Source organism: Anthonomus grandis, chromosome 20 (genome assembly GCF_022605725.1).
Source record: "Anthonomus grandis grandis chromosome 20, icAntGran1.3, whole genome shotgun sequence".
Classification (NCBI taxonomy): domain Eukaryota; kingdom Metazoa; phylum Arthropoda; class Insecta; order Coleoptera; family Curculionidae; genus Anthonomus; species Anthonomus grandis.
Window position 1 is genome coordinate 2,677,584 of NC_065565.1, and position 72,089 is coordinate 2,749,672.

Sequence of the window (72,089 nt, forward strand, 5' to 3'; positions counted from 1 at the left end):
CCAAAACCTTTCAGTATATTAAAGAAGGCAGTTAAGCAAAAATGTAAATAGCTGATAAATTAAACTCCGATATTCGAGGACAGATGCAAAACGACATTGACGACAAAGAATTAGAAGATAGAGTTAAAAGGTACCAAAAACAAACTGTTTTTACAGAATTACGACCGGATACGTTTTACTTCTGTATCGCATACCGTCTTGTCTTGTTGTTTTAGTTCGAAAACAGATCCAGTGTAGTGCAGTTGTAGTTTTAAATTATAGAAATAGAAGAGTGTATTGCGGTGTGGCATTTATTAAATAATAAGAAGAAGAAACTAAAAAGGAGGCGTATTTTGTGGGTCCATCCCATGTTGGGATTAAGAGAAAGCAATGGAATGTATAATTTATTATATCAAGATTTGTTGCAAGATCCATCGAAGTTTTTTAATTATTTTCGAATGACTATTCAGTCCTTTGAGGAACTTCATAATATTTTGAAAATCAGACTTGTTAAAAAGGACACAAATATGCGTAGAAGTATTGCGTCAAAAGAACGACTAGCCATGACATTAAGGTAAGGAAAATTACTTATAGTTTTTTTTCTAAACGAATTTTTATTTAAAGTTTTCCAAAAGAAATTTAATAATTATCTTATTACTTAGTCTACTTTATTACTTATTACTTAGTCTTTGTAGTTTACAAGGAGATCGATGAAGGATCCGTCTGTTGAGGTGGCAGTTGATTCAACGGAATGGGGTGAGAGGAGGGGAATTGTTTCTGGTCTTTGATTGGGTGAAGATTGTAACTCGATGAATGAAGTGTTGAAGGTTAAAGATTGGGACGCTAAATCGGAATGAGTGGAAGAAGGATGACCATAAACGTGCAGATGTGAAGATGATGACTTATGTTGTGTAAAGGGGGGATTAGGAGTGGAAGGATAAAACGGCAAATGTTGTACATGGTTGTAATTTAATGCATATTAAGGGGGTAATAAGGCAGATTTTATCGATTGTATCATTGCCAATTCCACATCCATCTTTTTGTCAATTGGCACTCTTTTAAAGTCAGGCAGTAGCGAAAGAAGGAAATGTCGATCTCCGTCATTATCTAGAATAATCTCATTTATTTGTCGCTGTTCAAGACTTGCCTTCAATAGTTTCACTATCTCGGTGTTATGGTCGGTTTCCGATGCCCCTTTATTTTTTTTCTGTACATGTGTAGGCCTTATAGGAATAATATGCTCGTTTTGTACATGATCCAAAGTTTCTCCGATATTCTCATTTTCCTCTATAAAATTTGAAGTGGTCCTAAAATAAATCTATTAATTTGGTAGTTCATAATTTGACAAATTAAATTTTTATACTCTCTATTTGAAGAGCATCGCATCAAAAATGATAGCTGTTCAAAAAATATATAGGTTTTCCAAGAAGCTCCGTCATCACTCTTTTTCTTTTTTCTTTTCGCCAACTCTCGAGCAAAAGAGTTTCTTAAATTCTTCCATTTTTTTTGAAGATCTTTCTCTGAAAAATTAAAAAAGTTTGTTTTTTATTATTTTCAGGTACCTGGTGACTGGTTGCTCACTTACTGAGCTACATTATAACTACAGAGTTGGAATTTCAACAGCGAGTGAAATAATTCAGCAAACATGCAAGCTAATTTGGATATTTATGAAAGAACAATGTACACCAATGCCCACACGAGAAAAATGGTTAGAAATCGCAGACGGTTTTTTGAAAAATGCAAATTATCCACACTGTTTGGGTGCCATAGACGGCAAACATATCCGGGTTATAAAACCACAACATAGTGGTTCACTTTATTTTAACTATAAACATTTTTTTTCAATTCAATTTCTGGCTATGTGTGACTCGAATTATTGCTTTACATTTGTAGATATTGGAGATTATGGCAAAAACAGTGATTCAAGCATTTTTAAGAATTCACATTTTTATAAGAACTTAACGTCAAAAAGGCTAGATTTTCCCAATCCAGATTTTTTGCCACAAAAGAAGGATTACAAAATCCCATATGTTATTGTTGGAGACGAAGCGTTTGGTTTATCCTTCAATGTTATGAGGCCATATGGTGGAAAAAATCTATCACGTTAAGAGAATACATAATTACCGATTGACTCGACCACGAAGATTTATTGAGTGTACTTTTGGAATACTTTCTAACAAGTGGAGAATATTTCACAGACCACTCAACGTGTCAATAGATTTTGCCGTTGACATAGTTAAAGCTTGTACTGTGCTCCATAATTTTGTTCGTGTACGAGATGGATATAAACATGAAGATACCTTATCCGTCCAAGGATTGTATGATGATGATTATGTTGCGGAAACAGGAGCAGGTTCTGCAAGATCAGCGACTATTATTCGTGACTATTTTGCTGACTATTTCATGAATACTGATATATTACCATGGTAGAATAGCTGCATTGCAGTGTGAACTAATGATGTTGAAATTTTGAAATTTATTTTTAATCCTAATATAATATTATCAATTGACCTTTTTGATTTATTAAATATTTTTTTATTTACTTTACGAATTTATTATAATAGAATTTATTATTATAAATAAAAATAGTATTACAATTTTTTTTTACTTTAACAGAAGTGTACTTTACGCTCCGAAAATTTGAACATATCGATACGAGACACCTTGTATAATAGTGAGTTAATCTTAAGATACTAAGTATTTTTGGGAAAATAAATTTCATTAAAAATAATCCCATATTATGTAAACTTATTAGCCTGCACTACTTACTTAAAATAATATAATATTTATTTGAAATAAAAATATGCTTAATGCTAAATAATACTTACCATATTCATTTTGTTGAGCTGCTGTCATCTCCTCAAAATTGTCGCACATTTGTTTCGCAATTTCCACCCAGCATTGCTGTTTTTTATTTCTATCGCAATAGTCTGCGATAGTGCGATGTATCCCATAAACAGGGATTTGGTTCCACCCAACTTATAAATTTTTCGTTCTCAAAGACTACACGTTCCATTTCATAATAATGTAATATGTCCACTAATTCTTTACTATTGCAAGACTGCAAGAAGAAAAAACGCAACGCCTATGCTCTACCCTATTCACTGAATAAAAAGTATGCGTGTCTGAACAGGTCCATATAACATAATAATAGTTCTGTATGCGGCATACGCATTCTGTCGCCGGCGGCCGAAAGATGAGCGATACCGAAATTTGCTTTCGGCATACGGAATGCGTCGCCAATGCTGTGTGAAAGGTTCGATTTGGGTGTATGAAATATTTGTATCTCGGATACGCGTATCTCGAATACGGTATCCTCGTCTGAAAGCGCTCTTAGATGCAAAGTATACAGACCTTTACAAAAAACGCTCGCGTCGCGGCACCGTCATTGGCGGACGGTACGAATTTTGACTACGATACAAATTCTTGCTGTTTTACCTGTAAATTACAATTTTCTGATCTAAAGGTATGGTCCATCTACTGCGGAGTGCGCAAGCGGAGTACGAAAAGTGGAATCCGCATGGATTGATTCGTATGTAAATAAATGACTGGCGTCTAGCCCTGGGTATGCAACTATTGATCCTGACGCTAATTTTATTGTTGACGGATGGTGCACTCAACAACAACCAGTGAAGACCGAAAAGCAAGAACGGCGGAGAAAAACGTCGACTCGCCCCCCATCGTCAGTCGGGGGCATAACCAACGCCAAAAAAAAGAGGAAAGAAAATCAATGGACATGTCTGATGGCTATTCTACGGACAGATCAACTAAAAGCGAAGACTACAAGAGGATGAAAAGCAAACATGAGAGAGAGAGGGGTAAGACTTCGGACGACTCCTCTTAGTTCCTAAAACCTCAATTCAAATCCCGTGATCCCAGACTATCCAAAACATCAAAAACCACACCAAACCCCGACCTGGGAGCTGGCAAGGCGCCACCCCAGAGTGCGGAGATTGGGAAAAGCGAGGAAGAGGTACGAAAACTCGAGAAGGCAGTTCGGGAACGAGATCTGCAAATTGAGAGGAGTAACAGTGAGTTGCACGAGATTAGGCTTAAAAACTCTCAGATTATCGAGAAAATGCAACTATTCGAACTGAAGATGAATAAGTTAATCTTAGAGAATCATTCTCTCAATGGGCAGCTCACGGACCTGAAACGCAAACTCGGGGAGGTGCTGAACCATAACGAAACCCTTACCACCCAAAATTCCACAATAAATGAGAAACTGACAGAAATGGGGGATCTGGTTAGAGATTAAAAATCAAAAGAAACAAATTAAAAATAAAAGAACCAGGGAAGAAGCGGGCCTGTCTCCGACTTCACAAGACGGAGACGAGCCGGCCTCGGAACCGGTTCTCCCTGTGATAACCACAAATCGGGGGGCCAGTCCCCTCAACACCAATCTCAGATCCCACCAAAACCGTAAATCCTACTCCTAAACTAACAAAAAACCCACTCTACATGCCCTTGAATAACCTCTCCTTAGCGGGGAAGGGGAGGAGCACTGATCCCGTCAAAAATATTTAAAAAATCCCAAAAGTGGTCTTAAGAGACACAAAGAACTGGGCCGCAAAATACAAATTATTCTGCGAAAAAAAAAACATAGTAAAAGTCCAAAAAGATAGACTGGGATTAGCGCTCTTCCCCAAAACCTCAAACGATCACCGTGCACTAACGGGACTACTCAAGGACGAGGGAATAGAATTCCATTCCTTCTTCCTTGAGGAGGACAGGAAGCTGAACGTAATACTGAGAGGACTTGACCAAAACTTCAAGTTAGAAGAGGTCGAGGAGGAGTTGAGGGCAATGGGATTCGACCCGGAGGAACTGGCTTGGTTTAAAACCGGCCAAGGCCGAAGGAGACCCATGGACCTCATCAGATTCCTCGTCCCGAAGGAACAGGAGAGTGTGTTTCAGATTGATAGCATTCTAAACATTAGGGTCCGCATCGAGCACTTAAGGACTCAGACAATAGAAAATAGGAAGCAAATTGGGCAGTGTCATCGCTGCCAGGAATATGGTCATGTCCAAAGCAATTGCAACACGAAGCCGCGTTGCCACAAATGTAAGGGAGAACACTTCTACTCAGAATGTGTTAAAAACAGAGCAACCCCGGCGGAGTGTTGCAATTGTGCCGGTGACCACCCGGCGAGCTATTGGCGCTGCCCAAAAAACCCAAACATTAAAAATGTAAACAACCAAAAAAAAAGCTTCGCTGAGACCTTGAGGAAGACCGACGCAGACTCTAAAAACAGGAGGGCGGAGCCAAAGGAGGGCAACTCTTCATCGCACATGAAATGTCCCGAGCTCTCGATCAAAAACACAAATCTCCTGAACCTTCTAAGTTTGCCAGACGGGAAGAAAATAGACAACCTAATGGCAAAACTAGAAAAATTAAACTCAAACCCGGCTATCAAGCTACTGCTGGGAGCCGAGGTCTAGTCTCTCGCGGTGTACGTTCGCTTCCTTCCCAACGTGCTCAAATCCTATTCCTATCCTTAGTAATCACTTAAAAACAAACCGCATATAAAACCCAATCCAACCGTCAAAATCCTAAAACCACACCAAAAAGTACCGTAAAGGACCGGTTACGTTCACACCTCCGTCCGACCTTCTCTCGTTAACCAAAGTTCCGCAATCTGAGGGGGCGTGGTCTGCTTCACAGGCTCGCATCCAATAATTAACGTCCAATAACATCACACCCAGACCTCATAAATACATGCGACCAAACCTATCCCGACCAGTCGGTTCCTATTCTCCGAGCAAGTCAAAAGTCCAAGCACCTAGATGCCAAAATGCCAAAGGCATTTTCTACAGTTCTTCTTGCCCTACATAACCTATAATTAAAGATACGTTTCTGATTATTATCAGAAACTTGATCTTTTGGATAAGGACGTAACAGGTGTTTTGAAAGCGGAAAAGCTTCATCTCCTATAATAACATGTGGCAAAACTGTATTAATATTTGGCAAGGATGCTTCCTCTGGAATGCAATAATCTTCACTTGACAAAAATTCATAAAGCTTTGACTTTCTATGTCATTCATATGACACGCATGTCATTCCTAAGAAAAGTGCCACATGAAAAGGCGTAAGGTTTTTAAAAAGGTGGCTTTTATAGAATGCTATTTTATATAATTTTTTTACATAGGTATTTTACTAATGTTTCCGGAACTGGATCTCCAACCTCTGATGGACTTTATGAAAATGACCAAGACAAAGAAAATGAAGAAACTGTTATAGATGAAACTGAACAAGAAGAGAAAGAAGACAATAACACTAAAAAAAGATGTTTTGAGGAGTCTGAAATACCCAAGAAAAGTGCAAACAAAAAGAAAAATACAGATTGCATTCTTGCAGAACAGAACAGAGGCATTCTTACAGAACTTTAGAGAACAGAGGCAAAGAGAAAAATGAATTAATTCGTGATTTATTGTCAGCTCCATCTGAACCCATCACTACACATGAAACAAATCCGATAATGACATTTTTTCAGAGTATGGCTCAAACTGTAATGACTTTTCCTCCCCACCTAGCAGTTGAGGCAAAAGCTAAAGTTTGCCAAATTGTTACCGACTTGGAATACCGTTCAATTTTTCATATTAAGCAGGCAAACCATTCCTGCGAGCCCTATTGCTATCAGCAAAATAGTATACCAAGAGACGATATTTCTGTGGCTCAGTCTAGCAGTTTAGATGCTTTTTTTGATGGGACAAGTTTTCTACTTAATCTTTAAGACCATATTTTTTTAAATAAATGCTATAATGACGCAAATTATTGTTTACTTACCTAAGAGTTAAAGCGAATTTTTCATATCCACTTATTGGATCTTGAACAAAGCTGTTAGGCTGCTTTTCCAATAAAGGCGATATCATGTTCAGAACTTCCTTAAATTGCAACTTACTTAATCTAAAATATTCCTTAAACTTTGGTTCGTTTTCTTCTATAACTTCTATAACAATGGGCAAAACTCATAAATTGACCCAAAACCGGGTGGCACTACCTGCAATCAACGAAAAGAAAGAATTTTACATTGAAACTAATACCCAACTAAGGTAGTGGCATAAAATATTGGTGGATCACCAGGTACCACTTTTGCATACCTAATGAGGTTTTATTGCTCTACACACTTCTGAAATAGAGTATAAATGGTTTTTAATTAGAACTTTAAAAGTTCCTTCAGTCCTTCTCCTTTTAAATAAGTTACTAACTCCACGCCTTATATCTAATATTTAAAACAGTACCAAATCATCATCCTCTTCCTCTTCTTCTAGCAGCAAAGATAATATTCTTTTTCTCTTGTCCATAGGACGTCTCGTAACAAAACTCCAAAAGAAACTAATAAATAAAAATGTAAACAAAATTTTATTGCATTGCGCAGTAAATAGACCACCATAATATGCGATAGACCATACTTTAAAAGCAATAATACAATGTACAAGTTGTAACCCATATTATCATGGAAAATGTGTAAATGTCGACCTAAGAGGTTTTTAAATGAAAAGATCAAATTGGAAGTGTGCATCGTGCTGAGAGTCAGTTTCGGAAGCTAGAAGCGAAATTGTAAACAAACCTGAGCACTTAAGAAAGAGAAGTAGAACTGAAGAATGTGTAATTAAACAAAATTATATTGATGTCATAAACAATACATTGGATCTACTAGTCAAAACAACATTGGAATTAAATCGATTATTTAATTCAGGAAAATTTAAATTTGAAACAAGAAGTGCAAAAACTTAAGAGTAGTGATAAGTTAATAGAAGTAAACGAAATACATTCAGGAGTATCGTATGCATCTGTTACTAAATTGTGCCAAGGTACTGATAAAATACTGGTAAAGCAAAAGGGAGCTCAAAAGGACACTAATGAAATTAAAAAGAACACTCCAAAATAAAATCAATCCAACTGAAATAGGAGCTGGAGTATCAATGGGGCGGTCTACGAAAAACGGTGGATTAATATTGGAGTATGGAGATGAAAAAGAAATTTGAAATATCCAGTTAGAAATACAGAACAAACTTGGTGAAGAATATAAAGTAGAAAGACCAAAATAAAAGTGGTGGGAGTTCATGAAAATGATTACAACACCGAAGACTATTAATGAAATTATTGAAAAAATAATTAAACAAAATGAGATAAAGCCATTATCTCATTTTGATAATTAAAGATTTTAAATTGAAAAAAACAATAAAACATAATCTTTGAAGTGAACTTACAAACATATAATACACTAATTCTAAATCAAAGAATAAATATAGATTGGAGCCGTTGCATGGTTTATACTGATTATGGAATAGTTAGGTGTTACAAGTGTGTGCAAATATGGGCATCATCAAAAAGAGTGTAAAGAAAAAAATGTTTGTGCTAAATGTGGTGGCGAGAATGATGTTAAAAATTGTCATAGTAACGTAAGTAAATGCAACAACTGTGTATTGTCTAATAGCAAATATGGATTGAAACTAAGTATTGATCACACTGCATGGGACGTAAATAATTACTCTCCCCGGGGAGGGCCGGGGTAGAATAGCCCTCCGGTATGCTCTGCCTGTCGTAAAAGGCGACTTTTAGAGCAACCTCTTTGGTGGTAGATGTTGTCTACTTGCATCGCCCGGTTCAATACCACAACATAGGACTTAGGCGGCGTGAAGTGGTTCCATGGAACTCACGTTTCGCCGCCATGTCGATGTGTCCGGTTTCCAAAGGGGAAATGGAAAATAAAAATAAATGCATGATGGCGCCCTCACGACCAAAACTTTCCGGAGGTAAACTCGCCTCCCATTCGGATCTCCGGGCGGAGGCTGGTCGGGGGGGTCTATCAGGCGGATTTAAAAGCCTAAAAATTAATTTTTGCAACATCAGAGGCCTAAACACCAATATTAATGCAGTACACCAACACCTGCAATCAAATAAGCCTCACATTTTGGCATTGACAGAAACAAAGGTGAAACCTTCAACAACAAATGTTCACCTCATTTATCCTGGATACGATCTACACCCCCGATTTCGACTAAACTTTGGATTGGCAGTATTTGTCAAGAGCGATTTGAGTTGCCAGCGGGAGGAAACGCTTGAACCTGCGGACTTCGACGTTATGTGGTTCAAAATAATAGCCAGTGGAGCCACGAAATTTATCTGTTGTATCTACAGACCACCAAGGGACACCCAATTAACCAACTGCAACACTGTATCAGTACAGGCCTCCCTAGGAACATCGGACCACAAATTGATAACAGTCTCTTGCCAGTTGGATGTTAAAACGCAGGATCCTCCGATGCCGCGGAAGGTATGGCACTATAAATCAGCAGAGTGGAATTATCTTCGGGAATTTTATCGCTCATTCCCTTGGAAAGAAGTCTGCTTTAAAACCAATAACATCTCAGAATGTGCAAACCAAATTACAGAGACGATCTTGGCAGGAATGGAAGCTTATATCCCTTTTTCTACTAAATGCAGATCAAACAACAAGCAATGGTTCAATCTGAATTGCAAAAAGGCAGTAAAGACTAAAAACGCAGCATATCGCAAATGGCGTCAACATCCTTCCACCGAAAATTGGAGGAACTGTTTAACCTCCAGAAATAGCTGCAAGCGAATTATTGATGAATGCAAAGAGAGTCACAACAACAGGATCAAAAACAAACTGCTAAACTGCCCAAATGGAACAAGATCTTTCTGGTCGGTATCGAAAGCCGTTAGTCAAGGATTTGCTAAGTCGGCCTTGCCACCCCTAACAGCAGATGATATTTCTATCACGGTAACAGCAAGCGAAAAAGCCAACTTACTGGGCAAACTCTTCGCGTCCAATTCTACTCTGCACTCGCAAGGCAAAACACTGCCATATTTGCCAAGAGTGAATTCATCGATGGGAGAAATTTCGTTTCCCCAACGAATTATAAATAAAATTCTTAAAAGCGTAGACACCAACAAAGCTTCTGGACCCGATGGAATTTCAGCCCTAGTACTAAAACGTTGTGCAGACGAATTGACTCTTCCCTTATGTAGACTGTTCACGGCATCGTATAAGCAGGGCTCATTTCCAACAAGCTGGAAAACTGCTCAAGTGCAAGCTGTACCCAAAAAGGGAAAGAAGACGATGCCGTCCAATTACCGCCCGATTGCATTAGTTCCAGTAATATGGAAGATTATGGAGAAAGCAGTCAACCAACAACTGTTAAGATATCTGGAATCATCTGGACTAATCAGCGATCATCAATACGGCTTCCAAAAGCTTAGATCCACCGGCGATCTTCTGGCTTACGTCACACACTTGTGGACGGAGGCCATGGAGAAGCACGGCGAGTCCCGCTCAGTCGCTCTTGACATTTCCAAGGCATTTGACAGAGTGTGGCATGAGGGAGTACTAACCAAACTCTCCTTAATCGGCATACAAAACTCATTATTGAATTGGATCAAAACTTTTCTTGAACAACGAACAATCCAAGTAGGCGTCGATGGACACCTCTCCGACAAATTTAACATTAACGCTGGAGTCCCTCAAGGATGCATTCTATCCCCCACCCTTTTCTTGATATATATCAACGATTTGCTAGGAACCACTGTCAATCCAATCTGCAGCTTTGCGGACGATAGCACACTTATTTCCACATTTAAGTCCGCCAAACCAACGACAGCCGCCACTTCTCAGAATCTTAGGCAGCAACAAGTAGCTTCAACCAACAACGATATTAGAGCAATCTTGGAGTGGGGCGATAACAATCTGGTCAATTTTAACGCTAAAAAAACGCAGGCTGCAGTATTTACGATGAAGACTAACCTTGGTGGCCCGGAGCTGGTTATGGCAGGGAAAACATTGCCAATGAAATCATCTTTACATCTTCTAGGAGTCGAAGTCACCAACAGTGTGTCCTGGCATGACCACGTTGCAGAGATCGCCAGGGCAGCTTCCAAAAAACTCGGAGTGCTTTTCAAAACGAAAAAACTGTATACACCAGAACAGCTGTTGACTCTTTATAAGGCTCAAATACGCCCTTCCCTCGAGTATTGCTCGCATGTCTGGAGCTCTGCACCCAAGCATAGTTTAAAGCTGCTAGATTCTATACAGAAGAGAGCTATTCATCTTATTGACAAACCAGAACTGACAAATAGTCTGGATAGTCTGGAGCACAGGAGAAAGGTGGCTGATATCTGTTTATTCTACCGTTATTATCACGGTAAGTGCTTCTCTGAGCTGGCAGGCCTGATCCCACCCAGGGCTGTTCTGGCAAGAAGGACGCGTCTAGCAGTTGCGGCTCATCAACATCGAGTCCACCTGCCTACCCCAAGGACATCGCTGTATCGGGACTCATTCATCTGGAGAACATCTTCTTTGTGGAACGGGCATCCACCTCACATATTTCCCGACGCATACAACCCGCAGCGATTCAAGATAAATGCTCACAAATATCTTCGCGCAAGCACAACAAGTTTGACTCCAAGAGTGACATAGGACTTTCCTCTTGTGCTTGTGTTTACCATAAAAAAAAATAAAAAAAATGTGAAACGTTATAAAAAATTAGAACAAATGCAACTAGACTGTAATACAGAGATAATGTCAACAGCCGTTTATTTTAATTTTCAGGGTTTTATAAATAATAAAGAAAATATTGACATACTGGTTAATGATTCAAGGCCAAAAATATTGTTATTGTCTGAAACACATGTCTCTGCCGGGATAGTTCGTGCTGAAATAAACATTGATGGTTATGAGTTGGAGTAGTGTACATATGTCTACATAGTGTCATATACGAAACGATATCAAATATAAGATCTCTGGTACAGACTGTTTTCAAAACTACGTCTGGTTATTGTCCCTAGAAGTCGTCCTAAGCGGATCGAAATATCTCTTTACCGTTCTTTATCATTCTCCATAGAAAATGCAGTTTTTGGATTATTTTTCTGGCTATTTGGATCGGGTATCTAAATTTGAAGGAGTCATTGTTATAGTTGGTGATTTTTACTATGACATTTAAAAATTCGTTTTACGGTAATAAGCTTTTAAAAATAATTTTTTCCAGTGGATTGTTAGTAATCCAACACGTATAACTGATCAAACACTTATTGACTATATCGTATCTACAGAAAAAAACTCAAAAAAAAACACATAAAGTACATTTAACACCAAAAATCAGCGATCATTGTATTTTAACTATTGATATAGAACAAATGTCCAATGTTGGTCCAACCTTAATTTTTACGTCTTCCCGTCTATTGCACTGATTTTGAAAGTTTTACAAAAAATTACTGAGGATAAAGCGGAAAGTATCGTCGTAGTTCTTTCTTGGATAACTCAACCTTGGTGCCCGGTTTACTATTTTTTGTTGTCCGGTGACCCCATTTTCTTCAAGCCACGTGAAGACTTAATTTTGTTGTTTGATAGGACGCCACATCCTCTGTGCCATCAGCTTACCCTGGTTGCCGGCCGCTTATCCGGCAAGCTTTACAAAGACAAGAAATCCCAAAAGATTCCATAAATATTTGTTTGGCATCAATTACTCCGTCTACCATTAAACAATATAATAGCGGCTTGAAGCTATGGTGGAATTATTGCCTCGAACAAAAAGTAAATGTATTTTCAGTCTCGGTAGAACACTTATTAAAATTTCTAACTATTCATTTTAATAAAGGTATTTCTTATGGAACTTTAAATTGTTATCATTTCGCGATTACGCAATTAGTAGATAAGGACAATATATCAAAGGATTTTAGGATAAGACGTTTTTTTAAAGGTGTTTATGGACTGAGACCAATCCAGCCAAAGTACGATTCAACTTGGGACCCTTCAATTATCTTAACTTTCTGAGAAAAGATGCCGATAAACGATTTCAGTTTAGAACAGATAACATACAAATTAGCGGCCTTATTACTATTGGCTACAGGGCAGCAGGTACAAGCAATAGCGAACATCGAAATATGCAACAAAGTTAACAGAAGCGATGGTGTAAATATAAAGATCCCCTGTAGACTAAAGACTTCAGCACTTAATAGAAACCAACCAAATATTAATATCCCTATTTTTAATAATAAAAAACTTTGTTTGGTACATACAATTAAAACCTATTTATCTTTTACTAAAAAATTGGGGCCCTCAGGCAAATAACTTATTATGTATGTAGGTCTAGCTCATTAGAGGCTTTTGTTTATTATATCTTATGTATACTATTCAATTTGTTTTGCGTGTTTTGGTTGTACCCTGTAGAAGATGTTGATGATGATAAAATTTATAAAATTATCTTGAAGATGTTAGGTGTTAACTTCTAAAAAAAATTAAGCTTAAGATCTCTGTCTTTGTTTACAAAATGTTGACATTCAAAGTTACTTTCATCCAGGTCCGTCAGGTGATTGATGGCATGAAGAATAGTGCAAGCAATGATCCATATGATTTGAATATCAGACTCATAAAGACTATTAAGGATTTAATTATTGTTCCCCTGACCAAACTAATCAACCTGGCTATCTTTGAGGGCACATTTCCATTCTGTCTTAAAATTGCTGAGGTCATTCCTATTCACAAAAAGGGCTCAAAAGTGGATGTTGAAAACTACCGTCCCATTTCTCTGGTGCCTATCATTGGAAAGATTTTTGAGTCTTTACTCAAGTCTCAAATAGAGGAGTATTTTGACCAAAACTCTTTATTTTATGTGAACCAACATGGGTTTAGAAAGAAACACTCCACCACTGGTGCGGTCCAGAACCTGTGTGACGTGGTGCTTGACGGATTTGAAAGTGCTCTGTACTCCCAAGCCTCATTTTACGATTTATCTAGGGCTTTTGATTGTGTGGAGCATAATATCCTTCTTCAAAAGCTCAACCACTACAAATTTTGTTCGAGAAGTCTGTCACTGCTACAGTCCTACTTGAGTGACCGAAGTCAGTTTGTTTGTTTTGGGAGGTGTAGGTCCCAGAGTTTGTCGATTGAGCATGGAGTGCCTTAGGGATCCGTTCTCGGGCCTATCCTGTTTCTTATATTTGTTAATGACCTACCAACTTGTCACCCTGATTGCACTTTCTATTTGTATGCTGATGATACTACATCCCTGTGTACTAATAGGAGTTGCGCATTTCCAATAGATTGTGCTTAAATGAGTCCAAAACTCAAAATATAATGTTTTCCCTTCGGGACGTTGATTTCCAGCAACAATCTTTAGGTGTGTCTGTGGATTTTCTGGGTGTTAGATTGGATAGTGGTTTGACGTGGCAAGGTCACATAGATGAATTGTCAACCAAATTATCAAGGTGTACTTTCTTGATTCGCAATTTGTCTGGGTCTGTCTCCGCAGGTACTCTCAGGACAGCTTACTTTGGATATTTTCACTCTCTAATGACGTATAACTTACTAAACTGGGGTCATTCAGCGCATATGCCCAGGATTTTTGCATTGCAACGTCGATGTCTGCGAGTGATTGTGCAGATTGGATACAGGGATTGTTGTAGGGTCCACTTCAGGCTTCTGAGAGTTCTCACCTTACCAAGCGCCTTCATACTTCTGTGCCTTGTATTCATTAGGGTATTCACCCAGGTTTGCGACTCATGCTATCACTCACAGTCATGACACCAGAAATAGCGGCTCCTTGGTGACACCATTTAGGAGACTCGAGCGTACCCGTAATGGCGTGTCTTATTATGGAATTAAGTTCTTTAATGTCCTGCCGGTCTCCGTTAAGGATTTGCCTCTTAATGCTTATAAGACAAAGGTAAAACATTTTTTAGTCACCAATGCTTTTTATTCATTTGAGGAATTCCTGAGCTCAAATTTCAGTGCTATTGCATAGGCTGGGTCTCTTGACTTTTAGTGTTAAGTGTTTTTAAGCATTACTTTTTAGGCTTATATGTGTTTTATTTTTGTTCTTAGGTAAAACGAATTTTACAGTTTAATACTTTTATTTGGAGTTATATTTTTGACTGACTTGTGTAAAAGCTTTATACTTTTTGGTATGAATACATAAATAAATAAATACATTGCTACTTATTTACAAGTCGAGACCTGAGATGTAATTCAAACGAACTTACCTAAGTGATGTTCGATCTTAATTATATCCAGGTCTCGACGAAGTAAATAAGTCCCTCCCTACCCTTTCAACTTCCCTAGATATAAACAACAGACAACATTTTGTTTTGCTTTGACCAGAATGATATTCACAGCCAAGGTATGTAGGTTTACAGATACGGATAAATAACGATTTTAAATTTTTCTTTGGAACTGTGTGGTCATACCTGCCTTCGGAGGGTACTACATTGCTACTTATTTACTTCGTTGAGACTTGGATATAATTAAGATCGAACATCACTTAGGTAACTTCGTTTGATCTATTAATTTTTCTTTAGTAGACCAAAATACTATAAAAAATATTAGGTCCAATGCCTCTGATTGTTACACTTATGTCTCCCTGATATTCTGGATCATGTCACTCATATTATAAATTGTTGTTTGGAGGTAGGATATTTTCCCAAGGCCTGCGTGATTCGGTGGTATGTCTGATTCTGAAATCCTCCAGTCCTAAAGTGTTCAAGATTTGCGTCCGATAAGTTTGCTTTCCGTAATCTCCAAAGTTCTCGAAAGAATAGTCTATATGCAGCTGTCATCATTTCTAATGTCAAATAATATCCTCCCTTCTTATTAATCTGGTTTTAGGAATCATTATAGTATAGCTAGTTCACTTCTAAACGTCACCGATAATATCATGCGAGCTTAAATATTTCAGCCATTATGATAGCTCTTGATTTCTCGAAAGCATTTGATGTCATCGATCATTGTCTAAACGACATTTTTTAAATATTTTACATTTTTTGGTAGTTTTAAATATTCATACATATTTATATAAAATTGTTTATATTAGCCGGTCAAGGTGTTTGCGATGGATTTTAAGCTCACGTTTGCTATAAGTTCGCAAGGTCGAAATTAGTAAATAGTTAAAATTATGATTACGATGCTCACCTTGATTTGTATAATTACCTCGAATTGTTATCTTAAGACTGATATAAATAGTTGTTAATTTTTGTGAATAAACCAGTATTGAGTTCTACACCCAGTAGTTCTTATTGCTCAACCTACTACGGCCAAGCCACCCTTGCCTGTAAACCTATAGTGAGGCTGCTATAGGGTAGTAGGGAATAAAAAAGGTTTAGGGAAAAGCCCTAGATCTTTTCATGGTCCTTCGAGCCGGATTTTAATTGAACCAGGAGCAGCCGCTCACGACGCCGCCTCCATCTTCGAGTTAAACAAAAGGAGTTGCCGCCCACGACGCCGCCTCCATCTTCAAGTCAAGCCAGGAGTAACCGCCAAAAAGAGCCGTCTCCATCGTCAAGTCAAGTCAGGAGCAACCGCCAAAAAGGGCCGACTCCATCTTCAAATCAAAGCAGCCAAAGCAGACAAGTCAGTCAAAGCAAAGCAGCCAAAGCAATCAAGCCAATCGAAGCAGTCGAGCCAATCAAAGCAGTTAAAGCAGTCAAAGCAGACAAGTCAAGTTAAAACAGTCAAGCCAATCAAAGCAGTCAAGTCAGTCAAAACAGACAAGTCAGTCAAGCCAAAACAGCCGCGCCCATCATCGAGAAAGTAATGGAAGAAACGAATAAAATTGCCCTCCGCCAGCAGGAGCTAGCGGGAGAATTAGAACAACTTCTAACCAATGTAAAAAAAGATTCAAACTCAAGAAAAACATCATCATATATTACTCAGAGAAACCAACAGGGAGACATAATATGGGACGCAATTGTAGAAAATGACGAGAAGCTTAGAAAAATCGGAGAATTCAGTCATAGTTACTTCACGAAGAAATACTTGGACCAAATTAAGGGATTGTACGATAATTTAAAAAGCCATTTGAAGACGTGCAAAAAACCAGAAGAAGAAAAGAAGCATGAAGAAGACGAAGCAATACTAAGACGAAAAGAAGTAGTAGTCTAAGAGTTTCAATTTTTGATTGAAGAAATTGAAGAAGAACTCTGCAGAGATAAACCTACAACTCGCTATGAATTTCTAAAAGAAGACACCAAGAATCAATGGGGTCCCATTCAGCAACTTCACAACGAGATCCTCTGCAAAGGCATTACAAGCAAGGAATATTTATCTGCCGACCGTCTATTTAAAAGGTCATACCATGATATTATAGAGAAGCTAGACGAAAAAATAAAGGAGGGCCAAAATCTATCAAACAACACACCCATCCCAACAATTAACATTCCAACATTCAACGGACTGTACGAAGAATGGCCCACGTTTGACGATCTTTTTACCAGGATAATTCATCGAAATGACAAATTATCAAATGCACAAAAGCTCCAGCACCCCAAATCCCTTCTTCGAGGAGAAGCACAAAGCACTATCAAGCACCTACTTGCAACAGATGGAAACTACCCCGCAGCATGGAATTTATTGAAGCAGAGATATCAAAACAAACGTCTCATTGTATCAAAATTAGTAGACAAGATTTATGAGTTTCCGACAATTACGTACGAATCAGTGCCAAAACTTAAACAACTGTATGATGTCACAACTGAATGCCTAGAAGGCATTAAGAATCTAGGCTACGACACGTCATCGTGGTACCCGATAGTAGGAAGAATAATATGCAGAAAATGGGACCAGGAAACGACAAAAAGCAAACTTTAGAAGACCCTCTAAAAGTCGCCACACTAGAAGACATTTTAGAATTTTTAAAAAGAAGATTTCAGTCACTTGAAGCACTCAACTCAGAAAAAAAAGATAGATTCCCAAGAGATCAAGTGTGCCAACTATGCTACCGAGGACATAATATTTGGCGCTGCAATCTATTTTTGCGCCAATCACCAATAGACCGAATGAAGATGATAAAAGATCATCAACTATGTACCAGATGTTTAAGCCATAATTCGAGAGATAGTTGCACCGCAACAAGCAACTGCAAAATCTGCAGTGGACCCCACAATACTTTACTACATCAAGACCGACAAGCCACTTCAAACGCAAGAAATGGAAACTCCACCTCAAGGCCACAGAACTACCAAAACAGCTTCAGGAGAAACAACGAACCGAACTTCAGGCCCAATATTGTCAACTCTAGATACAATGAATCGAACACAAGAAATAACAATTCAAGAAATCACCCCCAAAGCACTCACCACGCAGCTGAAGAAAGAAACAATACCGATAAAAAAGAAGTTCTACTGGCTACAGCGCTAATACAAGGCACATCATACGACGGCACGTCCCATTTATTAAGAGTGTTAATTGATCAAGGCTCCCAGTCGTCATTTATTTCTGAAGAGGCTGCACAAGCATTAGCTTTACCAAGACAAAAAATACGCGCCGAAATATCAGGAGTCGGCGACAATGAATCGAGTGTTTCCAAGTCAAAAATAAAAGTCCAATTAAGGCCAAGATTTCCCAGCGACTACATACTCACAACAGAATTGCTAGTATTACCAAGGATTACGAAGGCGCTCCCGAGTGAACCGTTAAACGAGATAGACGCAGGAGAATGGGAAAATACTATTCTGGCAGACCCCACATTCAATACAACGGGACCAATCGACGTACTACTAGGAGCAGAAGAACACGGGAAAATAATACTAGAAGGGCTCAAAAAACGGGATGGACTAATAGGACAAAAAACAAAATTTGGTTGGATTATTTCTGGAACAATGATCATCAGTGAAAAGAGTAAACACCTGCAAATAAAGAGCATGATATCAAGAACAGAAGAAGATAATCAACTGACCAAATTTTGGGAAATGGAAGAAGTCTCATGTCAACAGCAAATCAAGCCAGAAGACCAAGTGTGTGAAGAACTCTTTCAAAAAACAATAAAAAGAAACAAGGATGGAAGTTATACAGTGAAGCTGCCCTTCAAAGAGTATCCACCGCAATTAGGAGAATCAAAATCCCGAGCCATAGCAAGATTTCAACAATTAGAGATAAAGTTTGTAAAAAATAAGAGCCTCTACGACCAGTATCGACAATTTATGGAAGAATACATAAGGCTTGGGCACATGGAAAGAGTGCCCAAATACGCCTATAATCAAGGAAAATATTACATACCTCATCAAGCTGTCACAAGAGAAGAAAGTACAACTACGAAACTTAGAGTAGTCTTCGACGCATCATGTAAAACAACCAACAAACAAAGTTTAAACGAAAACATGCATACCGGACCCAGATTACAAAATGACCTGGCAGACATTCTACTACGCTGGAGAAAACACAGACTTGGATTTATAGCAGACATAGAAAAAATGTATAGACAAATAAAAGTGGATAGTGCAGATCAGGAATATCAAAGGATTGTCTGGAGAGAGCATCCAGATGAACCACTACAGGAATTCCGATTAACCACAGTAACGTATGGAACAGGCCCGGCACCATTCTTAGTCATAAGAACTCTTCACCAACTAGCTCAAGATGAACAAAGAAACTTTAAAAAAGCATCGAAGATTATCCTGGAAGACTTTTATGTTGATGACGTACTTTCGGGTGCTAACAGTGTCACAGAAGCACAGGAACTTCAAAATGAACTAATAAAATTACTAAAATCCGGTAATTTTACACTGAGAAAATGGTCCAGCAATTCCAAAGACCTTCTACAAGAAATCCCAGAAGAGCTAAAAGAAAAGAGCACTCTTGAAATTGGTGAAGAAGAGGTCAAGAAATCACTAGGAATATTATGGAGTCCAGCTGATGATAGTTTCCTTTTTAAAGTCAATGCAATAACAAGAACCAGCAATACTAAAAGGCAGATGCTGTCAGAAATCGCGAAGATATTTGACCCATTAGGATGGTTAGCACCCTTTACCATTCGAGCAAAACTAATCATTCAGGATCTGTGGCTTCAAAAATTAGCATGGGATGACATTGTCGAAGGAGAACCCTACAAGAAGTGGCAAAAATTTCAAGAAGAAACAACCAGCATTTCAAAAATCAGAATTCCAAGATGGATCCAATACGACAACCAAGAAATTAATCTGGTGGGATTCTGCGATGCGTCCGAAAAGGCATACGGTGCAGTAATGTACAGTATAACGAAAAGTGGAAATGAGATTAATATTACTATGCTACAGGCCAAATCCAAAGTGGCTCTAGCAAGAAACCGGACTACCCTTCCAAAACTAGAACTATGTGCTGCCGTACTACTCGCTAAATTAATGGACAAAACAAAAAAGGCCCTAAAAATAGAATGCAAAGAAGTATATGCCTGAACAGATTCAATGATCACACTAGGCTGGAGTAAAGGAGATACTACAAGATGGAACACTTTCGTCGCCAACCGAGTCTTCGAAATTGTGAAACTAATACCAGCGCAGAAGTGGAACCATGTCAAATCTCAAGATAATCCAGCTGACGTAATATTAAGAGGCATTGTAATTACCGCTCTAAGAGAATCAAAATTATGGTGGAAAGGACCGAATTGGCTGTGCAACCGAGAAGAATGGCCTATAAACAGTGAAATCCCCGAAATTGACGAAGGACTAAAGAAGATCAACTGTCATCAAGCATGTATAACTGCACAAGGGGAGGATTGGAGCCGTTTTTCGTCATTGACTAAAATGCTACGAGTTCTTTCAGTATGTAGTAATGAAAAAAGACTCTCCAAAAGGAAATCTAAGTCCAGCAGAACTAGAATCGACATTAGAAGCCGTCATCCGAGATGGTAGAACTCCGACCCTTAAACATTCCTCCAGCAGAAAGCAGAGAGAGCGGGGAATATGTCTAAACGACATTTTTTAAATATTTTACATTTTTTGGTAGTTTTAAATATTCATACATATTTATATAAAATTGTTTATATTAGCCGGTCAAGGTGTTTGCGATGGATTTTAAGCTCACGTTTGCTATAAGTTCTCAAGGTCGAAATTAGTAAATAGTTAAAATTATGATTACGATGCTCACCTTGATTTGTATAATTACCTCGAATTGTTATCTTAAGACTGATATAAATAGTTGTTAATTTTTGTGAATAAACCAGTATTGAGTTCTACACCCAGTAGTTCTTATTGCTCAACCTACTACGGCCAAGCCACCCTTGCCTGTAAACCTATAGTGAGGCTGCTATAGGGTAGTAGGGAATAAAAAAGGTTTAGGGAAAAGCCCTGTAGCAAAATAAATAAAAATGAAATATTATAGCTGTAGTGATATTGTTTTGTCCTTTTTTAAAATTTACTTGTGGCATAGCACCCAGAAAGTGAGGTTAAATATTGAATGTTCTGTTTCGAAAAATATTATTTCTGGTGTCCCACAAAGGGTCGATCCTAGGCCCATTATTATTTCTTATATATACTTCAGATTTACCCGGTCTTGTTAAGGATTCTGAAATACATCAGTATGCTGATGACACTCAATACATACATTATTTTGACTCTGCTAATTTTGATAACGTAGCTGATACTATTAATGCTGATCTGAATGTAATAAATCAATTTTCAAAAGAGCATAACCTTGTCAGTAATCCTAATAAAACAAAAATGGTTTTGTTTTCAAACCGAGGATCACATAAAAATATAATGGAAACTGTTCATATTCAGTTGGATAACGATACTATCTTATTCTCTGATACTGTGAAGGTTCTGGGACTTAAAATAGACAATTCTTTAAGGAATATGTTAACAATCTTCTGCAGTGGTGTTATTTACGCATGCGTATGCTTTATGCCAATAAACACATTTTAAATTTTAAAACTAGGAAAAAACTCGTAGTGGCTCTTGTTTTATCTATTTTAAATTAGTGCCTTATAATTTATTATCCTTGCTTAGACCAAATAAATCGTTACCGCCTGCAACGCGTGCAGCGCGTGCAAGAAGATTTATTTTTTACCTCGGAAAGTTTAATCATATATCAGACTCTATATTTCAGTTGAGGTGGTTAACGCTGCCTTACCTATTCAAATTCTTCACTTCTACTTTTCTCTTTATCGATTATATGTTAGTTCTGAATATCTTTCTGAAAAGTTAATACCAAGAAACCAGGTTCACACTTGAAATATTAGATACAATATCTTGATCATGCCGCACTATTTCACGACTCTGTTGGACCGATCTTTTACTTATAATGCCGTTAAGTTCTTTAACACTTATTAACCAATATTTAATACTTCCTTAAATGTGTATAGGAAATATTATAGATAGACTTTTGTTTTTAAATCAATCCAAATTATAGTCTAGTTTTCTAAAAGATAAATGCTTCATGTATTTATGCTTTATATATTGTTTCTTTTTTTTTCTCGTTTTCTCTATTTAGACTGTCACTGTTAGGATGGTTAAGAGTTAAAGAGTAGCTTTAAGCTAACCAATGGAAGGGAACCAATGGAAGGAGGGAGACTTACTATAGGCTATAGAGACAGCTCAGGGAATATTCTCAAAGGGAAACCGACTAGCACTAACCACTTTGGTAGAGTGGCGTGATTCGCAATCATGCAGCCCTTTTGGAGCCAGGTTTGATCAATGTTTGTGACGTTTAGTGAACCATGCAGTCAGTAAAACAACCTAACCAGTAAACCAAAGTCCTGTCAACATTCATTAGCTTTACTGTAGTATATTAGATTAAATACTAACCTCAAAATTACATTGCTACCACTCTCATCATTAGATTTTACTACCACCATTGTTTTGAATAGTTTCATAATAACTAGGTGCATATTAGTTATTTTATTGAAATAGACCGTATAGATCTTGTAAACTGGATGAATAGGGTTATTTCGAAAGTACTCATGTGAACTTTTAGCCCCAAACAACATAATATAAGATTTTAGTTTTGATATAAAAACTATATTTAGGAAGGGCAACATAACTTGTTCTTAGAATAATAAGTTTGATTTTATTAATTTTTCTTTTAATATAGATTCACTTAAAACTGTCTGTTCTTCCTTGTGAGATTTTCTTTCAGGTTTATAGGTCCTATAGTGCTTTTAGTAATTTCCTGTTTTCTTGGTCATCGGGATTTTCTTATCCATCTGGGATAAAACAGGTGGCGCTTATATTTTATTGATCTCTTGTTGAATCCACGCCACTCTACCAAAGTGGTTAGTGCTAGTCGACTTCCCTTTGAGAAGATTCCCTGAGCTGTCTCTATAGCCTATAGTAAGTCTCCCTCCTTCCATTGGTTCCCTTGTACCCACTTTCTAACCCTCACTTCTCATATCTTTACTCTCCTTTTTCCTTCCTATTATTTCCCATCCCTCCATTCAAATTTCATTTAATCCAAGTAGAATTAAAGCGATATTAAAGTAATAAATTGTTATTGATTAATTATAATTATTAATTCTTATTTTTTTTTATTTTTATTTTTTTATTTAACAATAGCTGGTTTAATTGAAGCTAACTGTTAAGGTTGCCAAGAGGGTTTATGATAAGCTAACGATGGTTCCAACAAATTCCGGTAATTTGTAGGAGGAGAAGCAAATCTTTGAACTCGTGCTTCAGTTTCCTTAATTGATCTACTTAGATACAATAGTTCATCAAGAGTGTTGATACGCTCTGTAGCAAGTCTTCGCTGAATGTGAGGTAACAGATTTCTTCTGATAACTTGTAACCGGGTGGTTTCTAAATAATGCTTCCATAGCTACGACAAAACTAACCACACGTTCGTGGGAACCTTGAGTTCGGTGATGAATCTCATCCCAAAGCCTAAACTCATAATCAAAAGGCTGGAATGCAACTCGTAATTGAGGTTGTAGATCATCCCATTGGGAAAAGCGTTTTGTCCGAAACCAAAGGAGAGCATCTTTTGTAAAGAGTTCTGGGGCAGACTTTAAAAGATGTTCTTTGGAGACTCCTCTAGAGACACGAAGCTCTTCAAGGCGTTCGAGAAAGTCTGTCACACTAGACTGACCATTATATTTTAAGTTCCACGACGACACATCGTGATACTTGTAAGGCGGAGAATTTATATAATATCAACTTGGTTGTCCTCTTAATGGAGAAAACTCAAAATTGTCAAGTCGATTGGCAAGATCCACAACTGGATTAGGGTGACTTAAAGTTTCATCTATGATATGAGATGCATCAGTATGTACTTGTCGTGAGGCATCTACTTCCGAATCCATAAACCTTATTCGAAAACGTCTTTCATTAGGTTCACCATGTTGGAAATAACCTGGATAATACTGATCATAAGATGTGGTACCTAACTGATTATTTAAACGCCCGTTAGAAGTTGAGTGAGGAACTTGAGAGGAATGTCCTAAAAACTGACGGTAATTGTCTGATACACCATTTGTCGGATTCAAAGTTGCTGAGAGTGGAATTTGTTCTGGAACTCCCTCTGCGATCATTGAGTCACGACGTCTCTGAGATATAGGTAGGGAAGTATCTACACCTTGGGGAGAAGACAATTGTAAAGAAGGAGGTTGAATATCAACAGGCCTAAAAGAGGAATGTGGAATATTTGTGTGACTATTAAGGTCAGATGACTCCGGATAGTTTTCTCTTACTAAGTCAGTTACTGGCTCTAATCTATCGTGGGATACAGTTAGAACAGACTGACTAGATGACTGTCTCTGATTTTCATCTAAACTAATCAGATCAAGAACGATGGCTGGGTCTTTGTGGGTAGTTGTATGAGGAACTAATAATGGTTGAGAATCATTGGGGTTATTTGTATCCAATATACTGTGATTAGCGGATTCGAGTCGATGATGGTTGGCTGCAGAATAGTGAGTTTGTACAGGAATATAGTTTCCTTCTTTTACAAGCACCAAGCGATCGAACAGTTCATGGCAATTCTTCTCAATCTTTATTTTCGCATCTCGTTCGGATCTTTCGATGCATAAAATCCGGTTTAAGCGAGATCTAGTATGCGTAAGTAAGGTAAAAATGCGACGGAATTCGTTTGCTCTGTTATTAAAATCAAAATTTGTTATATCGCGAGAAAGGGTAATTAATTTTGCTTCACAAATTGACAACTCGCTGTCAGAATCGTAACAGGAAGTAGTCGGTGGTGTATGTCCATCACGTTCTAATTGTATGACCTCGCGCAAAGTAGCACGTTTTTGAGCAAAAGTACCCGATAAAGGAATCCCACGTATCGCTAGTTCATATTTAATTTCTTCCGTGATAAGCAAATTAATATCCATTTTATCTAAGCCGTGTAGTAAAGACAAATTATAAAAGAAAACTCAAGCTATTCGTAACCAGTATCTATCATAAAAAATCACTAACGAAAAGTCCGCTAAAATTAATAAAAAAAAAGAATGAGAAATGAAAACAAAAATATTAAGTCTCTAAAGCAAAAAAAAAATATTATTATTTTCTTTTGTTAACAGAACTTCAAAAAAAAACAACGTTATGAGTTGTGAATAAATTCACAAACCCGCCCAACAGTTAAAAAAAAAACAAAAAAAAAGACAAAATACTGCTATATGAAACAAAAAAAAAAACAAAAATCTAAGCTGGAATTATCCAAAAATTAAAGGTAAAAACTAAACCACCTAAAACTAAGGGAAAAAAATTAACTATCATTACGAACGCATATATCATTAACGCCCATCGCTTTAAAATATATAATAATACAAAATAATATAACCAAAAACTATTGTATTGCTGTTTTTGCAACCTCAACAAACAGTAAACCTGAATCGCAAAAAAAAAAAAATCGAGTCGCAACAAGTCTGCTAAGATATACTTATATCGATACTCAAACAATCTTATCATCAAGTGGTCCCTACACTGTAGCAACACCAAATATAAGGCTGAGTATTAATCGAAGAACTAAGGATGCGCTAACCTATAAATTTTTACTGTCAAAACATAAACGTATTTCAAAAGATACTAAAAAACATTCGGCTTGCGATCGCGAGACAGGCTACAGTAAATTTTTGGAGGCTGTGTTTAGATCTTGTCCTACTAATTTATTTTCTGTTTCTGCGCGTCTAAAAGGTAAGTTGAGCTTATTCTAAGTGGTTAAAGGGCGCCCCCCCCAGCCCATGGCAACAATGCTAAAAGAATGTGACGGTATAGATAATGGCAATGTTGATGTTTGTAGTATTTCAATAGAGGCTTCAAACATTAAAAAAAAACAACCTGGAAAAAGAACCAGTTTTTTATTCTAAAAATGATACTGGCCCATTTATTGTCTATTTAGAATCCACTGAAAAAGTGGGTTTTAATGTAGGCAAATTTAATAATATTAAAATTGCTAGAGACATTTTTAACCTAAATCTGACAGACGTTAAAAAAATAAAAAATAAAGGGTTAAACAGAATCTCTGTAGAATTCATTAATTTCCTGTCTGCAAATAATTTTGTTAAAAACAAAACCCTGTTAAATAAGGGCTATAAAATCTATATTCCATTTAACTTTGTGACTTGTAAAGGGTTAGTCAGGCAAATTGACATAGAAATAGGCGAAAAAGAAATATTAGAATGTTCTAAAACTGATACCGGCATAGAAATTCTAGAGGTTAAAAGATTAAACCGAAAAATAATTAAAGACAAAGATATAACATATGAATCCACTGGCTCGGTTCTTATTACATTTAAAGGTGTTTGTCTTCCCAAATCCCTAAATATCTATAGACTGGAAAAACCCATTTCTATATACATCTCCCCTGTAACACAATGCTTTAGATGTTTACGGTATGGTCATACTCGCACTAACCGTAAAGGCAAAGAAAGGTGCTTCACATGTGGTGAGGAAAAAAAATCTGATTTAGAGGAGCACCCCCCTTGCGAAACTAGATGTTTTTATTGTAAAGGTCCCCATAAATCTACAGACAAAAGCTGCCCCGAATATACTAGGCAAAAAAACATAAAAGAGTTAATGGCATTCGAAAATATTCCCTTTTTTGATGCAAGCGAAATTGTTAAAAAGACCTATTTGACACGTAATGAATTTGTATATCATCCTTCTGACTTCCCCAATATTAAAAACCTAAATAGTCCTGAAAAGAACAATCTAAAAGAGAATGTAATCCAACCATCACAAAGACGAACCCAACATGCAAAAACTGACCCTATTAAAAGATCATACCAACAAGTAGTCTCTGAAAATAATACAAAGAAAAGAATAATTCATAAAGGTTATGATGTAAAGGCACATAATGATAATTTAATTTCCCCTAACTCTAGACCCCAAAAAGAAACTAGCTCTCCAATTTTTTCATTAAGAAAAGAAAACAGTCTCAAAACACAAATGCCTTCTACAAGTGCAGTTCATAGTTTTAATTCTCATGAATCTTCTTGGTACCCAGATGAAGTTAAAAGCATCATCGATGCATTTTTAAATATGTCAGAAAACAATAAAAGAACAATAAAAACCTTTTTATTCAACCAAAATTTTGATATGGATATTGATCCCGGCTCTCAGTCAGATTCATTTAACTAAAATCAGTTTTCCCTTCACATTAATGTCAGGAGTAAATAATTTAAAGATCATCTTTTCGATAGAAATCACGTTACAACAATAATTAGAATGCGCACAGGTCATTGCCTGACTAACGCCCATCTATATAAGATTAAAATGAAAGATAGCCCTTATTGCGACTGCGGTATGTTTGATGACCCAAACCACATATTTTTTGAATGCCCTATTAAAAATATACCCGATCTAGACTTGTTTTGAATTTTTGTATTAATAAAGAAAATATCACTATTATCCATAACTCAAATTCTGTCTGCCCCCGACGACGAATCAATAGAAATAATCATGCGATTTATAAATATCAATAAGATTAAACTTTGAAGCTCAACTATCCAATATCCCTCTTGTATCCAACAATCCCGCTTGTTTTAGTGCTTGGTGTGGTCCCTCATTCCTTTTGTTGTAATACTAACGTTTTCCTCCCGTATTATAGCCACAAACCATAAAGCCGACACAAGACAAAGCTATAGTCACAAGCTAAACAGAACGAGCAAAGTTGTAATATAAGAAGATATTTCGGAGATTCCTGCATGGTCCAGAGCCAGACAAAGAAGGAGTCTCCCCCAAATCGGGCTGGCAATTGCCTTGCAGCAAAGCCATCAACAAAACAAGACAAGACAAGACAAGATACTAAAAAAAAATAAAAAAATGTGGCAAAAAAAACAAAACAATACCCGTTGTCAGGCGCCAATTTGTTAAATAAAAAAAATAAAAATAAAGAATTAATAATTATAATTAATCAATAAAAATTTAATACTTTAATATTGCTTTAATTATACTTGGATTAAATTAAATTTGAATGGAGGGATGGGGAATAACAGGAAGGAAAAAGGAGAGTAAAGATATGGGGAGTGAGGGTTAGAAAGTGGGTACAAGGGAACCAATGGAAGGAGGGAGACTTACTATAGGCTATAGAGACAGCTCGGGGAATCTTCTCAAAGGGAAGCCGACTAGCACTAACCACTTTGGTAGAGTGGCGTGGATTAAACAAGAGATCAATAAAATATAAGCGCCACCTGTTTTATCCCAGATGGATAAGAAAATCCCGATGACCAAGAAAACAGAAAATTACTAAAGGCACTATAGGACCTATAAACCTGAAAGAAAATCTCACAAGGAAGAACAGACAGTTTTAAGTGAATCTATATTAAAAGAAAAATTAATAATCAAACTTATTATTTTAAGAACAAGTTATGTTGCCCTTCCTAAATATAGTGTTTATATCAAGACTAAAATCTTATATTATGTTGTTTGGGGCTAAAAGTTCGCATGAGTACCTTCGAAATAGGCCTATTTATCCAGTTTACAAGATCTATACAGTCTATTTCAATAAAATAACTAATATGTACCTAGTTATTATGAAACTATCCAAAACAATGGTGTGGTAGTAAAATCTAATGATGAGAGTGGTAACAATGTAATTTTGAGGTTAGTATTTAGTCTAATATACTACAGTAAAGCTAATGAATGTTGACAAGACTTTGGTTTACTGGTTAGGTTGTTTTACTGACTGCATGGTTCACTAAACGTCACAAACATTGATCAAACCTGGCTCCAAAAGGACTGCATGATTGCGATGGGTGACCTAGGTGGATCGGTTTAACAGTGAATGTCAATGTAGATGTTGTGGACGTTATTGGAGTAGATGAGTGGAGATTTCTACCTCTTATAATGGTGGATAAAGACCATACCGGGGGATAAAAAAAAAAGCCTGAAAGAGGAGGAATATCCAGATTGAGGAGTCGCCAATAGAGTAAGTAGATATAAGCATTGATGGTTAAACTTAACGGTATGCGTGAGTCTACTTATATAAAATTACATGTGTAATATGTAGATTATCATAAACCAAGATGCCAAATCAAAATATTAGGACTTACCAATGGAATTGGCCTTTTCTCGGGAACACAAAACTGGACACTTAAACAAAGAACCTTAAAAAAGTTGGGATTTAACTACACCACTTATAATCCTGCACTATTGCAGTATGGCATTTAGTATCCACAAACTAAAATACCCAAAAGGTGAGTTTTCAACTTTTCATGGCAGTAAAATCGGCAAAAATACCAAGAAATAACCTTCTTCAAAGGATTGTTCTTCAAGACTCCTAGAGGTCAAAGATTTTCGCGCCAGAAATGGTTTTAGTAGGGATATAGGAGAATGAGCTGGGATCTTATTGGCTAGGATATGACTTCTGACATTAGTGAAATTAAAACAATTAAAAAAAATCCTTTCCAAGAGTTTCATCATAAGGGTTGAAAATTATTGATATCAAAAATAGAATTAATACTGAAATGATAACTGTTTATTTTATTAATTTTAGCACCAGAATAACTTAGAAATTGCCTCCTAAATTTCTATAATCGAGCTATGCTTTCGCTAACATTTTAGATTCATTTTATTTTCTTATTCTTTATGTATCTGACGAAAATAAACTGTAACAATTGCCTTCCGATTTGAATTTCTAGATCTCTGTATTTGGCGATTTTCTCAGTGTGTTTCTCTTGCAGATTATTGTTGTTCGGTATGGCTACGTCAATTAGAGTTGTTTTCCTGGAAATTTTATCTATTAAAATAAGATCTGGTCTATTATGCCTTACATGTTGATCACATGTTACAGTACACTGCGGTCCCAATATAACTTATATCGGTCATTTTCCACTACGGGTTCTGGAGTATATTTATAATACGGAACCTTCTCTGTTGTAATAAGTTCCAACTTCATTGCCAGCTCTTGATGTAAAATTTTCCCAACTGAGTCGTGCCGTTCTTTGTATTCTGTCGCTGAAAAGGCCTGACATCCTCCTGTTATGTGCTGGATTGTCTCTGTTGTTTGGCATCCATCCCAGCATTTGTCGTTTTGTACGGACGGATCTCTGACGATGTGCTTGAGATAATTTCTTGTTGGTATAACCTGATCTTGGGCGGTGAGTAGAAAGCCCTCGGTTTCTGGAAACATCTTGCCTGATACCAACCAATAGTTCGACGAAGCAGTGTCGACATGATTTTGGCTGATCTCATTAGGATGCCGCCCATGAAGGGGCTTCTCCATCCAGATGCGAAGTTTCTCCTGGTCCGCATGATGGTAGCTGCGCGCTTCTTCGCTCAGCGTTGTAGAGGAGTGGAATCGTCTATTTGATTTATTGCGCGATGCAGCGTGGAATTTTCTCCTTGCCTGTAAAAATAAGATCTTAAGTTAGTGATTTGTTTTTCAAGTTGTTTACCCAGATCTATTAATCATTTTCCTCCAAGGTGGCGGGGAAGCATTGTTCTTTCAGTGGCACTTCGAGGGTGGTGGTTGTGCGTTTTAGTAAGTATGGTCCTCACTTTTCTTTGTAGCCTTTCTATTTCTGTCCTACTCCAATTAATTACCCCAAAAGAATAACTAAGAGCTGAACATGCGTAGGAGTTAAGTGCCTTAAACATATTTTTGCTGTTGAGATTGGTTCTCAAAACTTGTCTTACCCTTTTCACAAACTCGTTAGTCAGTTCGCATTTCATTGTTTGTTGTTCAATCATTTGTAATTGTTTCATCCTCAAGTATTTGTAAATTTCGTGTTCGCCCATGGCCTCGATGGTCTGGACATTCTGCATCTGATATTCTCCTGGCTGAATTTTTCCTCGGATTATATTGAGAGTACGGCATTTATCTAGTCCAAATTGCATGCCGATGTCGTTGGAGAACTCTTCTACTATCTGCAGCATTTGGTTTAGCTGGTTCCTAGTTGCAGCCATTATTTTTAAATCATCCATATACAGTAAGTGATTTAACTTTGCAATCTCGGTGTTATTATTTGGGATGCTAAACCCATAGTTGGTAGAGTTAAGACGGTTCGAAAGAGGATTCATAGCAAGGCAGAACCATAATGGGCTCAGTGAGTTCCCTTGGAAGATTCGAATTGGAATATTGTTTGTACTTACTGCGCTTTTACCCTGTACTTCGAGCTGGATCGTTGTTCTCCAACTTGACATAGCGCTCTCTAGAAAAGACAAAGTATTACCATCAACTTTATACACTTTTAAAATGTTTATAAGCCATTCGTGTGGTACTGAGTCGAAGGCTTCCTTATAGTCGACGTAGGCAGTAAAAATATTTCTCTTGTAAGCAAGACAGGGCTTCTAACATGAAGTATTTTTGTATTGTTGCTTAATAAAATAATCCTAAGTAAAGAATGTTTTTTAATTAAACCAATACAGTCCACTTTGACAGTAATAAGGTAGTCTGACAAGATTACCTCACACTGAGTGTGTTTTATTAAGCCTAACTGGAAAACACAACAATCTTGTTACCAATATAAATCACGTAAATTTTTTACAATAATTAGTTATTAAAATAATTAGAAATAATGTTTGACTAAATATAAAAGTTTTCTGTTAAGAGTTGTATAAGATAATCAAAGATAACTGAATATATGTCTGTGGTTTTTTGCTAATTCACGCAAAATATATTTTCTAAAAATCTTTTCTTAATCTCTCTGTGTTAATGTTCTCCTACTTTTATTAAATATATATTTTAACTCTATTAAATATAAATAATCAAATTTTTATGAGATCCACAAATTTTTTTATGATTTAAGTTCTATGATTAAAATCTTACAGTCAAATGAATATTTAAAACATTATTTCTCTCAGAAACTGTAAATATCTACATATATTTATGTAAATTATATAACGTCAACGATTTTCAAGGGAATCGATAGTTATTTCCTTAATATGAATATCTTCGATCTCCGCTCTCCGTAATAAAATTAATGAGAATTTTTACTAAGCCACATCAAAAGAGGCCGCCAAAAATGAGCTCTATTATTAGGATTTTGTAGGCTATTCATTTAAATAAGAATAAAAAATCTCCTAAATTTTTTATAGTTTTGTTTTTTTGGTGGTTATTTTAAGTGGACAAGTAAAATATTGCAATCTAAAAAAGTACGATTTGATGCCACTATTTTTTAAGTAATTAATTGGATATGGTGTATATTTTAAATTCTATTATTTTCTATTTTATTTACTTTACAGGTAAAAATTGTCATTTATGTCAAGAAAATTATCTACTTATCTGAGAAAACTTTAGTTTTAAAGTGTACTTTTATCTCTCGAGCGAGTTAAAGTCCTCCCTTCGGTCGGATTACAAACTTTTCGCATCAGGATAGAAAGTGCTACTTTAGTCTTGAGGTATATAACGTTCGATTTTTGTCACTAAGAAAAAAATAAGAATCATTTGGGTATAAATAAGCAATGAACTCTGCGGTATCATACATTGATAAACTGTCTGGTGAAAAATTACGTCATGGGATAATAGATGGATCGTACATGATTTAACAGTCTTCATACTAAAAGTGGTTTTAGTGGTTATTAACACAATTTGTTTCAAGAATAGAATAGAAAAATCGAAACGGCAAAGGGTTTTCTGAGAACAAACAAATTTCTGAAAAATCCAAAATGAGTGAAAGGATGATTACTGCCATTGGCTAAGTCCTCGATTATGTTTATAACTTACTCGTGCAATTTCAATAAAATAAATAAATAGATAAGGAACGAAAAATAACAAAAAAAAGAGAAGCCAGAAACTAAGTTTTATTCACGTAAGTCGAAAATCAAAAATAAATTACGGCGTCACACAAAACTAATACTAAAAATACTTAAAAACATTATAGGTCTTTGAAAAATTTGATGAGGAATAAAAATTATTCTCTAATGGGAATTCTCTCTCTCTCTGTAGCTCTTACAATTCAAGGTGGGTGTTGACTGACTCAAAAATGTTCCTCCACTGGACTCTGTTCATTATTAACTCGATATTCAGAGTTCTAAGACTTGATGCTACGACAATATAGTTGTCTCTATCGTAGTCGTAGTTGTTCTAATTTAGCAACTCTTGTATTTTCCTGTCCTTTGACATGGCTGGCCCATCTCACTCTATCGGTTTTAATTATTTTACAGGGAAGATGGCGTTTTCTTATTATAGGCCAATATTCATAATATAAAAGGTTGAAAGATTCCTTCCGATTTTGTTAACACCGCTCCACCCTTAGGACGTGGTTATATGCTTGTTTAAAATCGATAAAAAGTAGCACTTCTCCATTCACTGACATTGACAGGGACTTATATTTAAGTTGTTACGGGAGAAACCTAGTCACCCAATGTTAGTTTGGACATCATCGGATAGAAAACTGTCGACAGAAACACTAGTAACAAACTGTACGTGTGTAGAGAGCGACGATAAAAGCCGGACAGGCAAGCCATCCAAGGACTGCCAGCCACCTGAACGTGTATAGAAAGAAAGAAGAAAGAAAATGTGCTATATTACGTAAGACAACAAAATCTTGTGTACAAGCATCCTAAAAACTAAAAAATTCCAAATTTACTTTAAATTTCAAATTTCAAACAAACATAACATCTAAAACACTTTACCATAACATTTACACACATTACCAAAATGAATCATAACAAAACAGATTGAGAAAAAAAAGCATCTTTTTGATAAATTTCATTAAAAAATAAGTAAAGCTGTCAATAAAACAGAATTTAGAAGAAGTAAATTAAATTATTTAACAGGAAACAAAACTAAAACACTAAAATGATGTCAAAGCACAGGTTAAAAGGTATCATTGAAAAAATCGTCAAGGCTATAATATGCCCTGGATAATAAAAGTGATTTTAATTCCTTTTTGAATCTCTTAACTTCTAAAATTTGTCTGATACATAGAGGAACATGGTTGTAAATTTTTTTGCTAAGGTATATAAGTGAGTTCTTGGTGAGGGAGGATGTAGGGATTGCTAAGGGAAAATCGTTAACCTGGCGAGTCATATGACCAGTGTTAGAGGGAGGTTTAGGACATTTATGAATAAGAGTAGCTGTTTCTAAGATAAAAAGAGAAAAAAGAGTTAGGATTTTTTAAGATATAAAGAGAGGTTTACAAGAATCTCTTAACCCAGCGGAACATAGGTATCTAACTGCCTTTTTTTGAATCACAAAAATTATGTTTAATAATCCCTTGTTGCTTAAACCCCAAAAAGGCAAGCCATAACGAAGGTGGGACTCAATAAGAGAAAAGTACACTGAACGTGCAACTACCCCTCCCAGCTCATGCCCCGCCATTCTTACTGCAAAGCATCCAGAGGATAATTTTGATGCAAGATTTAGGATATGATCTTTGAAGCGAAGGCGACCATCAATAGTAATACCAAGGAACTTACAGCTTTCTTTGTTTTGCAAGGGGGAGTTTTCACTAAACATAAGGCCCTGAACGTCACACTTAAATCCCATAATAAAGGTTTTGCCCACATTAAATACAAGCCTGTTTGCAGCACACCACTCCGATAAAATCTTAAGATCCTCAAAAACCTGGGCTCTAACATTATCAGAATCTCTATGATTCCATAAAATGGTGGTATCATCAGCAAACTGAACCACTTTGCCCTGCAGTTTTAATGAACCCAAATCATTTACATAGAGCAAAAATAATAGTGGTCCTAACACTGAACCCTGAGGTACTCCAGTTTTAAGGGATCTGGAATCGGATAAACATCCAGATACTGTAACTCTTTGGGTACGATTAGACAGATAGGATTCCAGCCATTGCAATGCCACACCTCTAAAGCCATAATTATTGAGCTTAGACAGCAGTATTCCATGATCTACACAATCAAATGCCTTGGATAAATCGCAAAACACTGCCGCCGCGGACTCTCCAGAATTTAAGGACACATAGACACTCTCCAAAAAGCCGAAAACAGCGTCATGAGTCCCTTTTCCCGTTTGAAATTCAAACTGATTTGCAGATAAAATGCAATTATGTTGCAAAAAAGATAAAATTCTGATTTTTGCAAGTTTTTCAACTATCTTGGAGAGGGTAGATAATATAGAAATTGGACGGAAATTACAAGGCTCACTCACATCTCCACCCTTATAAAGAGGGATAACCACTGCCTCCTTCAAACATGCTGGAAAGATGCCATTATGAAAGGAATTGTTTATGGCAGAAGCTAAGGCATTCAATGCTGAGTCAGGCAAAAGGAGTAGTAATTTTGATGATATTCCATCAGCTCCAGCTGATTTATGGTTTTTTAAGCTTTTAATTGCATCTCTAACATCAGTAAGGCTAACAGGATAAAAGAAAAAAGAATTTTGAACTGACACTTGTTGAATATAATGCAAAGGATCAATATTAGTATTCACATCCTTGAGCAATAAATGAGGAATATTACAGTAATAATCATTTAAACTATTTGGTCTTACTTCTGGTTCTGAAACTTTCTTGTGAGAATGCCTGAAGTCATTTATAATTGACCAACATTCTCTCTGCCTATTTGAGGACATATTCAAGCGGTCACTATAATATTTAACGTTAGCTGCTTTTATCGTCTTTCTATATAGACTACGATATTTCTGATGATAAAGAATAATGTTTGCATTAGTTGTAAACTTGCACAGCTTAGCCAAAAAACGGAGGTTTTTAGCTGAAGTTCTGAGGCCTGCTGTGACCCATGGTTTCCTTTTTTTCATTTTAAGCCTCTTTTTAGGAAAACACTGATTGATCTTGTCACATAGCACATGAAATAACAAAGTAAACGAGTCAGGAGCCATTTCAACTGCATTCCAATTAACCAAAGCTGCAGTAGAAGAAAAAGCATTAAAATTTGCTCTGCTGAAAATTCTTCCTATATAATAAGATGAAGGAAATACAGTGTTGCATGGAATCCTAGCGAGAATGGCTTCATGGTCAGAAATACCAGATGAGAGTACTCTACATGACACATCAATTAAATTTGTACACAAATAATCAATAGTAGTTGCAGATGAGGATGTTATACGTGTGGGTGAAAGAACATGCATCTTCAAGTCATAAGATTCCAATATACTTAAAAGGGATGTATGATATGATGGCAAGCTTACATCAGTGAAGTTAATATTAAAGTCACCAGCCAATATAACTATGGAGTGTAGAGACAATTGGGATAATAGAGAATCAAGTTTGTCCAGGAACATACCAATATCTCCTGTGGGTGGTCTATAAACACAAAGAACATATAAATTAAATCGCTTACAAAAACAAAGGGAGAATTCAGAAACCTTCTCCAACAGAAAGCTATCATACTTATTAATTTTACAGAAAAAAGCTTCAATTGTTTGTTTAACTAAAATAGCTGTTCCTCCATGTATGGAGTGTTGCCGACAAAAAATTGATATAGGAATATAATCAGATATTAAGAAACATTCGTTAGGCTTTAACCAGTGCTCAGTTAGTAATACAATATCAGGAAAATCACATGAATCAAGTAGAAGATGAAGCTCGTCCATTTTATTTCTTAGAGACTGTATACTTAAAATAAAACTACTGAAACTTTTCGCATGCTAATTTTAATGTTATTTATAGAATGTGAGTGAGCTTCATCTTCTGTGTATTTATCTATAAAAAAGAATCCCTATCACAGTCAGTATCTAGAAGTTCAGATTGATTACTTGGTTTTATTGTGGACACATTTTTTGATGAAATGCTACTTTTGAAATGTTTTAAAATATGGGTATACAATAATAATGCCAAATCTAATCCAAAGTTGCTGGCATGATTAGACTCTAAAATTCTATTTAGATTAATATTATTGGCGTGAAATATTCTATAGAGAGCCTTATTGCTATTATAAATTACATTATGGTTTGGATACATGTAAGGGCTTGTCATCACTAAACTATTGCTGTGTAAATGTATAATTTTTTTTAAAATATCGAATGATGAGCAAATACCATTTAACATTAAAATCAACATATCATTTTCTGTAAATTCCTTAACCATAGATGATGCAGTATAAATCAGTTCATTGTTTGTACTTCCTGGCTTCAGGAAACACTGGACTTTGTAGTTAGCTTCAAACTTCAGACGCAATTTCTTCAGGAACACTCTACTACAGTTTCCACCCACAAAAAGAAGCCTAGGTCGATTATCAACGGGTGAATGAGGCCTACATGGCAACTGTGTTGGATAATTTATATTAACGAATTTAGATATGTTTTGCTGTTCCTTTAATGCACAAATATCGGAATAGCAAGTATCTTTTTCAACTTCCAACACCTTTATCGACTGGATCATATTCTTATTCATCTTATTTAAATCATTAACTTCCATTTGTAACATATTTATTTGCATCTTATAGGTTGCAGATTCATTTTCTAATGTTTTTATTGTTACAATTAAATTTTTATTTAAGGTATTTAACTCATTGATTCCTATATTGAAATTTATTTTTTCCTCTTCACATACTTTTAATAGTGACAGTAACTCACATTCTTTAGTTTTTAAATTTGTTAATTCAATTTTAAGTTCATCATTAAGTTTGTGTAGATTATCTAGGGAGGAAGAAAACTTCTTTTCGGCCTCTGACACTTCATCTTCAAACACCAAACTGTTTCTTCTCATTCTTTCTATATGCCTATCCTTTTCTTTTAGTTCAATCAATAATTCATGAATCTTCTGCTCGTAAGACTTCTTTTCATTCTCATTTTCATTAAAATTTATTTGACATTTTTCTGAGTCTCTATCAGAATTTCTATCCAAACAACTTGGGTGGAATATAGAACATACAAAATATGCAGCAATAATTTGAAAACTCCTTTTTTTGACAGCATTTGAAATTACGATTCATTTTTAATAAATTAATTAATATATAAATACGGTTAGACAGGAATTGCTAGCCAAACAGGAACTTGAGCCTGAGCGTCACCAGGAACACGCGTAAAACAAACACACTAGCACGTCCTAAGGTTGAAGTTCTATGGTTTCAAGTTAAGGTCAATGCCAGCAAAACAAGTCTAGTTAGTTAAAACAGGAAATATTTATAAAACAAAAAAAAAATATTGACCTGTTAATTAGGAACACTTGTACGGAAATATAGCACATCGATATGGTTGTAAAAAAAAAAATCAAAACAAATCGAATCAAAACAAAACAAACAAAACTGAGTACCGGCGTAGCCTCCTACGAACTTAAACACGACCGTCACGTATGACTGCTAAACTGATAAGGTAGGTACCTTAACCCATTAACGCCTAGCGTTACCATAGGTCACAATTATTTACGCTTTCTGTAAAGGATGCTGCGGCTCTATTTTTAGGCCGGTTGGAGAGATGGCGCTGTCAGTCTCTTAAAAATAGTTCAACTTGTTGATTAGTTCATAACAGGTCTAGACGACGTTCGTACCAGACACGTGTGCGTGTAATTTATTTAGGTGTTTTTGCTATTGCGTAAAAGTGCTATGGAGCCAAACTTTGTGTAAGTATATTGTTCGAGTTTTTTTATGAAACCTTTTCTAACTTTGTTAGCCAGTGAGAAGACATATCAAATATTGTACTAGTTATTTTTTTGTCGAAATCTGAGTTATGCCATATTAGCTACAGATGTATATATCCGCCTGTTACCGTATGGTAACGCTAGGCGGTTACACTACCGAATTTTTTGTAAATTGTTTTTTTTTGTTATAGGAGGGGTTTCTCACTTCAAGATGCCCTAGAGATTGCCTATAGTGATAATATAGACGAAATATTTATTGAACCACCCGATCCGGACGTTCTGACAGACGTAGACTTCGGGGATGAAGATGGTAGTGGATTTATTGAAAATTTATCTGGCAGACAACTTAGAGGTCAAGCCGAAGTAAAACTCCTGGACAACACCAGAGTTGGTGGGTGCAGTTCTGATGATTTGTCGCGAAGTCTTGGATCACTTCGTGCTTCACCAAAACATATGTCTCCTTCGCCATCATAAGATAAAGCACCTTCGATAACACAAATTACTGTTGATGTAGAGGACTTTGACTGGGTCCAAGGAGATTTGCAACTAAATCACCAAATTTTTCCAACATGTGACTTCAAGCCATATCAACATTTAAATCCCGTGGAATTATTAGAATTGTTTATCCATGATGACATCATACATATGATGATCGAGGTAACGTCCAGGTATGCCTTATTCAAAAACTGTCCGGACCCTAAAGTATCTGTAGGAGAAATGAAATGCTACATTGGCATTCTTATTATTAGTGGGTATATTGATTTACCAGGAAAAAGGTTTTACTGGGACTCAAATAATGACATGAGAAATGAACTGGTTTACATGTCTATGCGCAGGGACCAGTTTTTGCAAATTTCGCGTTTTATTCACTTCGCTGATAATTGTCAACCAGAGCTGTCTGATAAAGTGTGGAAAATGCGTCCACTAATGGACAAGATCAAGGAAAACTTTTTAGCTTATTTTGAGCCTGAAGAGCATCTATGTTACGACGAATCTATGATTCGATACTTCAGAAAACACAGCTGCAAGCAGTTTATTCGAGGTAAGCCAGTCCGTTTCGGCTATAAAATGTGGAGTATGAATACGGCTTCCGGTTACCTCATCAACTTTGAGATGTATCAGGGAAATAACCCCCGCCGCTCCCCTGAGTATGAATTATTATTCGGTAAAGCATCAGCGCTTATGGTGCAAATGCTCAAAGAAGTAGAAAGAGTAAAAGGTTTAAAACCATATAAACTCTATTTTGATAATTTATTTACAGGCGTAAAGCTCCTTAAATATTTACGAGATAAAGGGTATCAAGCTACTGGAACTGTGCGTGAAAATAGATTACCTAAGGGATGCTCTTTTACAGAAAAAAAGACCTTTGAAAAAAAACCGAGAGGTACTACCGAATCTATCCTTGATAAGGGAAATGGGATTTCATATGTTCGCTGGGCTGATAATGGAGTTGTCACTCTGGCGTCAACATGTTTTGGAGTACAACCAATTGGATCTGTGCGCCAATATTCAAGTGCCGAAAAAAAAGTAGTTCAAGTGCCTCGGCCGTTTCTGATTGAAACTTACAATTCTTATATGGATGGCGTTGACCTTATGGTCGAGAATATATCGAGATACCGCACTGGTATAAGGGGTAAAAAGTGGTGGTGGAGTATATTTATGTGGCTAATGGATGCGTGTGTGCAGAATGCTTGGCAACTCCACAAGAAATCTAGAGGAACTCTTCCGCAATTAGAGTTTAGAAGGGAAATAGCGAAATTTTATTTGAACTCTTTTGGAGTTCCACCAAAAGGTCCTGGTAAAGTTTCCACATCTTCAAGCTCAGTTTCCTTGAACAGGGTATCGGATGATATTCGGTATGATAAAAGGGATCATTTGGTTATTCGAGTTCCCCAAAACAAACGGCGACGTTGTGCTGGAGAGGGCTGTTCCGCAGTGGGAAGAACAATGTGCAAAAAATGCGACGTGGGTGTTTGTATTGACTGTTTTTCTTTATTTCATACAAAGTAGCTTTTCAATGAAAGTAGATTTTAGTCTAAAATAACAGTTTTTGTTTTTTACTTTAAAATAAATGACACTGAACAATTCTTTGTATTTTTTCACAAATTGTTATAACTAGGTAGTTAAAACTCCTAGTGTTACCATATGGTCACATTTAATTTCGGCTACAGTATTACCAATAAAACTAAAAAATTGCTGTCAATCCTTGTATTGTATCCTAAAAACCTAAAAAAGAATCATTTGATATTTCTCTGCCAAAAAAAAATTAACCAGGCGTTAATGGGTTAACTCCTCTGAGATAAAGTAGTTCCTGCGCAACTGCGTTGATTACAGGGCCAGTAGGCCTTTCTGGCATCTTAATTATGTGCGGCATACAGGGATGGGGTACAGATAACTGGAGGAAAACGACTTAATTTGTTTGACAGATGTAGTGTGTCACCTTAGGCTGTACAAAGGGCCTTACCACAAAAGGCCAAGAGTAGTACAGGGTGTAACTTTGACCATCGGATTTTAGCTGAGGGGCGTTATCAAGAAGAAAAATACCTAAATAAGGAAATAGTTTTAAATCCAACCCTTTCAATAACTATGCCCCAGGATTCCCCGGAACCTAGATATCTGAGTCAACTCTTCCCTCAGGTAAGGAGACCGACTGGGTAACTGCAGGTAATTTGTTGGTTTCCCCAAAGGGCAGAGTTACCCCCTTACAAGGGTATTCCAACCCTAGGCGGAGACCAGCGGCTTATGGTCCAACCGGTTCCTACCTGAGGGTAGAGGATTAGTACGTGTTGGTTATCGAATAACTGATTGCCCTATTACTATAAAACTAACATTTATTTAACATATGTACAGGTTAATCTAGAAATATTCATGGCTACTTGTCTAACTAGAGTATTTCTGAAAATTAAGGAAATGGCTACTTTTTGCAAAGAGCAGGTGGCCTTTGCGTGGAGTGTGGTGGGTGTTCTCAGGCTCCCACGGGATGTATGCTCTGCAGCAGCATTTAAAACTGCTGCTGCATTGAGGCGAAGAACGCTTGCAGCAGAGGTCTGTATCTAGCGGAGGGGGGACGGCAGCTGCGGCTTGTTGCGGAGGTGTGAATGGTGCGGCGAGGCGGCTGTTATCCTGGTTGCCCCAGGTAAATGGGCGATCCCGCCTGGCAGCTTTTGCCTTCAGGATCTGCTTCGGATTCCTGGGGCATCCCAGGTAGTTGGCAGTATGCGGGCCTCCACAATTGGCACATGTGGCCGGCTGGTCGCGTGGCTTGGTGCACTAAGCGGTGGCGTGAAGTTGGTCACACTTCACGCACTTCTGTGCCGCCGTGCACCTGGCCTGGGCGTGTCCATGGAGCTGGCACATGTGGCACTGTATTCTTCTAGACTTGTTTCTTTGGGATTCTACCTTTATCAGCACGTCGCGCACCTCCGTAAGCGAGAAGATCGACTTCTCTTCTCTCGGGAGCTGCACCAGGACTAGTGGTGTGGGCTGCCTGTTCCTGTTGAAGTACTGTGCCGCTGAGTAAGGGTGGAAGCCTAGCTTTCTCAGGTCCTCCAGGATGCTTTCGCCCGACCAGTGCTCGAAAGTATAGCCTTCTCTCCTCTGGCAGGGAGAAGGAGTGGAACGGCTCTTTTGAGGAGTCCAGATAATCCTGGATAACTCTGTAGTCCGTGATGGTTTGAGGGTGGATTTTTATGCCGTCGCGAGTATTAATAACATGGCCATGTTGTACTCCTTTTGACTTCAGGGCGGCGGCGACTTCCTCGAATTTTGCTTTCTCCCTTATAACGATCGGAGGGATCTTGGTCCTGCGGGTTGGTGGAACTGGCTCGGGTCTGGGCTCAGGAGAAGTGTTCCTGAACCCAGCTCTAGAGGTGGAGGTAGAGGGAGCTTGGTCGGGTTGCGCGATGATTGGCATCACCCTCGGGATTGTCTCCGGGTCTGAGGTCTTCCTCCTCTTCCTTCTGTTGACGACTGGTTGAAACCCATCGTCTGTGTCCTGGAGACCTAATAGAGTCACAGGGCAGGACCCAGGCTCCTGTGCTGGGAGTTCGGCCATCTTGATTGACTCCACAGGCGGTTCCAGGGCGGCAGGGGGAACTCGACTGCGGGACTGGTCTGTACCGCAGCGGAAGCGGACGGCAAGAGCCTTTATCCGGCTCTTAAGTGCCTTGGTCATCTTGTGGAAGACCCGGCGGAGGGCGTTTATGTCCTGCTCGTGTCTGCTCTTTGGGCTTCTCATTAGGACTACGTAGAAGTTTGTTAACTCCTCCTGATTCGACGAGGTGGTTTGTAGAGTGGCCAGATCCACTCTTAGTTTGGCCTCGTCTTGTCGTGTTGGCTCATCCTCGTCCATGTTGTAGTAATCCGAGAAGTCCTCGTCATCCTTCAATAGGAAGCAAGAGTTTTCGTCAGGTTTTTGAGCCATGGTTGACTCGATCGTCAGGCAGAAGGATGCAGGGTCGGTGGCACTGGTACACTTGGCACATCGAAACTGGTTCAGAAAACACTTCGACGATGCAGATGATCTGCACTCAACAGAGGACGAACTCTGTATTATTGCCCTAGATTTCGAGCTTGTATTCATACCTAAAAATTATGTTAATGACCGATAGTAAAATAAAGATAAAATACGCACAATTGCTAAGGTTGCATTTTGTGCTTCGCAAATTCGGTTGTAATATTGATTAGTAATTATTAATTGTTTAGAAATTATAACAGTGGAAATTATTTGTTTTATACTGAGTGTAATTAATTTAGTTGACAATATAACAAATTCCATTAAGGATATTGGGGAGGAGTTCTCCTTAACAATAGGCTATTTTTATGGAAGATTTATTAAGTACACCAAATAGGTTTTTCTCGGTTTTCTTAAGGAAACTGCCCTTATCAAAAATATTTTTGCACTTAAGGGTTTTAGTACTAAAACTACCAATAATTTTGAAACACTTCAACAATGATGCTTACTGTTCAATTCAAATTCTTCTTTTGTTAATTTAAAAAAAAAACTTATATACAAATACAATTATGTTAAAAAGCATTAATTGGTCGCAATAGATATAAATTTTCTTTACACTAGCATTAATTATATTATAAAGTTTCTCTCCCAAGCGGTAAGTTTAAAATTATTAAATTTCTTCTCTGATAAAGAATAAAATTATCTTAAAAACTTATGTTTTTCATTAGCATTATTTAATGGCTAGAAACATTCACAATAGAAACGTTTTCTATAAGAAAATATAATTTCATATCTCTTATTTAATATTGCTTACTTACTTTTCTACAACTGAGTTAATTCGAAGTTTAAAACAGCAAAGCAAACATAAAAATTTAATCTATTTTCCTATTGAAAATTTTTTTTAAATAAAATTAAATAAATTTTGTTTAAAATTAAATACATATAATTACTAGAAATGTAAAAAAATTATTCTTTATTTATAAATATGTTATTTAGCATAATGAATTATTAGTTTATGCTGTGTAAAAAATTTAAAATATTGAAAATCTAAAAAGCCACAATGTCTTTGAAATAACTTTTTTGATGGACAAATGTGTTGGTCAGTAAAGATCAAAAAGAACTATTTAAATATTAAGTAAAAAACAAACAAATAAACAAGAGTTATCTTCCATATAATTATTTAATAATTTAGATTCATGCAAGTAGTTTTTTGACTGGAGTATTTTACTGAAAGTTTTTATTCCCTAACTCTGAAGCTAATAAAAAGGAAAAATATATTTTTCTGAAAAAAAAATCAATTTTAGAAAAAACACTCTAAAAAATAACAGCCAACAAATAAAAAACTTTTTCGACATACTCAGATCTACATAATATAAGAAAAAGTTGCGAAACTTTGACATTGAGGGGCAGCATGGTAACCAAGAATATTTGAATAGAGTTTTTGAAGCTTTTATCTTCACATGCTTTGGCCTTTACGTTCTTTTTGAAAACTTTTATAATATTTGGAATATTGTAAAGGTATTTCTACGTTTTTATTACATACGGCTTATAAAGTAAAAAGCTTTTTGCTAAAGGAGACGCAACAATTTTTGTTATTGCTTATAGTGAAAAAGATTTTTCGATGTGTTGTATTGAAAAATATTGTTCAATTTTATTTTAAATTATGTTTCTATTCAGGGACAAAATTCGTTGTTTTTTTCAATATATAGGGTGTCCCCATTTAAATATTCAAAAATGATAGAGCTAAATGTATACAGAAACCATCGAGAAGTAGTTTGAGATAGAACACCGATGGTCGAAAGTGCGTCGTTTCCAAAATATATGGTGTTGAAATACTTTTACCAGTTTTAATGAAATTTTTATGTTCTAAATGATATACAGGGTGTCCCAAAAGTAGACGTTCAAACAAAAGGAGGCGATGGAGGAGGTCGTTTGTAATCAAAACGCCGTTTTTCTGATTTTTATAAAAATCATGCATTGTGTATAAAATTTATAGCAAGAATATCATAATTAATTTCCATATTATATGGTGCGATAGTGATCCTAAAGAGTGCACCCAATAATAAGAAAAAAATAATTTCTCAATATGTTTGAGTTTATCATCATAGTTGGTCGCCGACCATGGCGACGATCGCAGGTTTAGGCGAGAGCGACGGTGTTTTTAATTGCTTTGTGTGCAAATTGGGTTTTGATGATGTAAAATCAGTGATCGAGTGTTCCGTATGTAAAAAGTTTTATCACGGAAAATGTGAAAATATTGATTTGCGGGTTTCCCATATGAGAAAGGGTTCGTGGAAATGTAAGACATGTTCTGAAGCTCTAGGTCAAGAGGTCAATAAGCCCGAAAGATCGAGGAAGAGAAGCTGTGTTGAAGATGTGTACGTGGATCAAAATATTATTGATACGATGAATTCAACACTGGAACTCTTAGTCAATAAAACGAATGAGTTAAACCGAAAAGTTGATCAACTAATTGCTGAGAATAAAAGCCTGCGATAAGAAATATCTAGTTTAAAAGGGAGCAAGCTCGAAAATGGTTCTATTTTGCAATATCAACTACCCCAACCTATTAAGAGCTATGCATCTGTTACACAAACAAAGAAGGTATTAGTAATAAATCAAAAAGGTACTCAAAAAGACGCGAAATAAATAAAAAATAATTTGAAAACTAAAGTGGATTCCAGTGACATCGGAATTGGGGTAACTATGGGACGAGTAACAAAAAAGGGCGGTTTGATTTTAAATTGTGGCAACGAAAAAGAGATCACTAATGTACAGTCACAAATCCAGTCTAAACTTGGTGAAAATTACAGTGTTGACAGGCCTAAAATCTTACAACATCGAATTAAGGTAATTGGACGTAATGAGAAGGAGCATGAGATAAGTGATAGTGATATTATAAATAACGTAATCAAACAAAATGATCTAAATAGTAATTGTAGTAATTTTAGCTTAAGAATATTGCGTAGAACCAACATTTTAAACCATAGATTCAATTTAGTATTCGAAGCTGATGATGTAACCTATAATTTGTTTATAAATAGGGGAAAAATGAATATAGGGTGGAATCGCTGTCCTGTTTACAATGAAGTGTGTAGTGAGAAAGTATCCAAAGTTCCAAGTGTAGTGAAGAACACGATATTAAGGAATGCCAAAATAATTTTAATAAATGTGTAAATTGTATTTTATCAAATAAAAAGTATGGAATGTCTCTAAATGTCGATCACGTCACTTAGGATATAAATCAGGGTGAAACACTGAAGAGGATGGAAAACATGCAAAAAAATAAGTTTTTTAAATAGCAGTTAGATACTGAAATGGCAAAAAATTCAAGTATTGTATATTTTAATTGTCAGGGTTTTTTAAATAACAAGGATAATATAATTGTATTTATAAATAATTGGCAACCAAAGCTTTTATTGTTATCTGAAACACATGTTTGTGAGGAAATTGAGCACTGTGAGTTAAAGATCAATGGATATAGAATTGAACAGTGTATCACAAATAATAGAAGAACTGGAGGAGTAATGGTTTTAATAAGAATGTGATATTAAATATTCCTTAAGAACTGTAGAGTGCGTGCAAAATTATGTGTGATGTTTGTCTATTGAATTTTCCTTACGTACACAGAAAAAACGAAACGCTTCTCTTAAATAAATTTGGATTCCCTGCAAATAAATATTTAGTTGGTATATGCCAAACAACTGTGTGTTTAAATGAAATATGATAATTATTTCAAAATATTTTTTTAAATTATTTAAAGCAAACAAATATTTTTTTAAGACAAGACACCCTATTTTTATTTAGACACACTTATTATTCCGGTTAAATAAATTATTTAGTTTTACCAACTATACATTTATTTGGGGGACTGTTCTTATTTATTTAATTTAAAACCCTAGGTTATTTCTCCCAAATAAATATTTTTTTCAAGTAAATAAGTTTTATTTGCCATTATTTGATTAATATTTTACGCAACCAAATATATATTTAACACAAACATTATTATTGTTTGTTTGTCACACATATTTATTTGATATAAATACACTGACTTAAATAAGAAGTGGCGAAGCAAAAATATTCATTAACTTAAAAATTTAAGAAATTTTAAACAAATTGTAAACCAATTTGTTTAAAAGATCCTAAATTTTAAAGCAATGAATACTTTAGCTTCGTCACATTTTTTTTGGATTTATATACGTAGTGTATACTTATATAGTTTGCCTCATATCTTTAAAAAACATCATTTTTTTAGGAACGTGAATTTTACGCTCTGATGAAATACAAGTAAAAACAGAAAAAAAACACCTTTTAGGTAGAACACATTTTTATTATTGAACAAAAACTCTTACTTATTATATAAGTATAATTAAGGCTATATAAAAATTAAAAAATTAAGCCACAACAAAAAAAATTAACTTCTTTGGTATAAAAATGAACAAGTTCTACACTTATATAAATAAGGCTATAAAAAATTAAGCCACAACAAAAAAAAACTTAAAACTTCTTTGGAATATATAGAAATAAACAAAGGTCTATCATATACTTATACATAATGGGGCTATAACAAATTCAGCCAAAAAAAATATTTTTTTTTGGAATAAAAATAAACGAAGATCTACACTTATACAAGCCATAAGGCTATATCAAATTAACCCATAACGAAAAAAAACTTCTCTGGAATAAAAATATAAGTACTTCAATGGTTTTTACCTTACGTATAAGAACTATATAGTAGGCAAAATAAGAGGCTTTAGAAGCATCAAAATAATATTGTTTTATGCTACTATTATTTCTAACTTTCAAATGAAAAAACATAATATAGGTATATGTATTAAGGTTATATACCTAATGAAAAGGAATATATAATTCAACAAATAAAACAAAATCATGAAACAGGGATAACCACTGTTTTGCCATCACCCGTATAGTGAACACTGTAAGCAAAGGAATCTTCCAGCGAATCATAACTGACCATAATTAATGATGAGTTACTGTCACATAATATTATTTCATAGGCCTGAAACATGCCACTATAACCGAAAGTCTTGACATCTCCTAATACTAAAAACATATTCCTATTATCTATAACAATATGCCTAATCAGTCCAAATTTAGGAACTATTAGGAAGTATTTTTCATCGGGCGTTACAAGGTTTAAAATCATCGTAAAACAAAAGCAAAGGCAATACAGTTTTGCCTTGAAATTTTTTTTCCATATTTTTCCAAAGAGTACCCTGATAAATACTGGTTACATGATTCTGAGAAGAGCTTTCTTGATGGATGTAATTGATAATATCATTGTGTTGCGTTTTTATACATTTATTTTTGCCATTAACTAAAATTACAAGAATTTTAAACTCGTGCGCATTTTAAAAAAAAAATCCCTACGGCATCGAGGCTGAAGCGTGAGTGCGCGGAGTATGGCATTCGTACTGAATCAATCGCCCGGTCAAGTCAATTGTGACCGCAACAAAGTTTTCTCGTTGATTGACACGTACTTTGGCGTGTCGCCGCAGAGCCCTTTTGGGCATTTATGTTACCGGACAAACGGTGCAAGGCCTTGCAGGACATCCATTCGAGCCAGTCAGGTAAGCCCTTTGTTCTGGGATTTTTTCCGCGAAATTTATTTTTCTTTACCCGCAAAATCTAAGTAAAATTTTATATTCGAATTTTTGAACCAGCTTAAAGCTACAAAACATTTTTTTTGGTCCATTCGTAGCCGAATTGTTAATTCAGCTTTTATTCTATTTATTGAACTTTGTTTAAATTAAATTGATGGCAAAATTAATTAAAAAGTTACTTTAATTATTTGTCTTTTAATTAAACATCAAAACTGTGTATTTTCCATTCCATAAAGCATACATTTCGCAATTTTTGACAAAACACCAAAGTCATTTGTAATTTTTTGAAAATATTATTTACTAGTAAACCTAATTATTAAACCAAAAATAGCCAAGTTACCGAGCATTGTTCGTGGCCTTGAAGGTGTTTCGCATTCTTCCAACTACGTTTTCAGTTTTTTATTGTTTTGGAATTTAGGCTTTGTAGTGCTTGTTTATTTTTATTTTTTTTAAATATTTAATTAAAATTTAAATTTTTTTTAAAGGTTGAAACTAGTACTGACAACTGGCTGTTCTCCTTATTGACATAAAAATAATTTGCTTAATTTAGTAGCATTAATTAAGTCATTTTTTTCTTATTTAAATAAGCAAAATGAGTAATAAACAAGAAAAACTTGAAGTTTTAAAGATTAAACGTTTTGTTGTTGTGAATCGATTAAGGGAAGTTTATGAACTTGCAATAAATTGTATGGGGGATGAAAAATTAGAAAGAAATTTGCAAGTGCGTTGCGATGATTTGCAAAAATATTTTGATTATTTCGAAAATTACCATTTTGCTATAATAAGTCATAAAGATATGGAAGAAGAGCAGTTAAAAGTAGAGGAGAATGTTAGAAAAGAGTTCATTGACCAATATTATTCTATAAAGACTGTTCAAAAAGAGTTATTAATCAAATTGGAAGTTAAACCTAATGATTTAAATGTCTCTAACTTTGTTGGTCAAGCTCAGACTCTTAATGCAAAATTGCCTAAACTAACTTTGCCCATTTTTGATGGCAACTTTAAGCAATGGCCCGCCTTTTTTGATTTATATAAAAGTCTTATACATAATCAAGCCAGTATTTCAAATACCGAAAAATTTCAGTATCTATTAACCTTTTTACGAGGTGAATTATTCACATATCCACATATCCATTAAATTCCATAAAAAATATACCACTAACTAGTGACAATTATGAAATCGCACTTGATACTTTGGTAAATAGGTATCAAAATAAAAGAATTCTTGCCAATACTTATTGGAATGAAATAACAAACGTCGTTTCCTTAACAAAATCTCGAAGGCCACCTCATGCGGCTTTGAGATATATTTTAGACATTTTTTCAGAAAATCTCGAAGCTCTTAAATTGTTGGGGTTTCCAGTAGGAAGTTGGGACTTTGTCTTATTTAATTTACTTTTGCAAAAGTTAGATTCAGAACTTATACAAAAATTTGAGCTTGCTCATGGCCATTTAGAGATACCCACATATAGTCATTTGCGAATATTCTTAAACAATCATTGTAAAGTTTTGGAAGCACTAGCAAATTCTTCATTTGATGTGCAAAAAAATAATAATTTCTTAAAAAGTAAGAATAAAACTCATGTTAATGCTTACTCGATCGCAATTCAGCCTAACTTAAAATGTAAAATATGTAAATCGGCTCATACATTATCAAACTGTTCACATTTTCTTCAAAAGAATCCAAAAGAGCGCTATCATATGTGCAAACAAAATAAAATTTTGTATAAATTGTTTAAGTACTTCCCATACTTTTTCAAAATTCAATTCAAAATCTGTCTGCCGTACATGTCAATCACGCCACCATACACTTTTACATTTTGACAACTCTTTTACTTCTGTAGAACAAGAGCCCTCTTCTAGTACCTCGCACCATGCGACCCTAGGCTCTGCGCCAAATTTTGGACATAATTTGCAAAATACGCACATGTCCAACCCTTTTCCAGGTGTTAAACCTAGTACATCCACTGCTAATTATTTAAAAGGCTCATCTGATCAAGAGACTTCTCAAAATCATGCCTGTAATTCAGCCCCTAATTTATCCTCAAAACAAGATATTAATAGCTTTTTTAGCTCAATGCATAACGACTCATTCGTTTTATTGGCAACCGCAATTATTGCAGTTTTGGATGCTCAGAATAATCCACACCGTATTCGGGTGTTGTTGGATAGTGCCAGCCAAGCAAATTTTATTTCCGAGCGATGTTTTAAACGGTTAGGATTGAGAAGATCATTTTGTAATATTACTATAAAAGGTGTAGATCAAATGAATAGTATGTCGTCAAAAGGTTGTACCTCTCTTACCATTAACCCGCTAGATAAGCGACAAATTTCAATGTCTATTGATGCTATTGTTCTGCCTTAAATTTGTGCAGATTAACCGCATACATTTTTTAAAATTCCGTGGGACCATCTTAAAAATCTCCAGTTAGCTGACCCTAAATTTAATATTCCCAGTGGAATTGATGTTCTGTTAGGTGGGGATATATTTCCTTTAATTATTCAGCCTGGAAGAGTTTTAGGCAACGCAAATAAGCCTATTGCTTTAAAAACTATTTTTGGATGGGTTTTAATGGGTAAAATTAACTTGTCACCTAAGCAACCAATGTATTCCTTTTGTACATCAGCTCTCGATAATTCCTTAGATTGCCTTCAAAGGTTTTGGGAGTTGGAGGAAATTCCAAAAGTTGTTCCTTGGACCGCAGATGAGCGTGCGGCAGAGGAAAACTTTCAAAACACTCATAGACGTACTCCATCAGGTCGTTTTATTGTAAATCTACCCTTCAAACAGGGAGAACCCTATTTCTCTGAATCTCGTGCTTTAGCTGAAAGGCGTTTTTATAATTTAGAAAAACGCTTAATTCAGAATCCCATTTTGCATGAGGCTTATAACAGTTTTATGAGAGAATATTTGGATCTTAAACATATGGAACCTGTTTCTTATGACCCTAATTCAGAAAAGATGTACTATATCCCGCATCATTGTGTACAAAATTTAAATAGTTCTACCACCAAATTACGTGTGGTATTTGACGCTTCCGCTAAATCTCCTAAACAAGATTGTTTAAATGATGCCCTTCACATCGGTCCTAAATTACAAAAGGATATATTTAATATTTTATTGGCTTTTAGGCAACATCCTATTGTCTTTACGGCGGATATAAAAATGATGTATCGTCAAATTCTTGTTAATCCTGCACATACGGATTACCAGCGAATCTTATTTCGCTTCTCCCCTAACGAAGAACTTCAGGATTTTCGTTTAAAAACTGTTACATACGGTGTTTCTTCTGCCCCTTTTCTTGCTCTACGATGTATTCAGCAGCTAGCCATCGAGGGTAAAAATCAGTTTTCTAAAGCTTCTAATGTTTTATTTAATCATGTTTTCGTTGACGATATCGCCTACAGTTGTAGTACGCTCGAGGAGGCTTTAGAGACCAAACAGGAGTTAATCACACTTTTGGCCCAGGGTAATTTTGAGCTCAGAAAATGGTCAAGCAATAATATTGAATTTTTAAAAACTATTCCTGAAGATGTTCATCAGTCTCGCTTCTTATTGGAAGGTAAGCACCATACGTATCTAAAAGTATTAGGACTTCATTGGTGCCCTACTGAAGATATTTTTTCATATCAGATTAAAGTTTTTAGTACTCAATGTACAAAGCGAGCAATACTTTCTGAAGTAGCCCGCATTTTTGACCCGTTAGGTTTTTTATCACCAGTAACCTTTTTGTTAAAGCATATTCTTCAACTTCTTTGGAGTCACGGACTTCATTGGGATGATACTGCTTCAGATAGCATTGTGGCTCAGTGGGAACATTACAAAAAGGAGCTATCCATGCTTTCACATTTAAAAATCCCAAGATTTTGTTTTCTTTGTGGCTATACGTCAGTGCAACTTCATGGGTTCGGAGATGCCTCAAGTATTGGGTATGCTGCCTGTATTTATTTTCGGCTTGAATCTGTTCAAGGAATTTCGACCTTTCTTGTGTGTGGAAAAAGTAAAGTTGCACCTTTAAAATCCATTACTCTTCCAAGATTGGAACTATGTGCCGCTTTACTATTGGCCAAACTTATTGAGTCAGTTTTAAAGTCTTTCCCCGGTGTACATTTTCAAATTTTCGCTTGGTCAGATTCGTCAGTAGCCTTATCGTGGATTAAAGCACCCTCTTATAAATGGATTTTGTTGCCAACCGCGTATCCCAAATTCAGCAAATAGTTGCCCCAGAATATTGGTATCACGTTTCGTCAGAGGACAATCCTGCTGATTGCGCCTCTAGAGGATTGCTGCCCTCGAAACTTCATGATTTTCATTTGTGGTGGAAGGATCCTCATTGGCTTTCCCAGCCAGAAAATGCTTGGCCACAATCAAAATTTGTTTATATGGCTGGCGAAGCTTCATCCAAAGAGGAAAAGAAATTAGTCTTTTGTCTTATAAAGGATGACCATCCTTTAAAGGGTTTATTGCAAAAATTTTCATCTTTACAGAAAATTCTAAGAATTGTGACTTATTGTTTAAGGTTTTTTAAGGCTTTAAAATTTAAAAACAAAGAATTTAATAGGTATCCCCTTGACGAACCTGAACTTTTTGAGAGTCTTCTTATTATTGTGAAATATGCACAAATAGAATGTTTAAATGAGGATATTTCGAGTTTGATAAAAAATGGTCGTTGCTCAAAACCCTTGCAAAAACTTTCTCCCTTTCTTGATAATCAGAGTCTCCTCAGGGTGAGCGGTCGACTAAGTTATTCTCAATTAAGTTTTGATCAAAGACATCCGTTGCTATTACCGCGACAACATCGATTAACAACCCTGTTAATTGAAGACTTTCATAAAAAATACTTACATTGTGGAGTGCAAAATCTTCACTTTCTTATTTCTCAAAATTTTTGGATTATAGGTGGGAAAAGGGCTATAAGGAGCATTATTTGTAAATGCTTAAAATGCTTTAGGGTTAAACTAACCCCTATATTTCCCAAAATGGGAGACTTACCCTCGTATAGAGTCACGCAAATCAAACCGTTTTTGTGCACGTCTGTTGACTTTGCAGGCCCGTTTTCTATAACTCTTGCAAGAACCCGAGGTGCTAAATCTCAGAAAACCTACATTTCCTTATTTGTCTGTTGTTCTACTAAGGCCATTCATATGGAGTTAGTTTCGGATCTCTCCACGCAAGCATTTCTTGCTGCCCTTCGGCGATTTATGGCACGTCGTGGCAGAGTAAGATATTTACATTCAGACTGTGGCACAAATTTTGTTGGTGCCTCGAAATACCTTCTGGAAATTTGTGAAAAGGCTAGTGCTGAAGAAAAAATAGCTTGGCGCTTTAACCCCCCATTTCTTCTTCTCATCTCTGAGTCTTCTCCCCATTTTGGTGGATTACATGAAGCAGGTGTAAAAGCAGCAAAATCGCATTTAGTTCGTATTGTAGGCGAGCAACTACTTTCCTATGAGGAGTTCTACACATTTTTAGTACAAATTGAAGCTGTGCTAAATTCTAGGCCTCTAGGACCGTTAAGTTCCGATCCCAATGATTTTTTGCCGCTTACTCCCGGACATTTTCTCACTTTATCTCCCTTATCAACTATTCCAGACCCAGACTTAAGTACCCAAAATATTAAAAGACTTAATCGCTGGCAACTTTTAATTCACTTTCATCAGGTTTTCTGGAAACGTTGGCATTTGGAGTATCTTAATACTCTCCAGCAACGCCAAAAATGGCAAAAAACTGTCCGTGATATAACCCCAGGTACTATGGTGGTAATTAAGGACGAATTGAGTCCTCCCTTAAAATGGAAGCTCGGACGAATAGAAAGTACTTTTCCTGGCAAAGATGGCGTAGTGCGTGTCGCGTCAGTAAAGACTAATAAGGGTGTCTTTACTAGGCCAGTGGTAAAGTTATGTCCCCTTCCCATTTATGAAGATTAATTTTTTTTTCACTTTTCTTAATTAAAAATTATTATAGTTTAAAGTGGTGGTATAATTTGGTGGTATTGGTTTACATTGAGAATTTTTTTTTTTGGAATACGATGCAAAGTATTATGATCTGACTTGCTTATGTTATAAATGATTTTGTTTTATTTTATTTAGATGGTTATATTGTTTTTTATTTTTTTTGATTTTCAATATTTTCAAAAAAAAATGCTATGCATTTTGGTGGGCGGTTTATGTTGCGTTTTTATACATTTATTTTTGCCATTAACTAAAATTACAAGAATTTTAAATTCGTGCGCATTTTAAAAAAAAAATCCCTACGGCATCGAGGCTGAAGCGTGAGTGCGCGGAGTATGGCATTCGTACTGAATCAATCGCCCGGTCAAGTCAATTGTGACCGCAACAAAGTTTTCTCGTTGATTGACACGTACTTTGGCGTGTCGCCGCAGAGCCCTTTTGGGCATTTATGTTACCGGACAAACGGTGCAAGGCCTTGCAGGACATCCATTCGAGCCAGTCAGGTAAGCCCTTTGTTCTGGGATTTTTTCCGCGAAATTTATTTTTCTTTACCCGCAAAATCTAAGTAAAATTTTATATTCGAATTTTTGAACCCGCTTAAAGCTACAAAACACATTGTAAACCTGTGGAAGTTCAAGAAACATCCTAAGTTTGGATTTAATACAAATTTTTTGTCCTTCCGCTTTTTTTATACTAATATCTGGAGTACCTACGGTGCTGATTCTCGATAGTGTAGTACGGGGACCTATATAAAATGATTGAGGGCGCATAAAAGTTTCCTTTTTTTCAAAATATTTGAATCTTAGGTGCTCTGATTTTAACCCTTCAAATTTTTGGTTTATTTCTGAGAATACGTTTTCTAAGATTGCTACATTTTCAGCAGGACATGATATTTTAGAACCTAAAGAAGTGAATATATTTTCTACTAGCTCCCAACTATTATCAATAATAGTTTGAGTAATATTTCGAGGTAAATTTAAATTACTATAGAGACGCGACACGTATGTACTAATAAAATCTTCATTTATGGAAAATTCTTTGCTCTGAACACTAGGTAGAGCTTCTGATGCATTATTGATAGAAGTTAAACTTGTTCCGTGAGAAATAGGTTCACATAAGTTCAATGAACTTTGTTCTTCAATTGAAGAACAACTGGCATTTACATTAAAACTGTAATGTGAATGATCGTAATTATAATGTTTTTTCAACCCAACTAAATCTGAAAATGAGCGATTGCAAGTTGTTTGTCCACATAGAAATTTGTTTAAGTTTTGATGTGTAATTTTGATGTGTGTAATTAAAGTTTTATAATTTAAAAAACAGTGGCTGCATTTAAAGCAGCTGTATTTTACTTTATCCATCTTTAAAAATTATCATTAAAATTTAAACAAATTCCATCACCAGTGGATGATTCATAAGTGTTCGCTTTCATATGGGTACTTTGCATCTAGTACTTGATATGCTTTAAAACAAAAGGATAGTGCATCTATAAATGATGAACACTGATATTCCTGGTCATTTATAATAACTATAAAATTGGTTATGTTTGACAAATTTGAACCTAGCGCTACTATATATGGCTGTACAGTTAATCCTTTTTGAAACATACAATCTACTCTCATACCCTTTACTGCTTCAAGGTCCCCTGGTGTTTTTATGTGTATCATTAATGAATCTCTGGATTCGCTTATAGAAGGCTTCCACGGCTTTTTACTTGAAGCAAGTTTGCATCGTCCTTTGGGAGGAATTAAACTAGAAAATCGTATAGAGTTAAATATCTGTGTACTGTTATGTATCATTCTCCTCAAAAAGAAAATGCAAACTTTTTGGATTATTTCGGTAGTTACCTCGATCAGATCACTGTGTTTGAGGGTATCAACATAATAATGGGAGATTTTAATTTTGATTTACTGAAGCCTTCATTTTATGGTGAAAAAATTATATCCCAAATCTATGCAAATGGTTTTAATCAAATTGTTGATACTCCCACGCGCATTACTGATAGTAGCAGAACGTTAATTGATTATATTGTCACGAATGATAAACATATATCTTATAATGTACACTTAACGCCTAAAATTAGTGACCACTGTATATTGTCTATTTATCCGGAAGAAAAATTTAATGAAAATTGTGATACAGTCATTTACCATAGATCTATGAAAGAATATAGTACAGATAGGTTACAAAATTATGTTTTTGGGACTGAATGGACGAATGGCAGTTAGCAAATGTTTTAAATCAAATGTGTCCTAAACGAAAGTCTGTTATAAAACAGAAATATTTGCATAAGGGGTGGATAACTGAAAATATTAGGGAAAAGATGGATCAAAGGGACAAACTGTATGTTAGAGCCGTCAGGGATAATAATGATGTCATCTGGAGGGAATACAAGAAACTACGAAACTCGGTAGTTGGTCTAATTAAGGGAGAAAAGGATAAGTTTTATAGAGAAATTATTGATGGGGACAAAAACAATCCCCGCGAAATGTGGAAAAACCTAAAAATGTTATTTCCAGGAAAAAACTCTTCATTGCCTCAAGAGATTAAATTCGACAATCAATTAATATCTAACGAATTAACAATAGCTACAGAATTTAACAAATATTTCATAAATAGTATTGAGGAAATTGTAAATACCATTCCAAGGAATTCTTTTTTTGCAGATGAGATGGATGCCACTGTTGACCAGTATAATTTTTCATTTTTCATAAAAATATCTTTAATTGATTTAAAGAAAATTTTAAAGAATTTAAAAAATGTGGGGGGTGGTGAGAATGGGATCTCAAAACGGGTGTTGTGCGATATTTGTGATGTTGTTGGAAATCGTCTGTTGAATATTGTAAATGTATCACTTTCAAGTGGGATTTTTCCAGAGGCATGGAAGGAGTCGATTGTGATTCCTGTGCCAAAGGTTCACAATACTTTTTATCATAGTGAATTTAGACCCATAAATACAGTAGAAATATATGAAAAGGTATTGGAACTTGTTGTAAAAGAACAATTACTGAATTACTGCAATAATAACAATATTTTGGTTATAAATCAGTCTGGTTTCCGTGAAAGTCACTCTTGTGAATCTGTAATTATTAATATCTGTCATAGTTTTCTAAAGGAAATTGACAAGGGTAATTATGTATTGGCGGTATTATTAGATTTCCGAAGGGCATTTGAAACAGTTGATAGAAAGATCTTTGAAAAAACTTAAATTTCTTGGTATTGGGCAGACCGTATTAAATTGGTTTGAATCATATTTTTCCAGTAGGCGACAAAAAGTTAAATTTAAAAACTGTTTCAGAGTCATTAAATGTTGAATTTGGAGTTCCGCAGGGTACTGTTTTGGGTCATCTATATTATAGAGCTAAATGCCCGCTCGTCTATTGAGCATTAAACACGTCAAGAAACCCATAGCTCTTTGTTGTGTGTTTTTAGTAAGTTAGAGTGCGTTTTTAATACAGTGTTTTGTGTCAAAATGTGTTATTTGGTACCCCTAATATAACAAGATAAAATTCACAGCAGGATAGTCACGCAATTTTAAAATTGGATTAAATATCATATTTTGCCTCTTTGTTATTAAAACAGACAATCAAGGAGAATTTATAGAAAAAAGCATTCCTGTACTGATATGAGATATATTGGTTATTAGTGGAGCGGATATCGATCTCATATTTAGTGATTTTTAAATTAATATGGCGAGTAGTAGTTCGGTGTTTGATGGCGATCCTATGGATTTCTGTGTGAAGTGTAAATTGCCATTTGAAGATGTTAGAACTATTATACAATGTACAAGCTGTAATCAATATTATCACGGAAAGTGCTGTAGTGTGGATATGCGTGGCTTTCATATGAAGAAGGCAACTTGGAAGTGTGAAGCTTGTGATCAATCTCTTGGTATAGCCAAGAGTACTGAGAGAACGAGAAAAAGAAGCCGTTTAGATGATATAGAGGAACAAGAGGTAGACATAAGCGCTACTTTACTGTTTTTAGTTCAAAAAACGAAGGAGTTAAATGAAAAGGTAGACTTGTTATTGGTGGAAAATTGTAATTTAAAATCAGAAATTGCCAGTTTAAAAGAAACAAAAAAATCAGAAACTGTAGTAGCAGGGAGTAATTCAACATCATATGCTACAATTTTACAGAAGAAAAGCGATAACAAGGTATTGGTCGTCAAGCAGAAGGCTTCCCAAAAAAATGTTCAGCAGGTTAAGGAGGACTTACGGAAAAAAGTAAACCCTACAGATATTGGAGTAGGTTTATCTCTAGGTAAACCAACAAGGAATGGAGGAATTATTTTGAAGTGTGGTAGCGAGAAAGATATATCTAATATTCAGAAAAAGATGGGAGATTCATATAGCGTTGAGGTCCCCAAGGTGTTGGAACATAGAATCAAGGTAGTAGGTATAAATGAATCTGAATATCCCCTTTCAGAAAATGAGCTAATTAAAAAAATTGAAAGTCAAAACAACTTACAAGAGTCTGCAAACAGAAAAATTAAAATTGTACGAAGGTCAAAAATTGTAAATAAAAAATTTAACATAATCTTTGAAGTTGATGCCTCTTCTTATGGGCTATTTATAGAAAGGGAGAGGATGAATATTGGGTGGAACTGTTGTCCAGTCTTTAATGAGTATGGGATACGTAGGTGCTTTAGATGTTGTCGCTACGGTCATATTATTAAGGATTGTAAAGAAAATAAAGTGTGTGCTAGGTGTTGCGGTAATCATGATGTAAAGGAATGTAACGTAAATATTGTCAAATGCGCTAATTGTGTGTTGTCCAATGAAAAGTATGGTCTTAGTTTAAATATTAACCATGTCTCTTGGGATGTTAATAAATGCGAGTCATATAAAAAAATTGAAGATATTCAGAGAAATAAATACGTAAGGTAGCAATTAAATTCAAATATTGTACTTAACACGACCATTGTCTACTTTAATTGTCAGGGTTATCTTAATAATAAGGATAACATTACCCTATTAGTCAATGACTGGAAACCTAAGATCCTGCTTTTAAGTGAGACCCACGTTACAGCTGAAATTGAACCTTGTGAGCTGGACATAGATGGGTACAGAATGGAACAATCTATTAGTAACCACAGTAGAACAGGGGAAGTGATGGCATTGGTAAGATCTGATGTACATTATAAAATTAAAAATGTTTTGTCTGTTAATAGTTTTGTCTGGCTAATGTCTTTGGAGTTTTCTGTTTGTGGCGTGAAATATTTGTGTTTTGTGCTATATCATCCACCTAAAAAAGAAGAAGCCAATTTTTTAGATTTTTTTTCTGAGTATTTGGATGAAATTAGTAATTTTAGTGGAATTAATATCATTGTTGGGGATTTTAACTTTGATTTTCTTAAAAATACGTTTTATAGTAACAAAATAAAAAATATAATTTACACAAATGGTTTTACACAAATTCTGGAAACACCTACCAGAATAGCTCCTACGAGCCAGACATTAATCGATTTTATAGTCACCAATGACAAACATCTGGCGCACAGGGTACATCTCACACCTAAAATTAGTGACCACTCGATTTTGTCTACATCTCTTAATCAGGAAAACAAGCAAACTATCAAAACCGTTAAACATCAAAGATCGTTTAAAAACTACGACTCGCATCTACTACAAGAAAAACTTCTTGCTATTGATTGGAACAAGAATAGCTCCGACATAAATCTACTAGCTGACTCATTGATCACTGATATTGAGATTGTTGTAGACCAAATGTGCCCTAAGGTTCAGATTATCGAGAATCAAAAATATGCGGATAAAAAATGGATAACGTCTGACATTAAACAAATGATGCGAGAAAGAGATACTTTTTATAAAAGGGCCGTTTTAGATAGCAATGAGGGTGCCTGAAAAGAGTATAAAACTAAAAGAAATATTATTGTAAACAAAATTAGAGTAGAGAAGGGAAAATTTTATGCAGAATGCATAGACGAAAACAAAAAGAATCCTAAAGAATTATGGAAAAATCTTAAAGCTCTACTACCAGGTAAAAAGCATATTTTGACCAAACAAATCAATTTCAACGGAAAATTAATCAGCGATGAAACCAGCATTGCTCAAGAATTTAATAAATATTTTATAGAAAGTATACACATTATTGTCACCAACATCCCACAGTCACCAAATGTAATAAATAATGGTACCAGAGCCTCTGAACCTAGTAAACTATTTTCCAAGTTTGGTCAAGTATCAATGAAAAAAATGAAAGAAATTCTTAAAAATTTTAAAAACGTTGGAGGTGGAGAAAAAGGCATATCTAAGCAAGTCTTGTGTGACGTATCTTGTGCTTTTGGTGATTGTCTTAGATGTTATTAACACTTCTTTAAAAAATGGAGTCTTCCCGGAATCATGGAAACTGTCTACTGTTGTTGCTGTTCCCAAAGTACCAAATACCATCAACTATAATGAGTTCCGACCAATTAATACGGTACCTGACTATGAAAAGCTCCTTGAGGTATGTGTAAAAGAGCAACTCCTAAATTACTGTAATGAAAACTCGATAATTATTGAAAATCAGTCTGGTTTTCGTGAGTGTCACTCGTGTGAGTCTGTTGTCGTTAATATATGTGATAATTTTCTCAGGGCCATTGATAATAATAAATATGTTTTAGCGGTATTCTTAGATTTTAAACGAGCATTCGAAACGATAGACCGAGAAATTCTGCTATATAAATTAAGCCAGTTGGGAATTAGAGGTGATGTCTTGAACTGGTTTGAATCTTATTTGCGCAATAGAGTCCAACGTGTAAAGTATGGGAATAGTCTCTCTCAGGTTCTTAATGTTGTATTTGGTGTTCCCCAGGGAACAGTTTTGGGTCCATTATTGTTCTTATTATATATAAATGATATGGTAAAAGTTATACAAAAATGTAAAACTGTGTTATTTGCAGATGACACAATGATTTATATAATAGGAAACAATATTGATCAGATGGTAACTGATGTAAATAGTGACTTAACCAAAATTTTCAGCTGGCTCTGTATAAACAAATTATGTTTAAATACAAGTAAATCTAAATTTTGCCTTTTTACCAAAAAATCGAAAAATAATCAAATAAATATTGACAATGTGAACATCAGTGTAGGTGGGGAGAGTATTTTTTATGAAAATGAAATAAAGTATTTGGGTACAATTTTGGATGCAAATTTGAATTTTATGGCACATGCGGATTACGCCATGAGAAAATTGAAAGAAAGTTGAGAAATTTTGAAAAATGAGAAAGAAAGAAAGTTGGGTTTATTAATAGAGTTGGAAAAAACTTATCGATGCATACAAAACTCCTGCTGTATAATGCCATTGCTGTTCCCCATTTGCAGTTTTGCTCCACCTTATTGTTCAACCTGCCTAAATACAAGGTCAAACAGTTTGCAGTAATTCAAAATAGAGCAATGAGACTAATCCTAAAATGCAATCGATACACTCCTGTTATTATTATGTTAAATGTGCTAGGTATGATGTCTGTCAGGCAAAGAATTATGTTTAGGGTGTATGTATTTATTTTTAAATTAAAACAACGTCTACTACCCACATATATTTGTGATAAAATAAGAGTGTTCGGAGACGTCCACAATTACTGCACCAGAAATAATACAGATTTTGTCCTTGATAGATGCAATACTAGTCAGATGTTAAATTCTGTACTCAGCAAGGGACTTATTGAATTTAATAAGTTGCTAACTGAAATCAAAAGCTGTGATAATTTAAACCAATTTAGGAGGCTATTGAGAAAATTTATCAGTATGTAAATAAATAAATAAATAAATAAATATGCCTTTTATTTTTAAAATTACATAAACATGGCTGAGAAAAAAAAAATTATTAAAAAGCTGAAAAAAATAACATTATTAAAAAAAAAGTAGCATAAACCACTGGCGCAGTCTAGCTTTAAAGAGCTACTCTACTGAACCAGAAGCTATACTTTACCATCAGTAAATAAATTAGGTAGTTAAAAAAAAAAAATTATCTTAGGCAAATTAATTAGTAAATTACAATAAATTATTAATTAAATATTACAATTAGAAGAAACTAGAAGAAACTTGCATAACAAACATTAAATTTGCCAGAAAAATTGCACAAATAACAAAAGCCACTAAAAAAAATCTCAATTGGTTTGCAAATTAAATAGATGTTCCTTGAATTTTATTTTAAAAGATTGAATTGATAAATTAATTAGGTTTGTTGGTACTTTATTAAAAATATTTGCTGCATTATAAGAATATGACCTCTGAAACATGGCACTATGATGAAGTGGAACCGTAATTCTTTTAGAAAACTTTATATTTAAACCATGAACAGTGTCCCGAAAAATTAGTCTTTCTTTAAGGGAGACAGGGGAAGATGTGTCTCAATAAAGTTTGCTGTGTGCCAATATTGCAGTGTTTTCAATAAAAACACTGCAATGTAATATCCTGCGCATATCCATTTTAAGCCATCTAATATCTCTATATAAATAAGATACATGGTCAAATTTTCGGAGTCCATAAACAAATCGAACGCAAGCATTTTGGACCCTTTGAATTCTTACCCGACTTTCCAAATCTAGACAAAACCCATAAACTACGTCAGCATAATTAAAATGAGACAGTACAAGGGATTCACATAATTGTTTTCTTAACTTTACATTTAACATATGGCGGTTATTATACAATGTTTTCAGGGACATAAAAGTTCTTTGAAAAATTTTTTTAAGGTGTTCCTTAAATCTTAATTGTTCATCCAAAATAACCCCCAAGTTTTTACCGTTGTTTACAAATTCCAATCTTGTATTATCGAAATTAATATTTATATTAGATTTTAAAAACTCTCTTTGATTTTTGTTACCAAATATCATAAGCTGGGACTTATTAGGATTTAATTTTAAATTGTGATTTTTTGAGTTTAAGCCTAGTGCTTGCAGGTCTTCATTTATGAGTGATTCGGCCTCTTTATAGTCGCTGTAATCAAAACAATAATAAATTTGCGTATCATCAGCAAATGCCTGAAGCTTACAATATTTAAGCGATTTTAAAACATCTGAGGTATACATTATAAAAAGCAAAGGACCCAAAATAGAACCCTGCGGTACTCCACAACTAATACTTACTTGTTCAGACTTTCTGTTATCGAAAAAAATCGTTTGATATCTATTAGACAAATAGGATTTTAAAAGCAAATAGGAGTTATTATTAAAACCGTAATACTTAAGCTTAGCGCACAACAAAGTATGGTTAATGGTGTCAAACGCCTTAGAATAATCCAACAGCACTAAAACGGTATGCATGTTTTTATCACAAGCTCTAAATAAGTCATCAGTTACATTACAAAGTGCTACCGAAATGTTTCCTAAACCCACATTGTGAATTTGGTATTATTTCATTAGATAAGCAATAGTTATATATCTGATTATAAAGAATTCTTTCAAAAATTTTCGAAACGGCAGGCAAAATACTTATAATGCGAATGTCATTAAGAGTTGTAGGAGTAGACATTTTAGGCAAAGGTTTTCCCATTGAAGTTTTCCATTGATCAGGAAAGTAACTTATCTCTATGCAACAATTTATAATGTGGGTTAAGTACAAGTCAACAAAGGGGCTACAATACTTAAGCATTAATGAAGAAATTTCGTCGGTACCTATCGCAATTGTTTTTATATTATTTAAAATTTTGTTGACCTCATCCGGACTCGTTAAATGGAAACTAAACATGTTCGCATCTCTATAAAAGTTATTATTATAATAAGACGTTTTTTCCTCACAGCCTGGATTGACTTGCGCAGTTAAGTCAAAAAAATTACTTATCTCATTGGGATCAGAGAGAAACGACGGAATTAGACCATCCTTATTTTTACAAATATTAAAACTTTTTAGTGCATTCCACAGCTGACTCGGTTCTCTTTTATTTAAAAAATAGTGAATCGATATACTTCCTCTTCTCTCTCCGAACCCGAGACAAAGTAAAATTTCTTAAACCTTTGTAAGTATTCCAATCTTCCAATAGTTTTGACTGTTTGAATATACGCAAGGCATCGTCCCTTTATCTCATAAAGATTTTTAGGTTTTCTGTGAGCCATGGTGCTTTAGGCTTAGTAATGCGAGATTCTCGGACAGGCGCATGCCTATCGAAAAGGGTTAAAATAAAATTATTAAACATAGATATCTTCATATTAATGTCATTTTCGTAAAAAATATTATCCCACGGCAAATTGTGCATGTCTGCATTGAAATTGTATACATTAAAATTTTTAAAACAACGGTACCTAACAATTTTTTGACTGCAATTTATTTTTGCTAAATTTAATTCACAATATATAATTTTATGGTCGGATGCGGCATCAGCCGATAACACACCCTTATTAGAAACCAACAGCACATTAGAAACAAATATGACATCTAAAAGAGTACTTACATTTACCGTTACTCGTGTGGGCTCTTCATTTACTTGATGTAGGTTGTAGTTTTCAAAAAGTGTAGTAAGTGGATTTTGAAGACTCAATAAATTAATATTAAAGTCCCCTAAACAAAAAGTTTCTTCTACAGCAGGATAAAGACATGAAAATATATTATCAAAGTCAGCGGTTAATGCACTAAAATTTAGCGTTGGTGGTTTGTAAAAAACACAAAAGCCATAATACTTATTTCCCAACCTAATCTTAAAAACAAGGTATTCAAGTTTAGGATTAATATTAAAATCAAAAGTCAATATATCAACTTGATATGTACATTTAACAAAAGCAGCCACACCTCCCCCCCTGCCGACCCTATCTTTTCTAAACATTTGGTAACCCGGAATCTTAAATGCGTCAGAATCATCCCCCTCAGACAGCCAAGTTTCAGACAACAAAAATATCTCAAAATTATTTGCTTCCATTATATCACGTAATTCAGCAAAACCCGTAAAGATAGATCTTACGTTTAAGTGGCCAACTTTGAATTTACTAGTAGTCATCATCCAGTAACCAATTTAATTCTTATTAACAATAATATATGTATGTATAATTATAGGAAAAATGCGGAAAAATTTAATGTTATGCAAGCTCGAAAATATATCAGTGTTTCCCTATACAGGTATATATAGATAATAAATAGCTTAGCCTAAAAACAAAACAATAGAAAACAAAATAGAAAAAACAGCGCTTCCACACAATGCCCCGGGATTATTTTGTAAAAAATAATAATTATTCATATAGAACCAAAACCAAGCAAAAAAATTAAGCAAAAATCGTAATAACTTCATGCAATTAAATAAATTAAACAACAAAAAAAAAAAAAGAGAAAAACTGTTTCTTATCCCAAACAACACAAAATAAAATTGTAATTATGATTAAGTTATTGGTTAAAAAGTATTTTCTTACCGAAAATCGAAATTGCATGAGTATTGATAACAATAACAAAACGTATTAAATTACTGTCCATTATTAAGATAAGCAGACTTTATTTTAATTAAGTCACTTTCACTATAGGTATACGATGCACTTTATTGTTAAACTTAGTATAAATAACTCCATTCAGGACCCATGCGTTTTTGACACCAAACAAGTCAATGGCCTTATTAAGTAGAAAAAGGCGATTTTTAGTTAAATCTTCCTTTATAAATATATTACTGTTTTTTAAATTTTTGCGACCTTTTAGTACCGAAACACGAGCCATATCACTACCGAAGTTCACGAGAACTGCTGGAGGACTATCATTGCGTGCCTTGGCCAAAACACGGTAGCACTTTTTTATATCCTAACTATTAATATTTACTTTTAGCTGTTCGGTAAACAATTCGGTTACTTTTGAATGCAGGTTCTCGTTTACATCCATGGGCAGCCCAAAAATGCGTATATTCATGTTTCGTTGGGATTGTTCAACGCAATCTGTTGTGGTGCGCAGTTTTATGTTTTCCCGTTCCAGCTCAAGGACTCTATCCTCCAGAATAGTACACCTATCCACCAGGACAGAGCAATCATTATTTAATAAGTTTAGCTTCTCTTCAAACTGTTTTTCAATGCGGGAGACTATTTTATCGACAATTTCTTGCAGAAATTTGTCGTTAAAAATGCTTATTACTTGCGATTTGATCTCGCGCAGGTCAGTAGATGAGAATCCCATTATGGCGGACAGGAACAACAACTTGGAATCAGTTAAACACCAATATATCACTGCACTGGAACTATTTTAACCCAACTACTTGGAATTAATATTAACTGTGCTGCACTTATGACAAAACTTTGAAAATTATTTAATAAACTTAGGTAATGACTCCATAAACAACAAAAATCAAGGAGCGTGTGCGAAGACGATGCTAACTACTCGCACGCCATCTCAAATCCTTATCCAAAGTGTGAATTTCTTATTTTATTTGTATACTAACTCGAATTTTGTTTTATTTTTGCTATTTTATTTTAGGCTTAAATTTTATTTATAAATTTTTTGTATGTGATACTTTTTGTATTTTTTGTATATGTATGCCATTTTGTACAAGCACACACTTTTTTTCAACTTTTTTTTCAAATTATTTGCAATTTTTTTTTTATTTTTATTGATTTAAATTTTTAAGTTTTTTTTTAAATATGTATTATACTCGTATTATCTATATATTATGTATTACCTTTGTAGCTCAAGCTAAATAAATACATTATTATTATTATTATTATTATTATTATTATTATATTATTATTATTACTTCTACTTTACATAAGTGATATAGTCAAATCTGTTAATCGTTGCAAAATCGAATTATTTGCTGATGATACAATGATTTATTTGGCAGGGAATGACATAAATCATATGCAAGAGAGTGTGATTAATGATCTAAAAGGCTTGTTTAAGTGGCTTTGTAAAAATAATCTTAGTATTAATACATTGAAATCAAAATTTTGTTTGTTTGGAAAAAAAAATAAGTTGTCGAATATTGATTTGGAAAACTTGAATATTAGAATTAATGACACAAGAATAAGTCACGAAAACCAAATTAAATATTTAGGAGTTATATTCGATTCAAATCTAAGTTTTTACGCACATGCTGACTATATCACAAGAAAATTTGCAAAAAAAGTTGGTTTTATTCCCAGAGTAGGATCTAAATTGTCATTGGGTACAAAGTTGTTATTGTATAATAGCATTGCAGCCCCACATTTCGAATTTTGCGCAACACTTTTGTATAATCTACCAAATTTTAAAATAGAAAAACTGCAACTTGTTCAAAATAGAGCTATGAGAACCATTTTAAACTGTAATAGATACACACCAATCTCAACAATGCTTAACGTATGTAATATGTTATCTGTAAAACAAAAAATTATGTTCAATGTATATGTTTTATTATTTAAAATTAAAAATAACATGTTACCACAGTATATTTGTAATAAGATTAAAATTTTCAGTGATGTACATAGCTATAACACAAGAAATTGTAATGATTTTATTTTAACCGATAGATGTGCATCTAGTCAAATGCTGAATTCTGTTTTATATAAGGGCTTGTATGAATATAATATGTTGCCAATTACTATAAAAAATTGTGATGGTTTAACTGCACTTAAAAAACTTCTAAAAGAGCATGTTTAAGTTTAAATTATTATTTGTGTATTTTATTTATTATGTATAATTTTTTAAAATTTTATCTGTTTAAACAATACGTTAGTAGGAGTGCATTTGTGGTCTTTTATGTGGCTTTTAACAACTTTTGGATGGGCCACTGTGGGGAAAGGCGTAGATCGGGGCCGAGACGGTGTTTGCGGACCGGAATAAAGCGGCATCCATGGATTACCGGGATGCTGCGGTTCCTGGAAAAACCGGGACATCGCGGGTTCTTGCCGGGTTGACCCCCATTGAACCCAATTCAACTAGGCCACAACTTGACCCAGATACAGGTGTCGACATTGCCGCTATGCGATTTTATATTTCTATAGTTTACAATAACTTGTTTTGTCAAATCATCGGTTTGCAGTGACCCACGTATGTGTTAATTTGATATTTGTTATTCCTACTTACGAAAGTAGGTTATAATGTACTGGGTTTACAAAAATATTATAATTTCATTGAACTTTGTAAAAATGTATTGTATTTTATATGTAGCTTTTCTTATGCTAAATAAAGATTATTATTATTATTATTATTATTATTATTATTATTTGCTTTTCAAATGACGCTAAAAGAAATAAGTTTAGTACAAAAAATTAACAACTATCAGAAAAAGTTACTAATTCAATGAAGATAGAAACTTATATAGAAAAAAAATCAGATAATTGAAACAAGTCTTTTTTGATTGCTATTTTTATTAAGCTAATCGTTTTTGGAGAAAAATCACTTACCCCACCACAACTAATTCCAAATAATGTAAAAAAGGGATTTTATTGCTGCTAAACATCACAGTAATTATTCAGAATGTGAACCACCTGACGAGCCGTTCAATCACAAATTGCGTTTCGTTTTACTATCTCGTTTTAATCGTGTTTTCTTTGTCTTTCATTAGGCACATGACACGCGTGGCGGTATTTTTGAATTGTAATGTAATATGTTTATTGGTGTTTTGTTGTAAATGTACAAATAATAACTGATTTAGATTCAAGCCAGGGTGTCCCGGTTCATGTGGGAAATCTCTCGGATTCAGGTAGAACATCGAAAAATAATACCGAACGTTCCTATAAAAAAAATTCCTACAGGCCTTCTTTACGAAGATACTGCCTCCTAAAGGACGCTGCTATAAATTGGTTTTTCATAAATTACTTTTAAACTACCCGGTAGAATTTAATAAAAATTTTAGGTGATGAACACTATTAGGGACCTCTTAAAATGACATCCTTAAAATACATTTACCTTGTTTACTTTACCAGGGGCGGACTAGGTTGTACACTTTAATGCGTATATTTTTAACACCCTGTATGTTAAAGTCTAAAAAAAATAAATTTGGATACCTTGAACCCTAGGCTAAAAAAAAAGGTATTCTTGTTCATTATTAATAAAATAATGTTCATTATTGTTATAATAAAATAGATACCAGTTAAAGATTAGGTAATATTATTTCATATAATAGCATGACAATCATAAAATTAAACGTTTGATAAGCATCTACACCATATAACACATCTACATCACACTATAATAAACCACCTAATAATTTACAAAATACTTGTAATTTAATAAATATTAACCAAGATTCTGGTTAACTATTAACTAACTATTGAAACATTTAAATTTCAGATTAAAATATTGAAATAAATTGGCACAAATATAATGACATTTTGTCCGTAATAACCGTTTCCTCCTTTCTTATAGCATATAAATATGCATACACAACTGAGACGGAATGCTACTTTAAGGTAGACACATAAACTAGAATTTTCTGATCAAAACATAATTTTCCGATGCTCTTTCCCATGTACCTAAAGCAGAATTTCCATATAGAAAGGATTTCGTAGAAAATTACTTTCCGAAGTTTGTCTGGCCATTTTGGAGCATAAACTTTGGTTTATCGATTGACGTTTTAAATATTTATTAAGTGCATTACGTAGATATGAGTTACAACTCAGATTACTTTTTCATATTGTTTATTACACGGAAATTATTTATACTACATCTATAGCTGTGCTTTCAGCATGTGTGCTTGAAGGAAATAAAATATATTTTAAGTTCTAGGCAGCTATGTCAGAAGATTTGAACCACTAATTTGCTGTTTATTAATTTATTATATTACTTTCTTTGAACTACTAGATAAGTTAAGTATATTAATATTATGTTTAATATGATTTTTTTTTCGAGATTTTAAATAGTTTAAATGAAAGAGCATCTAAAAGCTGCAAGGTATCTGCTATATTTAAATGTATTGTATCAAGAACCTCATAGATGTATTATAGAAAGATTGATATCAAATTTGTAAGGAAGATAGCCATGATTGAATACCTGAATTTTACACCAATAATTCAAGTATAAAACTTTCCAAACAATATCTCAAATAATTGACAAACGTAATCGTGACATTCTCATCTTTTTTTTAATAAAGAACATTTACGGTAAAGCCACAGAATAAACGATCTCATGATGATGAGATCGTTTATTCTGTGGTAAAACGCTGTCACCAAAACGGTTTATTGGAGTCAAAGAGAGTGCAGTCAAACAGTTGGACTGGAGTCAGAGAGATATAACATACGTTTTGCAGATGGTATAGTGCTTTAGATGAAAAGCAATTGATGTTACAGGACCTGCAAGAATCGTATGGAAAAACGGTCAAAATAAAAAAATATCATGACAAACCTTGTTCCAAAATGTGGCTTGAAGATTGACAGAGCTGAAATTCGAATATTAGATAGATATGTGTATCTTGGCCAAGAGATCAGTATGTTAAGACAACCAGACATGTAAACAAAAGAGAAGGCTTACTCCCTTATGGACAACTTTTGGAAGACTTAAAGACATTTTCAAGAGTAACATTTTTGGCAGGCTAAAAAGAGGTGTTCAAATACTAATTTATACTTTTAGCTGAATAAAAGTATTTTAAAACTAAAACTAATGAGAATTTAGTTATTGAGATACTATTATTTAAAAGCACTTTCTATCAAATTAAAAAAAAGCATAATCTTTTACAAGTCTAATAACTCACTTTGCATTTACGACAATCAAATAAATCAATAGTTGGCTTAAAACTACGTGATGCAGGATTATATAAGCTGCCCCGGTCCTACTGACTGCGCCAGTAATGTTTCTTATCATCCGATACACGTTCCAATTTAAAAAAAAAACAATATTTTAAGTGAAAAACAATAAGTACAAGCAGCAAAAATGGTGTAACGAAGATCAAGACATGAGACCCCTACATTGGAATTATATACATATATAGGATATATATATATTGGAATTATATATATATATTATTATGAAAATGTAAATACGTTAATTATTCTACTAGTTTTTGTACAATTTTATTAGTATAGTGTAGTTAAAGTTGATTCGTAGAGTTTCATTAGGGTTCTACTTACGTTTGGTTTATTATTTTCATCTATAGTGTTTAGTTTTTAAGTAGTTCATCTTGTTCGAGAGCCCCATTTTGGCCCCAATATAGGTTATTTAGGTTATATTATTGTAAATCCCTGTAGTTCTAATTTTCTAGAATTTGTATACTTGCTTGCTTTGACTGTCAGTATTCTCCTAAAATTATTGGTCTCTTTGGGCAAAAACAATGAAGAATATAATTCTAAATATTTCGAAACTGTTCCATCGGGTTTTAAAAACGACGCGCTTCGTGACAATGCATTCAGTTTTAATTGTTTAGTCATTTTTACCTTGGAAGCTGCTATTAAGAAAGTTTGAAGAGCAAAAAGTAGAACAAGAAGAACGAGACCGTAAACAGAAGGAAGAACAAGAAGAACGAGACCGCAAACAAAAAGAGCGAGACAAGAAACAGGAAGATTTACTAAAGACAATTAAATCTGACATAAAGAAGGAAAATGAAGACCTGATAAGGACCATGAAAGATGACTTACTTAATTTAAAAGTTAATCTTAAAAAGGAGCA

At 34.9% G+C, this 72,089-nt stretch overlaps 1 long non-coding RNA gene across 1 annotated transcript; it reads left to right on the forward strand.

The window, feature by feature from the left end:
- Positions 1-25,676: 25,676 nt before the first annotated feature.
- On the forward strand, positions 25,677-28,057 carry LOC126747792 (uncharacterized). The gene is made up of 2 exons (XR_007664409.1): positions 25,677-25,813; positions 27,729-28,057. It is a non-coding gene; the product is annotated as an uncharacterized LOC126747792 (long non-coding RNA).
- The last annotated feature ends 44,032 nt before the right edge of the window (positions 28,058-72,089 follow it).